Source organism: Pseudophryne corroboree, chromosome 8, assembly GCF_028390025.1.
Source record: "Pseudophryne corroboree isolate aPseCor3 chromosome 8, aPseCor3.hap2, whole genome shotgun sequence".
Taxonomy (NCBI): domain Eukaryota; kingdom Metazoa; phylum Chordata; class Amphibia; order Anura; family Myobatrachidae; genus Pseudophryne; species Pseudophryne corroboree.
The window spans coordinates 177,479,838-177,551,213 of record NC_086451.1 but is presented as its reverse complement, the minus strand read 5'-3'; the positions used below and the strand labels follow the sequence as shown (position 1 = coordinate 177,551,213).

The following is a 71,376-nucleotide window of genomic DNA, read 5'->3' as shown; positions in this document are numbered from 1 at the left end:
ACACTCATTTTCAGTCTATTCTGAATACCTCACACCTCACAATATTATTTTTAGTCCTAAAATTTGCACCGAGGTCGCTGTGTGAGTAAGATAAGCGACCCTAGTGGCTGACACAAACACCGGGCCCATCTAGGAGTGGCACTGCAGTGTCACGCAGGATGTCCCTTCCAAAAAACCCTCCCCAAACAGCACATGACGCAAAGAAAAAAAGAGGCGCAATGAGGTAGCTGTGTGAGTAAGATTAGCGACCCTAGTGGCCGACACAAACACCGGGCCCATCTAGGAGTGGCACTGCAGTGTCACGCAGGATGGCCCTTCCAAAAAACCCTCCCCAAACAGCACATGACGCAAAGAAAAAAAGAGGCGCAATGAGGTAGCTGACTGTGTGAGTAAGATTAGCGACCCTAGTGGCCGACACAAACACCGGGCACATCTAGGAGTGGCACTGCAGTGTCACGCAGGATGTCCCTTCCAAAAAACCCTCCCCAAACAGCACATGACGCAAAGAAAAAAAGAGGCGCAATGAGGTAGCTGTGTGAGTAAGATTAGCGACCCTAGTGGCCGACACAAACACCGGGCCCATCTAGGAGTGGCACTGCAGTGTCACGCAGGATGTCCCTTCCAAAAAACCCTCCCCAATCAGCACATGATGCAAAGAAAAAGAAAAGAAAAAAGAGGTGCAAGATGGAATTATCCTTGGGCCCTCCCACCCACCCTTATGTTGTATAAACAAAACAGGACATGCACACTTTAACCAACCCATCATTTCAGTGACAGGGTCTGCCACACGACTGTGACTGATATGACGGGTTGGTTTGGACCCCCCCCAAAAAAGAAGCAATTAATCTCTCCTTGCACAAACTGGCTCTACAGAGGCAAGATGTCCACCTCATCTTCACCCTCCGATATATCACCGTGTACATCCCCCTCCTCACAGATTATCAATTCGTCCCCACTGGAATCCACCATCTCAGCTCCCTGTGTACTTTGTGGAGGCAATTGCTGCTGGTCAATGTCTCCGCGGAGGAATTGATTATAATTCATTTTAATGAACATCATCTTCTCCACATTTTCTGGATGTAACCTCGTACGCCGATTGCTGACAAGGTGAGCGGCGGCACTAAACACTCTTTCGGAGTACACACTTGTGAGAGGGCAACTTAGGTAGAATAAAGCCAGTTTGTGCAAGGGCCTCCAAATTGCCTCTTTTTCCTGCCAGTATAAGTACGGACTGTGTGACGTGCCTACTTGGATGCGGTCACTCATATAATCCTCCACCATTCTATCAATGTTGAGAGAATCATATGCAGTGACAGTAGACGACATGTCCGTAATCGTTGTCAGGTCCTTCAGTCCGGACCAGATGTCAGCATCAGCAGTCGCTCCAGACTGCCCTGCATCACCGCCAGCGGGTGGGCTCGGAATTCTGAGCCTTTTCCTCGCACCCCCAGTTGCGGGAGAATGTGAAGGAGGAGATGTTGACAGGTCGCGTTCCGCTTGACTTGACAATTTTGTCACCAGCAGGTCTTTCAACCCCAGCAGACCTGTGTCTGCCGGAAAGAGAGATCCAAGGTAGGCTTTAAATCTAGGATCGAGCACGGTGGCCAAAATGTAGTGCTCTGATTTCAACAGATTGACCACCCGTGAATCCTTGTTAAGCGAATTAAGGGCTGCATCCACAAGTCCCACATGCCTAGCGGAATCGCTCCGTGTTAGCTCCTCCTTCAATGCCTCCAGCTTCTTCTGCAAAAGCCTGATGAGGGGAATGACCTGACTCAGGCTGGCAGTGTCTGAACTGACTTCACGTGTGGCAAGTTCAAAGGGCATCAGAACCTTGCACAACGTTGAAATCATTCTCCACTACACTTGAGACAGGTGCATTCCACCTACTATATCGTGCTCAATTGTATAGGCTTGAATGGCCTTTTGCTGCTCCTCCAACCTCTGAAGCATATAGAGGGTTGAATTCCACCTCGTTACCACTTCTTGCTTCAGATGATGGCAGGGCAGGTTCAGTAGTTTTTGGTGGTGCTCCAGTTTTCTGTACGTGGTGCCTGTACGCCGAAAGTGTCCCGCAATTCTTCTGGCCACCGACAGCATCTCTTGCACGCCCCTGTCGTTTTTTAAAAAATTCTGCACCACCAAATTCAAGGTATGTGCAAAACATGGGACGTGCTGGAATTGGCCCAGATTTAATGCACACACAATATTGCTGGCGTTGTCCGATGCCACAAATCCACAGGAGAGTCCAATTGGGGTAAGCCATTCCGCGATGATCTTCCTCAGTTGCCGTAAGAGGTTTTCAGCTGTGTGCGTATTCTGGAAAGCGGTGATACAAAGCGTAGCCTGCCTAGGAAAGAGTTGGCGTTTGCGAGATGCTGCTACTGGTGCCGCCGCTGCTGTTCTTGCGGCGGGAGTCCATACATCTACCCAGTGGGCTGTCACAGTCATATAGTCCTGACCCTGCCCTGCTCCACTTGTCCACATGTCCGTGGTTAAGTGGACATTGGGTACAGCTGCATTTTTTAGGACACTGGTGACTCTTTTTCTGAGGTCTGTGTACATTTTCGGTATCGCCTGCCTAGAGAAATGGAACCTAGATGGTATTTGGTACCGGGGACACAGTACCTCCAACAAGTCTCTAGTTGGCTCTGCAGTAATGATGGATACCGGAACCACGTTTCTCACCACCCAGGATGCCAAGGCCTCAGTTATCCGCTTTGCAGTAGGATGACTGCTGTGATATTTCATCTTCCTCGCAAAGGACTGTTGAACAGTCAATTGCTTACTGGAAGTAGTACAAGTGGGCTTACGACTTCCCCTCTGGGATGACCATCGACTCCCAGCGGCAACAACAGCAGCGCCAGCAGCAGTAGGCGTTACACGCAAGGATGCTTCGGAGGAATCCCAGGCAGGAGAGGACTCGTCAGACTTGCCAGTGACATGGCCTGCAGGACTATTGGCATTCCTGGGGAAGGAGGAAATTGACACTGAGGGAGTTGGTGGGGTGGTTTGCGTGAGCTTGGTTACAAGAGGAAGGGATTTACTGGTCAGTGGACTGCTTCCGCTGTCACCCAAAGTTTTTGAACTTGTCACTGACTTATTATGAATGCGCTGCAGGTGACGTATAAGGGAGGATGTTCCGAGGTGGTTAACGTCCTTACCCCTACTTATTACAGCTTGACAAAGGGAACACACGGCTTGACACCTGTTGTCCGCATTTCTGGTGAAATACCTCCACACCGAAGAGCTGATTTTTTTGGTATTTTCACCTGGCATGTCAACGGCCATATTCCTCCCACGGACAACAGGTGTCTCCCCGGGTGCCTGACTTAAACAAACCACCTCACCATCAGAATCCTTCTGGTCAATTTCCTCCCCAGCGCCAGCAACACCCATATCCTCCTCATCCTGGTGTACTTCAACACTGACATCTTCAATCTGACTATCAGGAACTGGACTGCGGGTGCTCCTTCCAGCACTTGCAGGGGGCATGCAAATAGTGGAAGGCGCATGCTCTTCACGTCCAGTGTTGGGAAGGTCAGGCATCGCAAACGACACAATTGGACTCTCCTTGTGGATTTGGGATTTCAAAGAACGCACAGTTCTTTGCGGTGCTTTTGCCAGCTTGAGTCTTTTCAGTTTTCTAGCGAGAGGCTGAGTGCTTCCATCCTCATGTGAAGCTGAACCACTAGCCATGAACATAGGCCAGGGCCTCAGCCGTTCCTTGCCACTCCGTGTGGTAAATGGCATATTGGCAAGTTTACGCTTCTCCTCCGACAATTTTATTTTAGGTTTTGGAGTCCTTTTTTTTCTGATATTTGGTGTTTTGGATTTGACATGCTCTGTACTATGACATTGGGCATCGGCCTTGGCAGACGACGTTGCTGGCATTTCATCGTCTCGGCCATGACTAGTGGCAGCAGCTTCAGCACGAGGTGGAAGTGGATCTTGATCTTTCCCTAATTTTGGAACCTCAACTTTTTTGTTCTCCATATTTTATAGGCAGAACTAAAAGGCACCTCAGGTAAACAATGGAGATGGATGGATTGGATACTAGTATACAATTATGGACGGACTGCCACGGTTAGGTGGTATAAAAAAACCACGGTTAGGTGGTATATATTGTAATACAATTATGGATGGACGGACTGCCTGCCGAGTGCCGACACAGAGGTAGCCACAGCCGTGAACTACCGCACTGTACACTGGTTGATAAAGAGATAGTAGTATACTCGTAACAACTAGTATGACTGACTATGACGGTATAAAGAATGAAAAAAAAACCACGGTTAGGTGGTATATATTATAATACAATTATGGATGGACGGACTGCCTGCCGACTGCCGACACAGAGGTAGCCACAGCCGTGAACTACCGCACTGTACACTGGTTGATAAAGAGATAGTAGTATACTCGTAGCAACTAGTATGACACTATGACGGTATAAAGAATGAAAAAAAAACCACGGTTAGGTGGTATATATTATAATAATACAATTATGGATGGACGGACTGCCTGCCGAGTTCCGACACAGAGGTAGCCACAGCCGTGAACTACCGCACTGTACACTGGTTGATAAAGAGATAGTAGTATACTCGTAACAACTAGTATGACTGACTATGACGGTATAAAGAATGAAAAAAAAACCACGGTTAGGTGGTATATATTGTAATACAATTATGGATGGACGGACTGCCTGCCGAGTTCCGACACAGAGGTAGCCACAGCCGTGAACTACCGCACTGTACACTGGTTGATAAAGAGATAGTAGTATACTCGTAACAACTAGTATGACTGACTATGACGGTATAAAGAATGAAAAAAAAAACACGGTTAGGTGGTATATATTGTAATACAATTATGGATGGACGGACTGCCTGCCGAGTTCCGACACAGAGGTAGCCACAGCCGTGAACTACCGCACTGTACACTGGTTGATAAAGAGATAGTAGTATACTCGTAACAACTAGTATGACTGACTATGACGGTATAAAGAATGAAAAAAAAACCACGCTTAGGTGGTATATATTATAATACAATTATGGATGGACGGACTGCCTGCCGACTGCCGACACAGAGGTAGCCACAGCCGTGAACTACCGCACTGTACACTGGTTGATAAAGAGATAGTAGTATACTCGTAACAACTAGTATGACACTATGACGGTATAAAGAATGAAAAAAAAACCACGGTTAGGTGGTATATATTATAATACAATTATGGATGGACGGACTGCCTGCCGACTGCCGACACAGAGGTAGCCACAGCCGTGAACTACCGCACTGTACACTGGTTGATAAAGAGATAGTAGTATACTCGTAACAACTAGTATGACACTATGACGGTATAAAGAATGAAAAAAAAACCACGGTTAGGTGGTATATATTATAATACAATTATGGATGGACGGACTGCCTGCCGAGTGCCGACACAGAGGTAGCCACAGCCGTGAACTACCGCACTGTACACTGGTTGATAAAGAGATAGTAGTATACTCGTAACAACTAGTATGACTGACTATGACGGTATAAAGAATGAAAAAAAAACCACGGTTAGGTGGTATATATTATAATACAATTATGGATGGACGGACTGCCTGCCGACTGCCGACACAGAGGTAGCCACAGCCGTGAACTACCGCACTGTACACTGGTTGATAAAGAGATAGTAGTAAACTCGTAACAACTAGTATGACACTATGACGGTATAAAGAATGAAAAAAAAACCACGGTTAGGTGGTATATATTATAATACAATTATGGATGGACGGACTGCCTGCCGACTGCCGACACAGAGGTAGCCACAGCCGTGAACTACCGCACTGTACACTGGTTGATAAAGAGATAGTAGTATACTCGTAACAACTAGTATGACACTATGACGGTATAAAGAATGAAAAAAAAACCACGGTTAGGTGGTATATATTATAATAATACAATTATGGATGGACGGACTGCCTGCCGACTGCCGACACAGAGGTAGCCACAGCCGTGAACTACCGCACTGTACTGTGTCTGCTGCTAATATAGACTGGTTGATAAAGAGATAGTATACAACAATATACTACTATACTGGTGGTCAGGCACTGGTCACCACTAGTCACACTGGCAGTGGCACTCCTGCAGCAAAAGTGTGCACTGTTTAATTTTAAATTAATATAATATTATGTACTCCTGGCTCCTGCTATAACAACCTGCAGTGCTCCCCAGTCTCCCCCACAATTATTATAAGCTTTTATACATTGATGTGCAGCACACTGGGCTGAGCTGAGTGCACACAGACTGAGTCACACTGTGTGACTGCTGTGTATCGTTTTTTTCAGGCAGAGAACGGATATAGCAGAGAACGGATATATTAAATAAAAGTTAACTTAACAACAACTGCACTGGTCACTGTGGTAAACTCTGTCTGCACAATCTCTCTCTCTCTCTCTCTCTTCTAATCTATTCTAATGGAGAGGACGCCAGCCACGTCCTCTCCCTATCAATCTCAATGCACGTGTGAAAATGGCGGCGACGCGCGGCTCCTTATATAGAATCCGAGTCTCGCGAGAATCCGACAGCGTCATGATGACGTTCGGGCGCGCTCGGGTTAACCGAGCAAGGCGGGAAGATCCGAGTCGCTCGGACCCGTGAAAAAAAAAGTGAAGTTCGTGCGGGTTCGGATTCAAAGAAACCGAACCCGCTCATCTCTAATCTTGATCTTTCCCTATTTTACCCTCCACCTTTTTGTTCTCCATTTTTTAATGTGTGGAATTATATGCCAGTAATATATCTGGAATTAGACGGTGGTAATGTCTGGAATTAGATACCACTAGATAGATACCAGATATCACTGCATACCCTCCAACATTTTACACACAAAAATCGGTACAAATTAGAAAAAGGGGCGTGGTCACAGGTAAAGGGGGCGTGGTCACGCCCCTTTTCCTATACTTTCAATGGAAGTTTGGAGAGCCAAAAATAGGTACAGACCATGAAAAAAAGGTACTGTACCTATTAAAAAGGTACAGTTGGAGGGTATGTCACTGTGTCTGGAATGATGACATATGCACAGTGACAGGACACTACCACAGCACCCTACAGCAGCCATATGCGGCACAAGACACTGGAGTATTAGTAATGTACTGTAGTATACTGAGCACCACAAGACAATGAGCAGTGATGCGGAGCACTGATGAGATTACTAGAACTGACACTGAGCAGCCAGATGCAGCACTGGACTATTAGTAATGTTCTGTAGTATACTGAGCACCACAATGCAGCACAAAACAATGAGCAGTGATACTGAGCACTGATGAGGATACTAGAACTGACACTGAGCAGCAAGATGCAGCACTGGACTATTAGTAATGTACTCTAGTATACTGAGCACCACAATGCAGCACAAGACAATGAGCAGTGATACTGAGCACTGATGAGGATACTACTGAGAACTGACACTGAGCAGGAGAGACACACTACAATTTCATCTTGCGCCTCTTTTTTTATTTATCTTTGCATCATGTGCTGTTTGGGGCTATTTTTTTAAGTGCCATCCTGTCTGACACTGCAGTGCCACTCCTAGATGGGCCAGGTGTTTGTGCTGCCCACTTGGGTCGCTTAGCTTAGTCATCCAGGGACCTTGGTGCAAATTTTAGGACTAAAAATAATATTGGGAGGTGTGAGGTGTTCAGAATAGACTGGAAAGGGAGTAGAAATTATGGTTATTGAGCTTAATACTATAGGATCAAAATTACCCCCAAATTCTATTATTTTAGCTGTTTGAGGTTTTAAAAAAAAATCACCCGAATCCAAAACCCGAAAGGGTGGTTTTGCCAAAACGCGTCCGTATCCAAAACACAACTGCGGATCCGAAACCAAAACCAAAACATGAAACACGAAAAATGCCCGCTGCAAATCTCTAGTTAGGGGAGAAGCATGTAGCCTTGTAGACTATGCACAGCTATATCTAGAAAAATATATGATCTAATCTTTAACCAACCAATGCAAGAAAGTATTTAATGTGAAAATACGAAACACTAGACTAATTGGAGGTGCGCCCTAAAGCAAATTACAATGTTAGGATTAGGGGGTTCGGAAAGACCTCTAGTGTATACACTACTATATACATTTTAAGATAGGAAGGTACAAATTACATATTCACATTGCATCTATGGGCTGGATTCAAATGTCCCTTTCCTCCCTCAATCGTGCCCGTCAGCAGCTATTCTAATGTTGCTGCCAACGGGTGCGACATGTTTATTTCAGCTCGCTACCCCCAGGGGAAACAAGCTGAAATGTGTGCAAAGAGACCCATTTGGGCAACCAAACGGTGTCTTTTCACGATCGCGCCCATTACTTTATTCAGGTTTAGGTGCTTTGTGCACCTAAACCAGAGTGTAATGGGCGCAATAATTGAGGGCATTTGAATTTCCCTTATATGTGTGTGTGTGATATACACACAGATACACATACTGTATTTCTTTATATAATGGACACCTCAGTTTCTATTCATTCATGTCCTGCCCCCTACTCTGTCAGACCCCTTCCCATCTACTTTTCTGACCCCAAACGCCACTCATTCTTGTTGAGTGCTGGTGGGCCCATTCAGAATTTTGCTATGGGGCCCACAAAGGTCTAGTTACGCCACTGGGCAGGGTTATAGAGGAGGCGGTGCAAGGCATCCTGGGAACAGTCAAAGCTTTAGCCTGTTGGTGCCTTGGATCAACATCCAACTCTACACCCCTATGTTAGTGTAGTGCCTTTTGGGGTTAAGGTTTTACAGAAAGTTACAGGTTTTTTTTAATTTAGTAAAATATGCCCCATTTTAAAGATAGGGCATTTAAATTTGTTGCACCTGTGCAGTACATAGCAGCCTGCAGGGCATGTACAGTGGCTTCATTTGGGTGCACATACATTGCCGGCTCCTGGACGCAAACTGAAATTATTGTGTGTAAGTGGAATTAGCGGTGTTTATGTCATACAGGGGGGTGGGGGAGGTTTGTGGTTGGCGGGGGGCACGCTGTGCGATTATTATCCTGCATCTATACATACATGCGCTAACACCTGGACATACACTGATGTACCCACACCTAATATCCATACATACACGCCCTGACACCTGGACATACACCAACATTCCCACACCTGCATCTATACATACACATGCTGACACCTGGACATACACCAACATACAAGCACCTGCATCTATATATACACGCGCTGACAAATGGACATACACCGACGTACCCACACTTGCATCTATACATACATGCACTGACATCTGGACATACAAGCACCTGCATCTATACATACACGCGCTGACACCTGAACCTACACTGACGTTCCCACACCTGCATCTATACATACACATTCTGACACCTGGACACACACAGACGTACCCACACCTGCATCTATACATACACGCGTTGACACCTGGACGTACACTGACGTACACACACCTACATCTATATATGCATGGATGCAAATGTGGGTACGTCTGTATACGTCCAGTTGTTAGCATGTGTATGTATAGATGTTAGGTGTGGGTACATCAGTGTATGTCCAGGTGTCAGCACATGTATGTATAGATTCACATGTGGGTACGTTGGTGTACGTTTAGGGGTCAGCGTGTTTATGTATAGATGTTGGTGTGTGTATGTCAGTGTACGTACAGATATAGGTGTGTGTATGTATGTATGTATGTATGTATATGTATAGAGGAAGGTGTGATACATACATATAACACATACATGATAGATACATACATATATCACACACACGATAGATAGATAGATAGATAGATAGAACACATACATACAAGATAGATACATACATACATACATACATACATGATAGATACATATATACACACACATACGATAGATAGATATATATATATATATATATATCACAAACATATATGATTCATACATATATCACACACACATACATGATACATACATGAGAAAGACCTGGGATGGTGATGAGGCCCGGGCCCCCTGCTGATGTTGCGTTGAGGAAGGCAGTGTTCCAGGGCGGATGCCAGTCGGGGAGAGCGCCGCGCAGCCCGGGAAAAATACTGCTGAGGAGCTACATCTGGAAGAGCCCCAGGGAGGGAGAGTGTCACATGCCCCATCCTGCGCGGCACACTCTGCAGGCCTGCACATGGGAAGGGAGGTCTCTGGCCACACATACTCACCCTGCTGCTGAAGCCCCACTGCTGTCCCCATCAGCGCTCTCCAGCGGGGAGCGGGGCCAGGATGAACCTCAACCTGTGAGAACTATCTTCATGATCAAGAGATCTCATATGCAAGATAAGTATGTGTTGGGAAAGGGCTGGGGAGGGCGGCTGCTCGGGCACACCCTCGTCAAGTTAAGGAGATTTAACTGAGGAAGCACAAGGGAACTCTCGTCTGGGGACAACAACTGCAGGGAGACCACATCTTTTCAGATGAACATGGGAGGGCGGAAGGCTGCCTAATACTGAAGCACCCTCAGACATTAAACCATATGCAACAACTATTGCAAGCATTCCTGGGGGAAGGTCTGCAGCAGACGGATTTGCATTCGGTGATGTCATCCAAGCAGTGGGCCAAAGTTGGCTGGAACCCTCATCTGTATATGAAAAGAGAAAAGGGGCATGCGGGGCATGGCGGTCTTTTGCGGCGCTTGGATAACCCCAAGTTTGCATTAAACACCCCCACCCTCCTTCGGTGTGGGGCTCATGTTGGCCATGCCCAAGCCCCTGAAGCATTCAAGCTGATTTCTTGCAGCAGCTGGGCACTGTAACAGCTTCAGAGCTGCTCTACAAGACAAGTAAAAGGGTGTGGGCCCTGCAGCACCACCGGTAGTTTGCATACACACATATATAGGACAGCATCTCTTATATGCCCCAGGGTCAATAAAATAGTATCCTTGTCTAGGCTATCCATCCCCTCAGATAAGGCATTTGTCCATGCCGCTACAGCACTACACACCCAGGTCGACGCAATTGCCGGTCTGAGTAAGGTACCTGAATGTGTATAAATGGACTTCAGGGTAATCTCCTGTTTGCGGTCAGCACACTCTTTGAGGGTAGCCGTATCCTGGGACGGGAGGGCTACCTTCTTGGATAAGCGTGTTAATGCTTTGTCCACCCTAGGGGAGGATTCCCATCGTAACCTATCCGTTGATGGGAAAGGATACGCCATAAGAATCCTTTTGGAAATCTGCAGTCTTTTATCTGGAGATTTCCAAGCTTTTTCACATAACTCGTTCAGCTCGTGTGAGGGGGGAAAGGTTACCTCAGGCTTCTTTCCCTTGTACATATGTACCCTCTTGTCAGCGACAGGGGGTTACTCTGTTATGTGCAAAACATTTTTTATTGCCATAATCATAAATCGAATGGATTTTGCCAATTTTGGCTGTAACTTTGCATCATCGTAATCGACACTGGAGTCAGAATCCGTGTCGGTATCTGTGTCAACAAACTGGGATAGTGGGCGCTTATGAGACTCTGACAGTCCCTGCAACATAGGATCAGGCATGGGTTGAGACCCTGACTGTCCCAAAGCTTCTGCCTTGTCTAATCTTTTGTGCAATGAGTTTACACTAGCATTTAAAACATTCCACATATCCATCCAATCAGCTGTCGGCGGAGACACCATATTCATTTGCTCCCGCTCCTCTCTAATATAGCCTTCTTCCTCAGACATGTCGACACACGTGTACCGACACACCACACACACAGGGAATGCTTTTTCTGAAGACAGTTTCCCCACAAGGCCCTTTGGAGAGACAGAGAGGGAGTATGCCAGCACACACCCCAGCGCTATATAACCCAGGAATAAAACAGTAACTTAATGTTTGCCCAGTAGTGCTGCTGTATGTAATTTGCGAATTATGTGCCCCCCCCCCCCTCTTTTCAACCCTCTTGTCTAACGTGGTATAAGCAGGGTAGAGTCCGGGGAGCTTCCTCTCAGCGGTGCTGTGGAGAAAAAATGGCGCTGGTGAGTGCTGAGGGAGAAGCCCCGCCCCCTTGGAGGCGGGCTTCTGTCCCGCTTAAACTGTAAAATTGGTGGGGGCTCATACATATATACAGTGCCCAGCTGTATATATGTTATATTTTTGCAAAAGAGGTTTATATTGCTGCCCAGGGCGCCCCCCCTGCGCCCTGCACCCTTACAGTGACCGGAGTATGTGAGGTGTATGGGAGCAAAGGCACACAGCTGCAGTGCTGTGCGTTACCTCAGTGAAGATCATGAAGTCTTCTGCCGCCTCTGAAGTCTTCTTTTCTTCTCATACTCACCCGGCTTCTATCTTCCGGCTCTGCGAGGGGGACGGAGGCGCGGCTCTGGGACGGACGGCGAGGGTGAGATCCTGCGTACCAATCCCTCTGGAGCTAATGGTGTCCAGTAGCCTAAGAAGCAGGACCTTGCAACTCAGAGAGTAGGGCTGCTTCTCTCCCCTCAGTCCCTCGATGAGGGAGTCTGTTGCCAGCAGTGCTCCCTGAAAATTAAAAACCTAACAAAATACTTTCTGTCAGAAAGCTCAGGAGAGCTCCTGAAAAGCACCCAGTCTCCACTGGGCACAGTATCAAACTGAGGTCTGGAGGAGGGGCATAGAGGGAGGAGCCAGTGCACACCCAGAACTAAAGTCTTTCTTAAAGTGCCCATGTCTACTGTGGAGCCAGTCTATCCCCATGGTCCTTACGGAGTCCCCAGCATCCTCTAGGACTTTAGAGAAAATAGGATTTTAATACCTACTGGGAAAATCCTTTTCTCTTAGTCCGTAGAGGATGCTGGGCACCCGTCCCAGTGCGTACTGTGTCTGCAGTTATTAAATGGCCCTTAACTCCAGAACATTTATGTGGAGACAACTTTCCTGACTTGACCATCTTCCTTGGATGTTTTCCCGCTGTGTGACTGCTCCCCAGCCTCGGTGGGTTGCATCCGTGGTCCCTAGGATCCCGTCCTGGATCCCAAACCATCGCCCCTCTAGGTGGTGAGAACTGTGCAGCCACCAATGGAGTGAGATTCTGGTCTTGGAAGACAGGATTATCCTCCGGTGCATGTGTAGGTGGGATCCGGACCACTTGTCCAACAGGTCCCACTGGAACACTCTGGCATGGAGCCTGCCAAACTGAATGGCCTCGTAGGCCGCAACCATCTTCCCCAGCAACCGAATGCATTGATGGATTAACACTCTTGCTGGTTTCAGAATTTGTTTGACCAGACTCTGGATCTCCAGAGCCATTCCACTAGAAGAAAACCTCTTCTGTGTCCAGTATCACTCCCAAAAACAACAACCGCGTCATTAGGACCAACTGCGATTTTGGCAAGTTTAGGAGCCAACCATGTTTTTAAAGAACTGTCAGGGAGAGTAGATGTTTTGCACCAACTGGTACCTGGATCTCGCCTTTATCAGGAGATCATCCAAGTACGGGATAATTGTGACTCCTTGCTTGCGAAGGAGAACCATCATTTCCGCCATCACCCTGGTGAAAATCTTTGGAGCCGTGGACAGACCAAACGGCAACGTCTGAAATTGGTAATGACAATCCTGAATTGCAAACCTCAGGTAGCTTGATGCAGTGGCTAAATGGGAACATGTAAGTAGGCATCCTTTATGTCTACCAAAACCAGGAAATCTCCTTTATCCCCCGGACTGCAGATCACTACCCTGAGAGATTCCATCTTGAAATTGAATTTCTTTAGGTAGAAATTAAGGGATTTCAGATTTAAGATTGGTCTGACTGAGCCGTCCGGCTTCGGGACCACTAAGAGGCTTGAATAAAAACCTTCTCCCTGCTGACTAAGGCTGATTTGAACAATCGGTGAGGGGGAACTTCTTGAAACCCCAGTTTGTACCCTTGGGACACTATTTGTAAAACCCACGAGTCCAGGTCCGAATGAATCCAGAACTGACTGAAGAGTTTTAGACGTGCCCCCCAGTGGCGGAACTAGCGAGCAGTGGGCCCATGTGCGACAAAATGGCTTGGGCCCCCCCCCCATCCCTTCCCATCCAAGTCCACCCCCTCACCCCTGGAGAGGATCTGGTGAGGGGGGCCTGCTCAGGGAAGTGGATACCTAGCAACAGTGCCGTAACTAGACATTTTAGCAGTGTGTGCAAGAAACGGCATTGGAGCCCCACCCCTGCATGCAAAACAGGGGCAGTGCGCGCCGTAGGCGCGCGCAAAAAAACATAGTGGCGTGGCTTCGTGGTTAAGGGGTGTGGCCACAAAATAATACCAATTCATAAAACGGTGCACAGTAGTCTCCATTATTCAAATTACGCCGCACAGTAGCACCACTACACCAGGTAGAGACCCTTTTACACCTTACGGCGGACAGATTCCTCTTTTTACACATTACAGCAGACAGCGTCCTCTTTTTACACATTACAGCAGACAGCGTCCCCTTTTTACACATTACGGCAGACAGCATCCCCCTTTTTTACACAACGGCAGACAGCGTGCCCTTGTTACACATAGCGGCAGACAGCGTACATTTTTTCACATAACGGCAGACAGCCTGCCCTTGTTAAACATAGCGGCAGACAGCGTACACTTTTTACACATAACGGCAGACAGCCTGCCCTTGTTAAACATAGCGGCAGACAGCGTACACTTTTTTCACATAACAGCAGTCAGCCTGCACTTGTTACACATAATGGCAGACATCGTATACTTTTTACACATTACAGCAGACAGCTTGCCCTTGTTACACATTACAGCAGACAGCTTGCCCTTGTTACACATTATGGCAGACAGCGTGCCCTTGTTACACATTACGGCAGACAGCATCCCCCTTGTTACACATTACGGCAGGCAGATTCCCCCTTGTTACACATTGCGGCAAGCAGATTCCCCCTTTTTACACATTGCGGCAAGCAGCTTCCCCCTTTTTACACATAGCGGCAGGCAGATTCCCCCTTTTTACACATTGCGGCAGGCAATCCCCCTTTTTACACATAGCTGCAGGCTGTCACGATCCGGGTATCTGGACGCCATTTCTTACCCATCAGATGCCTCCTAAGGCTGGCTCAGCGCTCCAGGACCGGATTCCATCTGTTATCCTGATGTGTACATTCCTGTATCCTCTCCTGTCACTCTGGGACGCTGTCACAGTAAGCGCCATATTACATCTGGCATGGCGTCTCCCGCGGCCTCCGCCGCCGTCCCTGAGCTTCTGCATGCAGAGTGTCAGAGTGGCGATTACGTCAGCCGCGGCCTCCGCTGTGTCCGCGTGGTTGGATGTGCACTTGTCAGCCTGGCGTCTCCTGTCTCCAGTGGCCGGCGCCGCCATTACTGTTTTCATTACCACATGGATTACAAACCAAACTTCCCTCCAAGTGTCTGCATGGGCGCAGCCATCTTGGATTCTGTCAGCTGATCATTTCCTCCAATCTGTTATCAGTATTGTTAATCTGCATAATTGCCTAGCCAATCCCTTCCTTGCTGCAGGTATAAATACACTGTGCCTGAGCAAGGAAGGCGTAAGTGCTTTGGTTGTCAAACCTAGTTCCTGTTTGTCTCTCTCCTGTGATTGTCTTCCAGGTTTCAGCTCCTGTCTCAAGACTTCCACCATAGAGACCCGCACCAGCATTCCACCTGCGGTGTAGCCTGACTCTCCAATCCATTGTGGATTCATCTGTTTCCAGCTACAACATTACCTGCTCCCAGCTCAGCTTCCAGCAGAGTACAGCTTCCCTTAAAGGGCCGGTGTCCTTTCTACACTTTACCACTCTCCACCGGTATTATTATTTCTCCGCTCTCAAGTTCTACATTTCAGTTCATATTTCATCGCTCCCAAGTTCATTTATTATTTAACTGGTTCCAGCCAGTATCCACTCCGTGCTAACAACAGTCTGGTTCCAGCCAGTATCCACAGCAGCTGTTTTATCTTCAGCAACCCAGCTTTTCCTGGAACACCAGCTGGCACAATCCTGGGTTATCTCCATTGCTACAGTCGGGCCTGGTAAGGACTTTCCATCTAGAAGATCATAAGAACTATCTCACACTACCAGTGCCCTGTGGCTCCTGCCATCCTGTAGTACCCAGGAACTGTATTTATTCTTTGCTGACTTTTACGTTTTCTTTTACTGCTGCTGTGTTGCGGAGTTGTCATAATAAACATCATTGACTTTTATCCAAGTTGTCGTGGTCACGCCTTCGGGCAGTTATTATTCATGTTACTTACATGTCCAGGGGTCTGATACAACCTCCCAGGTTCCGGTACATCTCAGCCCCTACAACTGAGGCTGCCTCCCGTCAGCTCAGGCCCTCAGTTGTGACAGTAAGCACTGACCTAATGAATCCAGCCGGAGACCAGGATCAAGCGGCCAGGCCGATGCAAGAACTGGCAGCCCGACTAGAACATCAGGAGGCTGCACAGGGCCACATCATCCGCTGTCTCCAGGATCTCTCTACTCGGCTGGATGGGATTCAGACAACTCTCCGTGAATCAGGCGCGTCTGGTGCGTCAACCACAGTGACTCCAGCTATAACCCCACCCACCTTACCCATTTCTGCTCCACGTCTTCATCTTCCAACGCCAGCAAAATTTGACGGATCTCCAAGATTCTGCAGGGGATTTCTCAACCAGTGTGAGATTCAGTTTGAGCTACAACCTGGCAATTTTCCCAGTGACCGTACAAAAATTGCCTACATTATTTCTCTTCTCAGTGGCTCAGCCCTTGATTGGGCATCACCGTTATGGGAGAGGTCCGACACCCTGCTATCTTCCTACACTGCCTTCGTGTCAACATTCAGGCGCATCTTCGACGAGCCAGGCCGGGTAACCTCAGCTTCATCCGAGATTCTCCGTTTACGCCAGGGGTCACGTACTGTAGGACAATATCTGATACAGTTCCAGATCCTGGCATCCGAACTGGCATGGAACGACGAGGCCCTGTATGCTGCATTCTGGCATGGCTTATCTGAGCGTATTAAAGATGAGTTAGCTACCAGAGACTTACCTTCTAAGTTAGATGAGCTAATCTCACTCTGCACGAAAGTTGATTTACGTTTCAGAGAGAGAGCAACTGAGCGTGGAAGATCATCTGCTCCAAAATCTTCTGCTCCTCCTCCTCGTCAACTGTCACCATCTAAAGATGAGCCCATGCAACTTGGCCGTTCCCGTTTAACTCCTGCTGAGCGCCGAAGACGTCTCTCCGAGTTTCTCTGTCTCTATTGTGCAGCTCCGTCTCACACCATTAACGCCTGTTCCAAACGTCCGGGAAACTCCAAATCCTAGCTCGCCAAGGAGAGGGCCGGCTAGGAGTAATGATCTCCTCTCCATCTCCTCAAGATTGTAATCTCCCAGTCTCGCTTCAAGTTGCTCAACGTTACCGGAACGTCATTGCCCTCCTTGATTCCGGAGCAGCTGGGAACTTTATTACCGAAGCCTATGTTAAACGGTGGTCCCTACCCACCGAGAGACTTCCTTCGTCCATTTCTTTAACTGCCGTGGATGGCAGCAAAATTTTTGATGCAGTTATTTCTTTAAGGACTCTACCAGTTCGTCTGAGAGTGGGAGTTCTTCATTCCGAACTTATTTCTTTTTTAGTGATTCCAAGAGCCACACATCCTGTGGTCCTGGGCCTTCCATGGCTCCGTCTTCACAATCCTACAATTGATTGGACGACTACGCAAATCCTGGCATGGGGTTCCTCCTGTGCTGAGACATGTTTGTTTAAAGTATTGCCTGTCTGTTCTTCCTCCCCCAGGTCGTCTGATGTTCCACCTCCTCCATATCAAGATTTCACGGATGTGTTCAGTAAAGCTTCTGCTGATATCCTTCCTCCTCATAGAGAATGGGACTGTCCGATTGATCTCGTTCCAGGGAAGGTTCCACCTCGAGGCCGAACTTATCCGTTGTCTCTGCCTGAGACGCATTCTATGGAGGAATATATTAAAGAGAACCTAGCAAAGGGGTTCATTCGACCTTCTTCTTCTCCAGCCGGCGCAGGCTTCTTTTTTGTAAAAAAGAAAGATGGTGGTCTGCGGCCGTGCATCGACTACAGAGGTTTGAACGACATTACCATCAAGAACCGTTATCCTTTACCCCTGATTACTGAGCTCTTTGACAGAGTTAGCGGAGCTACCATCTTTACAAAGCTGGACTTGCGAGGTGCATACAATCTCATCCGGATCCGTGAGGGTGACGAGTGGAAGACCGCCTTTAACACCCGTGACGGACATTATGAGTACCTCGTCATGCCCTTCGGATTGAGCAATGCTCCAGCTGTCTTCCAGCATTTTGTCAATGAGATCTTCAGAGACATTCTATACCGTCATGTCGTGGTCTATCTAGACGATATCCTCATTTTTGCCAACGATTTAGAGGAACATCGTTTTTGGGTTAAAGAGGTTCTGTCCCGTCTCCGTGTCAATCATCTCTATTGCAAATTAGAAAAATGCGTCTTTGAAGTCAAGTCCATTCCGTTTCTAGGGTACATTGTGTCCGGTTCCGGACTAGAGATGGATCCTGAGAAACTACAAGCAATCCAAAATTGGCCGGTACCCTTAACCCTCAAAGGGGTCCAGAGGTTCTTAGGGTTCGCCAACTATTACCGAAAGTTTATACGAGACTTTTCCACCATTGTGGCGCCTATTACTGCTTTCACTAAGAAGGGTGCTAACCCGTCCAAGTGGTCTGAAGAAGCCATGCAAGCATTTCATCTTTTAAAACAAAGGTTCATCTCTGCGCCTGTTCTGAAACAGCCTGACATCGACTCTCCTTTCATCTTAGAGGTGGATGCCTCCTCCGTTGGAGTAGGAGCGGTGTTATCTCAGAGGGCTAAAGATGGCCATTTACACCCTTGCAGTTTCTTCTCCCGGAAGTTCTCCCCAGCTGAGCGCAACTATGCCATTGGCGACCAGGAGTTGCTAGCCATCAAGCTCGCTCTAGAAGAGTGGAGGTATCTGTTGGAGGGAGCTTCTCATTCAATCACCATGCTTACAGACCACAAGAACCTTTTATACCTGAAGGGCGCACAATGTCTCAACCCTCGTCAGGCCAGATGGGCACTTTTCTTTTCCAGGTTCGACTTTAAACTCCAGTTCTGTCCGGGCTCTCAGAATCGCAAGGCCGATGCCCTTTCCCGCTCATGGGAGCAAGAAAATGAGTCAGAGTCTTCAGACAAGCATCCTATTATAAATCCGTTGGCATTCTCCACGGTAGGGATGGACTCTACGCCCCCATCAGGGAAAAGTTTTGTGAAGCCGATGCTAAGGAAGAAGCTCATGCATTGGGCCCATGCTTCCCGTTTTGCCGGACATACAGGTATCCAAAAAACCCTGGAGTTTATCTCTAGGTCCTATTGGTGGCCAACTCTGAAAAAGGACGTCTTGGAGTTTATTGCATCTTGCCCAAAGTGTGCCCAACATAAAGTATCCCGCCAGTCGCCTGCGGGGCAACTGGTTCCACTATCCGTTCCCCGTCGACCATGGACCCACTTGTCGATGGATTTCATTTCAGACTTACCCATGTGCAACAAGTTCAATACCATCTGGGTGGTAGTTGACCGGTTCACCAAGATGGCACACTTCATTCCTCTCACCGGTCTTCCGTCAGCTTCCAAGTTGGCTCAAGTATTCATACAAGAGATCTTCCGACTCCACGGTCTTCCTGAAGAAATTATCTCAGATCGAGGAGTTCAATTCACAGCCAAATTCTGGCGAAGTTTATGTCAAGTCCTCCAAGTCAAGCTAAAGTTTTCCACGGCTTACCATCCTCAGACCAATGGTCAAACCGAGAGGGTGAATCAGGACTTGGAGGCCTTCCTCCGCATCTATGTGTCCTCCTCTCAAGATGACTGGGTTCAATTACTTCCCTGGGCCGAGTTCTGTCATAACAACCAGTATCATTCTTCATCTGCTTCAACACCATTCTTCACTAACTTTGGATTCCACCCTAAAGTCCCTGAGTTCCAACCGCTTCCAGCAACTTCTGTTCCCGCAGTGGATATCACCTTGCATCAGTTTGCCAATATCTGGAAGAGCGTACGATCAGCTCTGCTCAAGGCATCGTTCAGGTACAAGAAGTTTGCGGATAAGAAGCGTCAAGCAGTTCCTGCTCTCAAGGTGGGTGATCGGGTATGGTTATCCACGAAGAATTTGAGGTTAAGAGTTCCCAGTATGAAGTTTGCACCTCGCTATATCGGTCCTTTCAAGATTGAACAAGTCATCAATCCTGTTGCTTACAGACTCCAGTTGCCTCCCTTCTTAAAAATACCCAGGACATTCCATGTTTCCCTGTTGAAACCGCTGATCTTGAATCGGTTTCATTCCTCACTTCCTCCAACTCCGAAAGTCCAAACTCAACGAGGCGTTGAGTATGAAGTGGCCAAGATCCTGGACTCACGTCACCGTTACGGTCAACTACAATATCTTATTGACTGGAAAGGTTATGGTCCTGAGGAACGTTCATGGACCAATGCTTCTGATGTCCATGCTCCTGCCTTGGTCCGGAGATTCCATTCCAAGTTTCCTCAAAAGCCAAAGAAGTGTCCTGGGGCCACTCCTAAAGGGGGGGGTGCTGTCACGATCCGGGTATCTGGACGCCATTTCTTACCCATCAGATGCCTCCTAAGGCTGGCTCAGCGCTCCAGGACCGGATTCCATCTGTTATCCTGATGTGTACATTCCTGTATCCTCTCCTGTCACTCTGGGACGCTCTCACAGTAAGCGCCATATTACATCTGGCATGGCGTCTCCCGCGGCCTCCGCCGCCGTCCCTGAGCTTCTGCATGCAGAGTGTCAGAGTGGCGATTACGTCAGCCGCGGCCTCCGCTGTGTCCGCGTGGTTGGATGTGCACTTGTCAGCCTGGCGTCTCCTGTCTCCAGTGGCCGGCGCCGCCATTACTGTTTTCATTACCACATGGATTACAAACCAAACTTCCCTCCAAGTGTCTGCATGGGCGCAGCCATCTTGGATTCTGTCAGCTGATCATTTCCTCCAATCTGTTGTCAGTATTGTTAATCTGCATAATTGCCGAGCCAATCCCTTCCTTGCTGCAGGTATAAATACACTGTGCCTGAGCAAGGAAGGCGTCAGTGCTTTGGTTGTCAAACCTAGTTCCTGTTTGTCTCTCTCCTGTGATTGTCTTCCAGGTTCCAGCTCCTGTCTCAAGACTTCCACCATAGAGACCCGCACCAGCATTCCACCTGCGGTGTAGCCTGACTCTCCAATCCATTGTGGATTCATCTGTTTCCAGCTACAACATTACCTGCTCCCAGCTCAGCTTCCAGCAGAGTACAGCTTCCCTTAAAGGGCCGGTGTCCTTTCTACACTTTACCACTCTCCACCGGTATTATTATTTCTCCGCTCTCAAGTTCTACATTTCAGTTCATATTTCATCGCTCCCAAGTTCATTTATTATTTAACTGGTTCCAGCCAGTATCCACTCCGTGCTAACAACAGTCTGGTTCCAGCCAGTATCCACAGCAGCTGTTTTATCTTCAGCAACCCAGCTTTTCCTGGAACACCAGCTGGCACAATCCTGGGTTATCTCCATTGCTACAGTCGGGCCTGGTAAGGACTTTCCATCAAGAAGATCATAAGAACTATCTCACACTACCAGTGCCCTGTGGCTCCTGCCATCCTGTAGTACCCAGGAACTGTATTTATTCTTTGCTGACTTTTACGTTTTCTTTTACTGCTGCTGTGTTGCGGAGTTGTCATAATAAACATCATTGACTTTTATCCAAGTTGTCGTGGTCACGCCTTCGGGCAGTTATTATTCATGTTACTTACATGTCCAGGGGTCTGATACAACCTCCCAGGTTCCGGTACATCTCAGCCCCTACAACTGAGGCTGCCTCCCGTCAGCTCAGGCCCTCAGTTGTGACACAGGCAGATTCCCCCTTTTAACACATAGCTGCAGGCAGATTCCCCCCTTTTACACATAGCTGCAGGCAGATTCCCCCTTTTTACACATAGCGGCATGCAGATTCCCCCTTTATACACATAGCGGCAGGCAGATTCCCCCTTTTTACACATAGCGGCAGGCAGATTCCCCCTTTTTACACATAGCGGCAGGCAGTCCCAACAAAGAAAGAAAGAGACGAAAGAAAGAAAGAAAGAAAGAAAGAAAGAAAGAAAGAAAGAAAGAAAGAAAGAAAGAAAGAAAGAAAGAAGAATTATACTTACCCTCTCCGCTGGCTCAGGCTCCTCGTGCAGCTTGACGATTCCCGGGCAGTAGAGAAGGAGGAGGAGGGAGGTGGAGGAGGGAGCCGCAGCAGCGCTGTGTTATTGGTGGAGGCGCTGCTGCTGCTGCTGCCCCTCTGCTTCACTATAGGCTGTTCTCGGAAGACAGCCTATAGTGAAGCAGAGGGGCAGCAGCAGCAGCGCCTCCACCAGTAACAAAGCGCTGCTGCGGCTCCTTCCTTCACCTCCCTCCTCCTCCTCCTCCCCCCCGTGCCGCTGCTCCTCTCATCTCCAAGCGACCCTCCTCCCTCTTCGTGTGTTACAGAGGCGGCAGCGTGTCTGGTGCTGCGGCTGCTGCCCGTAGTGCCCTGGCCTGATCTGTTCGTTACGACGGGCGGCGGGAGTCGCAGGACGCAGACCCGACGGGAGCGCTGGTGTGCGGCTGCGGCATGATACAATGAGTCATTGTGACTCTTTGTAATGCCGGCGGCTGTGGGCCCTTGAGTGCGGCGGGGCCCCAGTGCAATGCACTGCCTGCCCTGCCAGTAGTTCCGCCCCTGGTGCCCCCCACTGGTGTGGGCTCCTGCAAGAGAGCCCCAGCGTCATGCAGTGGATTTGGCAGAAGCAGAGGACTCTGCTCCTGCGATCTTGAAGAGGCTTCTTGGAGTCAGCATCAGCATTCCCTTGGTGAATCCACAATGCCCTCCTATCCGAGACTGCCATGAAATTGGCCCGTGAGCACTTGTGCCCGGTGTAGGATTTTTAAATATGTGTAGTTTACTGTATGCAAGGGTTTAAAACCTTTTAGGAACTGAGATCTAAGGTGTATTACATGTAGTTTAAAAAAAACAAAAAAGGTTTATTTTATGGCAGTAGTTTCCAAACTGGGGTTCTTGCACTGGTAGCAAAGTTTGGTGGTCCAGGACCAATTAAAATTATTTATACTTTATTAAATTGGCAAAACCATTCCCTCACAACATAACTGAACCTGAGGATGACATGCTATAAACACAATTTACTTAATTTTATATTTTTTTCTGAATTTCTCAATAAAAAAAACTTTGGCCTAGGGGTGCCGTGAAACAAATTTTGATACTATTTATTTATATAGTGCTCTTTCTCCAACAGGACTCAAGGCGCTTGAGATATGGCTTCTGGAACTGAACACAGGATTCTAAATGTGGCTGTACCAAGGACCTATACAGTGGCATTACAGGTTGAGTATCCCTTATCCAAAATGCTTGGGACCAGAGGAATTTTGGATATCGGATTTTTCTGTATTTTGGAATAATTGCATACCATAACGAGATATTATGGTGATGGGACCTAAATCTAAGCACAGAATGCATTTATGTTTCATATATACCATATACACACAGCCTGAAGGTCATTTTAGCCAATATTTTTTATAACTTTGTGCATTAAACAAAGTGTGTGTACATTCACAGAATTCATTTATGTGTCATATACACCTTATACACACAGTCTGAAGTTCATTTAATACAATATTTTTAATAACTTTGAGTATTAAACAAAGTTTGTGTACACTGAGCCATCAAAAAACAAAGGTTTCACTATCTCAGTCTCACTCAAAAAAGTCCGTATTTCGGAATATTCCGTATTTCGGAATATTTGGATATGGGATACTCAACCTGTATTACTTTTTTCTGCTACTGGTTCTTTACCTATGCAAACAAGCATCTGACTTGCCTTTCCTATTGCTTTGTTACATTGCTCACCTGAAATAGTAATACTTAGATAGCTTTCCTCTTGCCGTTATAATGCCCTTAATATTATAGTTAGCCTTTGTATTTTTGAGACGTGTATGATTTTTCATTTTTTGGCATTAAATGTTGCCATGTTCTTGACCATTCCTCTAGTCCAGGGGCGGAACTGCCAGAGACAACGGAGTCAGTTGCCGCCGGGCTCCAGCCCTAAAGGGGCTTCCTCCATTGCCCTCCGGCTGTTACGTGCCCTTCCTACTAAATAGACAAAGGCGCTACCAGCAGGGTCTCACAGTTTGTACATTCCATGCCGTAACACCCTTCTTTCCACCTTTTTCAAGACCCAGCCCAGCAGCCTCGCCGCTGCCACCACCGCTAGCTGCAGCACTGCAAGCGGTGGGGTGCCCCTGCTTCTTCTCACACCACAGATAGCTGGGCAGCACTGCAACTGCCTGCCTGATTGCTCCGCCCCCTTCTGGCTCCCAAGCACCTCTGCTGCCCAGTGATCCAGGAGCCTGCTGCTAGGAAGAAGTGGCCGAGCTTCAGCAAGCGAGTCTGGACACTGGCGGAGGAAGCCATGATAACCAGATAATGGGGAGTGGAGAGCCAGTTCCAAGGTAATACTTTATACAGCTGGTTGAGATCCTGGTCGGTGGATATGGATTCCAAGAAAACCCTGGAGGTGCTTCCTTTCAAGGGAGACACTCTCTTTGGAGAAGACCTCAATAAGATTGTAGCTGATCTGGCTACTGCTAAAACAGCTTGCCTACCTAGTATGACTCCTACCACGCAGAAGGCTAAAAGTACTTTCCCTTGGCCCTTTCATCCTCAAGGTAAAGCGTACCCAAGGTCAGGCATACCCAAAGCAAGCTCATGCTTCCAGACCTGCCAAGCCCAGACTGAAGCAAGCCTGGGCTGCCCATCAGCCTGCTTCCAAAACGGACAAGCCTGCCGCATGACGGTGCAGGCCTCCCTCTGGGGGATCCCAGGGTGGGGGGCCCGACTTCTAGGTTTGGCATAATTCTAAGCTAGAGAATTCTGTTTGGAGCTCACCTTGTACTTTGTGAAGAAATAATCAGCATTGTGGCTGAGCAGATACATGTAGTGTGTGACTGCAAACTGCATGGATCTGCTGCGTTGTAATGCTGATACTTTTTTTTTCAAAGTACCAATAGCTTCATATAATGTTCACAATTTTTATGCAGGATCAAATAGCTCAATAGGTAGGGTGTTTGATTAGAATTCAACAGGTTATAGGTTTGAATCCTGGGTATGGTAGTTTGAGATGTGTTATTTAATAAAGTATGTTGTTCTAACTGCCGGCATCCTATCACCTGGGATATCATACTAAATAAATGGAGTTGATCAATTTTTTTTAATTTTTTTTTTAAACTAGGGACAATTTCCAGATACTTTTCTTTATAACTGAGATTGCCCACTGGAACTTCACATCAGTTGACAACTATGCATGAGTGGGCAGTGCTTGCTCTGGATCTGCCCACCCATTTATGTGCCGTCATAAAAGAAAGCACAACTGACAGTTATCCTGGGCGTACACTACACAATTATCTGTCAGGCTATCTATCCAGTCTGGATGGATGGAATGAAAATCTGGTAATGTATAGGAGCAAATGTCAATTAACCATTTGCTCCCAAACACTAGAAAAGTGGTCAAAAATGGTCATTACACAAATTGGTTAAACCCAAAATTTAACCAATTTGTTTAGGGGACCATTTTTGTCCATTTTCTAGTGTTTGAGAGTAAATCGTTGATGGTCATTTGCTCACATAGATAACCGGATTTCTATTCCAACCAGCCAGTGTTGGAGATATGGTCTGCCAGAATGCATAATGCATACCAGAGCCATAACTAGACTTTTTGGTGCCCTGTGACAGATAATTATATGCCCCCCCCCCTCCTCCTCCTCCCCATTTTTGCAATATGGACAAAAGGCGCATGCCTTGTGGGGAAGGGGCATAACAAGATTGGTCTCAGAGAAAGCACATGAGATATGAAGATATATCTAGTATACTTGACACTCAATGGTTTGTGGTATTGCCGGGGTGCCCTCCTTAAATGCATATATAGTCACACATGGCGTGTTTGTGCAAATGGCATATCAGCAGTCAGCACTAACTGGTGACATGCCATTTGTACAAGTAAACCATGTGTGACTAATATATAAACATACTTTATTAAATAACACCTCAAGCTATCATACCCAGGATTCAAACCTATAACCTGTTGAATTCTAATCAAATACCCTACCCATTGAGCTACTTGATCCTGCATCTATTCTAACCTCCAAAAACAGATTCAGTTGCATTTTCCAGCGTGTTTTGTTTGCGCCTTTGCAAATGTCTTACATCGACAAACTTATTTAGTACTATTTTGCAAATAGGGTTACATTGTCGCAACATTGTGTTCCCTAATTGCTTGATTTTTTTAAATGCAACAATTGATAAAGACACCTGATAATTGCTCTGTGGAGTCTTATTTTGTGTCTACTTCTTATCTACATTTAATTCCCTACCTCTAATCAAGGCATTTTTAAATGCTGGGGGCTGCCAGGACGTGAGGCCTACCTAGACTTTAGATCTGAATTTGAATGTACTTGTGAACTAACTTAATTTCCTACTTCTAAATTCATTCCTAAATTCACTACTTATATTAATCCTGTAGTTGGGCATTTTGAGCCTTCAATTGTGGGCATTGTTTTGTGTCCAGACCAGCAGCTGGTGGTGTGCATTTTGCTGGAAAGGCATCGAAGACCTCCGATATGCTGCATCTCCTGATGTGTGTCTCCCTCAAGTGGCTGTCAGCAAATGCATGCTAGACACCCCATTCCAAGCTGATTGTGACATCACGGAACATGCATCATAGAACAGGCATGCTAGAATATGGGTCTTCAACCTGCGACCCTCCAGCTGCTGTGGAACTACATATACCAGCATGCCCTGCCTCAGTTTTAGCATACCTTAATAGCAAAACTGTGGCAGGGCATGCTGGGATGTGTAGTTTCACAGCAGCTGGAGGGCCACAGGATGAAGACCCATGTGCTAGAGCCAAGCCGCAGGTACATTGAATGCTAGCAAGCTGAATGTTTAAATCATTTTTGTTCCGCAGCATTCCAATGCGGAAGATTCCATGGAACCAGAGATTATTCCATTGAGAAGGACATGCTGCCTGGATGACTGCACTGTGCAAATTAAATCACGGAGGCAGTTGGCTTGTGGGTGGCTCTGGTGACTGGGTGGTTGGGTGGGCGGTGTGTCGGAGGTGGAGCACATGCAAATGAATGTGTATCATCCAGCTAGTGAGAGTGAAAACTCATGCAGGAGTGTGCCTGCTTGTCAGTGGGTTATGCACCTTGCCAGGCGTCAAATCTACATGGAGCAGCTGGAGGGGACAAGAGCAGGTTTGCAAAATATAGATAGAAGAGCATATATGCTGGCGCATTCTCCATGATTGTGTCAGCTTATGTTTTGGTGCACTGCACTTTCCTTCACTAAGTTTTAGCCATTTTGGTTAAACGCAAGTGTAGTTGCTTCTCGCCCTTTTGGCTGTGATCTTGTATCGTGGTTGAAGAGTCTTCTGGAGGGATTGTTTTCTTCATTGGCGAGAGACTGAAGATATTCCAGGATGGAAGGCTTGGGAACACTATCCGTTTTTCAGTTGTGGAAGAGTTGAAAGACCGGATTGGACTACATTCTATAGTAAAGGATATCTTTGTATTTATTAATCCTCCCTTTATATGTGTCTGTCTTTCAATAAAGCTTCGGGCTTGTGATTCCTTCACCCTCTTACACTCCACACCCATAGCCTTATTAACTGTTGTATTATTGTATTGTTTAAATGTATAGTGCAGTTCATGATTTATAGTGTAGGCTGGCCTGTGCTGTAGTTCTTGAACTGTACTATACCGACAGCATTTGTATTGTGTTTTGGCTGTGCTGCAACACGGTACTTATGTGTGTAATGTTTATGTATGTTTTTTTGCTTCTTTATGTCAATAAAGACTGCTTTTTCAATCCAATATCTGAAAACAATCAATGTTTATCTTTGATGGCAATAGAAGTGGTATGATATTTGCTGCTTTTGAAAGGCAATATCTGATATGTCCCCTATCTGGGAACCATATATTAAATGGCTTTTCAGAAAAGGGAGATGGGAGAAGAGCTTTCAGTACTTGTAGGACCAATGCTCATTTCCTATTCTAGCCTCCAAAAACAGATTCAGTTGCATTTTCCAGCGTGTTTTGGATGCGCCTTTGCAAATGTCTTACATCGACAAACTTATTTAGTACTATTTTGCAAATAGGGTTACATTGTTGCAACATTGTGTTCCCTAATTGCTTGATTTTTTAAATGCAACAATTGATAAAGACACCTGATAACTGCTCTGTGGAGTCTTATTTTGTGTCTACTTCTTATCTACATTTAATTCTCTACCTCTAATCAAGGCATTTTTAAATGCTGGGGGCTGCCAGGACGTGAGGCCTACCTAGACTTTAGATCTGAATTTGAATGTACAAAGGGAGATGGTAGAAGAGCTTTCAGTACTTGTAGGACCGATGCACATTTCCTATTCTAGCCTCCAAAAACAGATTCAGTTGCATTTTCCAGCGTGTTTTGGATGCGCCTTTGCAAATGTCTTACATCGACAAACTTATTTAGTACTATTTTGCAAATAGGGTTACATTGTTGCAACATTGTGTTCCCTAATTGCTTGATTTTTTAAATGCAACAATTGATAAAGACACCTGATAACTGCTCTGTGGAGTCTTATTTTGTGTCTACTTTTTATCTACATTTAATTCTCTACCTCTAATCAAGGCATTTTTAAGTGCTGGGGGCTGCCAGGACGTGAGGCCTACCTAGACTTTAGATCTGAATTTGAATGTACTTGTGAACTAACTTAATTTCCTACTTCTAAATTCATTCCTAAATTCACTACTTACATGAATCCTGTAGTTGGGCATTTTGGGACTTCGATTGTGGGCATTGTTTTGTGTCCAGACCAGCAGCAGGTGGTGTGCATTTGCTGGAAAGGCATCGAAGACCTCCGATATGCTGCATCTCCTGATGTGTGTCTCCCTCAAGTGGCTGTCAGCAAATGCCTGCTAGACACCCCATTCCAAGCTGATTGTGACATCACGGTACATGCATCATAGAACAGGCATGCTAGAACATGGGTCTTCAACCTGCGACCCTCCAGCTGCTGTGGAACTACACATCCCAGCATGCCCTGCCTCAGTTTTAGCATACCTTAATAGCAAAACTGTGGCAGGGCATGCTGGGATGTGTAGTTTCACAGCAGCTGGAGGGCCACAGGATGAAGACCCATGTGCTAAAGCCAAGCCGCAGGTACATTGAATGCTAGCAAGCTGAATATTTAAATCCTTTTTATTCCGCAGCATTCCAATGTGGAAGATTCCATGGAACCAGAGATCCTTCCATTGAGAAGGACATGCTGCCTGGATGACTACACTGTGCAAATTAAATCACGGAGCCAGTTGGCTTGTGGGTGGCTCTGGTCACTGGGTGGTTGGGTGGGTGGTGTGTCAGAGGTGGAGCACATGCAAATGATTGTGTATCATCCAGCTAGTGAGAGAGAAAACTCATGCAGGAGTGTGCCTGCTTGTCAGTGGGTTATGCACTTTTCCAGACGTCAAATCTACATGGAGCAGCTGGAGAGGACAAGAGCAGGTTTGCAAAATATAGACAGAAGAGCTCTCCAGCCTAGTTTGCTGTCTGTTTCCACTTCTCTTTTCTTGAGCCGCTCCCTTCTATGCCCTTGCGCACTATCCTGACTTCTCCCATCTGCTTACTTTGTGCCTTCCAACGCACAATGCGAACTACAGGTAGTGCTGCAGGGCCCACACCCTTTTACTTGCCATACAGAGCAGCTCTGGAGCTGTTACAGTGCCCAGCTTCTGCAAGAAATCAGCTTGAATGCTTCAGGGGCTGGGGCATAGCCAACATGAGCCCCACACCGAAGGAGGGTGGAGGTGTTTAATGCGAACTAGGGGTCATCCAAGCGCCGCAAAAGGCCGCCATGCCCTGCACGCCCCTTTTCTCTTTTCATATGCAGACGAGGGTTGAAGCCAACTTTGACCCACTGCTTGGATGACATCACCATATGCAAATCCATCTGCTGCAGGCCTTCCCCCAGGAATGCTTGCACTAGTTGTTGCATTTGGTTTGTTGTTTGGGGGTGCTTCAGTATTAGGCAGCCTTCTGCCCTCCCATGTTCATCTGAAAATATGTGTTCTCCCTGCAGTTGTTGTCCCCAGATGAGAGTTCCCTTGTGCTGCCTCAGTTGAATCTTCTTAACTTGACAGAGATGTGCCTGAGCAGCGGCCCTCCCCAGCCCTATCCCAAATCATACTTATTTTGCATAGGAGATACCATGGTCATGAAGATTGTTCTCCCAGGGTGAGGTTCATTCATTGCATTCTGGGTATGCTGACCCCTGTGATTTCCCCAAATGTGGGAAACTTGACTGCATTATTTGTGGTAGTGGGGGACTGTGTTTGTGCTTTCCTCTGGTCAGCTCTGGTAAAAGTCAGATTTCTTTGTCTCAGATCTTCCTCTAGCCTTGTTCTTCTTTCGAGAGTTCCCTTGTGCTGCCTCAGTTGGATCTCCTTCACTTGACAGGGGGGTGCCCAAGCAGCGACCCTCCCCAGCTCTAGCCCAACTCCTACTTACCTGCCAGGTGAGATACTATGATCATGAAGGTGCTTCTCCCAGGGCAAGGCTCACCCATTGCACTCTGGGTGTGCTGCCCCTGTGATTTCCCCAAATGTGGGAAACTTGACTGCATAATTTGTGTTTCCACTGGTCGGCTTTCATATAATTCAGATCTCTTTGTCTCAGGTCTCTCTCCAGCCTAGTTTGCAGTCTGTTTCCACTTCTTTTTTTTTTGAGCCCCTCCCTTCTATACCCTTGTGCACTATCCTGATTTCTCCTCCTGTCTGCTTACTTTGTGCCTTCCAATGCACAATGCAAACTACAGGTAGTGCTGCAGGGCCCACAAACTTTTACTTGCATTACAGAGCAGCTCTGGAGCTGTTACAGTGCCAAGCTGCTGCAAGAAATCAGCTTGAATGCTTCAGGGGCTGGGGCATTGCCAACATGAGCCCCACACCGAAGGAGGGTGGGGGTGTTTAATGCGAACTAAGGGTCATCCAAGCGCCGCAAAAGGCCGCCATTCCCTGCATACCCCTTTTCTCTTTTCATATGCAGATGAGGGTTCCAGCCAACTTTGACCCACTGCTTGGATGACATCACCATATGCAAATCCATCTGCTGCAGGCCTTCCCCCAGGAATGCTTGCACTAGTTGTTGCATTTGGTTTGTTGTTTGGGGGTGCTTCAGTATTAGGCAGCCTTCTGCCCTCCCATGTTCATCTGAAAATATGTGTTCTCCCTGCAGTTGTTGTCCCCAGATGAGAGTTCCCTTGTGCTGCCTCAGTTGAATCTCCTTTACTTGACAGAGATGTGCCTGAGCAGCGGCCCTCCGCAGCTCTATCCCAAATCATACTTATTTTGCATAGGAGATACCATGGTCATGAAGATTGTTCTCCCAGGTTGAGGTTCATTCATTGCATTCTGGGTATGCTGACCCCTGTGATTTCCCCAAATGTGGGAAACTTGACTGCATTATTTGTGGTAGTGGGGGACTGTGTTTGTGCTTTCCTCTGGTCAGCTCTGGTAAAAGTCAGATTTCTTTGTCTCAGATCTTCCTCTAGCCTTGTTCTTCTTTCGAGAGTTCCCTTGTGCTGCCTCAGTTGGATCTCCTTCACTTGACAGGGGGGTGCCCGAGCTGCGACCCTCCCCAGCTCTAGCCAAACTCCTACTTACCTGCCAGGTGAGATACTATGATCATGTAGGTGCTTCTCCCAGGGCAAGGCTCACCCATTGCACTCTGGGTGTGCTGCCCCTGTGATTTCCCCAAATGTGGGAAACTTGACTGCATAATTTGTGTTTCCCCTGGTCGGCTCTCGTATAATTCATATCTCTTTGTCTCAGGTCTCTCTCCAGCCTAGTTTGCTGTCTGTTTCCACTTCTCTTTTCTTGAGCCGCTCCCTTCTATGCCCTTGCGCACTATTCTGACCTCTCCCGTCTGCTTACTTTGTGCCTTCCAACGCACAATGCAAACTACAGGTAGTGCTGCAGGGCCAACACCCTTTTACATGCTTTACAGAGCAGCTCTGGAGCTGTTACAGTGCCCAGCTGCTGCAAGAAATCAGCTTGAATGCTTCAGGGGCTGGGGCATAGCCAACATGAGCCCCACACCGAAGGAGGGTGGAGATGTTTAATGCGAATTAGGGGTCATCCAAGCGCCGCAAAAGGCCGCCATGCCCTGCACGCCCCTCTTCTCTATTCATATGCAGATGAGTGTTGAAGCCAACTTTGACCCACTGCTTGGATGACATCACCATATGCAAATCCATCTGCTGCAGGCCTTCCCCCAGGAATGCTTGCACTAGTTGTTGCATTTGGTTTGTTGTTTGGGGGTGCTTCAGTATTAGGCAGCCTTCTGCCCTCCCATGTTCATCTGAAAATATGTGTTCTCCCTGCAGTTGTTGTCCCCAGATGAGAGTTCCCTTGTGCTGCCTCAGTTGAATCTTCTTAACTTGACAGAGATGTGCCTGAGCAGCGGCCCTCCCCAGCCCTATCCCAAATCATACTTATTTTGCATAGGAGATACCATGGTCATGAAGATTGTTCTCCCAGGGTGAGGTTCATTCATTGCATTCTGGGTATGCTGACCCCTGTGATTTCCCCAAATGTGGGAAACTTGACTGCATTATTTGTGGTAGTGGGGGACTGTGTTTGTGCTTTCCTCTGGTCAGCTCTGGTAAAAGTCAGATTTCTTTGTCTCAGATCTTCCTCTAGCCTTGTTCTTCTTTCGAGAGTTCCCTTGTGCTGCCTCAGTTGGATCTCCTTCACTTGACAGGGGGGTGCCCTAGCAGCGACCCTCCCCAGCTCTAGCCCAACTCCTACTTACCTGCCAGGTGAGATACTATGATCATGAAGGTGCTTCTCCCAGGGCAAGGCTCACCCATTGCACTCTGGGTGTGCTGCCCCTGTGATTTCCCCAAATGTGGGAAACTTGACTGCATAATTTGTGTTTCCACTGGTCGGCTTTCATATAATTCAGATTTCTTTGTCTCAGGTCTCTCTCCAGCCTAGTTTGCAGTCTGTTTCCACTTCTTTTTTTTTGAGCCCCTCCCTTCTATACCCTTGTGCACTATCCTGATTTCTCCTCCTGTCTGCTTACTTTGTGCCTTCCAATGCACAATGCAAACTACAGGTAGTGCTGCAGGGCCCACAAACTTTTACTTGCATTACAGAGCAGCTCTGGAGCTGTTACAGTGCCAAGCTGCTGCAAGAAATCAGCTTGAATGCTTCAGGGGCTGGGGCATTGCCAACATGAGCCCCACACCGAAGGAGGGTGGGGGTGTTTAATGCGAACTAAGGGTCATCCAAGCGCCGCAAAAGGCCGCCATTCCCTGCATACCCCTTTTCTCTTTTCATATGCAGATGAGGGTTCCAGCCAACTTTGGCCCACTGCTTGGATGACATCACTGTATGCAAATCCGTCTTCTGCAGACCTTCCCCCAGGAATGCTTGTACTAGTTGTTGCATTTGGTTTGTTGTTTGGGGGTGCTTCAGTATTAGGCAGCCTTCTGCCCTCCCATGTTCATCTGAAAATATGTGTTCTCCCTGCAGTTGTTGTCCCCAGATGAGAGTTCCCTTGTGCTGCCTCAGTTGAATCTCCTTAACTTGACAGAGATGTGCCTGAGCAGCGGCCCTCCCCAGCCCTATCCCAAATCATACTTATTTTGCATAGGAGATATCATGGTAATGAAGACTGTTATCCCAGGGTGAGGTTCATTCATTGCATTCTGGGTATGCTGACCCCTGTGATTTCCCCAAATGTGGGAAACTCGACTTCATTATTTGTGGTAGTGGGGGACTGTGTTTGTGCTTTCCTCTGGTCAGCTCTGGTAAAAGTCAGATTTATTTGTCTCAGATCTTCCTCTAGCCTTGTTCTTCTTTCGAGAGTTCCCTTGTGCTGACTCAGTTGGATCTCCTTCACTTGACAGGGAAGTGCCCGAGCAGCGACCCTACCCAGCTCTAGCCCAACTCCTACTTACCTGCCAGGTGAGATACTATGATCATGAAGGTGCTTCTCCCAGGGCAAGGCTCACCCATTGCACTCTGGGTGTGCTGCTCTTGCGATTTCCCCAAATGTGGGAAACTTGACTGCATAATTTGTGTTTCCCCTGGTCGGCTCTCGTATAATTCAGATCTCTTTGTCTCAGGTCTCTCTCCAGCCTAGTTTGCTGTCTGTTTCCACTTCTCTTTTCTTGAGCCGCTCCCTTCTATGCCCTTGCGCACTATCCTGACTTCTCCCGTCTGCTTACTTTGTGCCTTCCAACGCACAATGCAAACTACAGGTAGTGCTGCAGGGCCCACGCCCTTTTACATGCTTTACAGAGCAGCTCTGGAGCTGTTACAGTGCCCAGCTGCTGCAAGAAATCAGCTTGAATGCTTCAGGGGCTGGGGCATAGCCAACATGAGCCCCACACCGAAGGAGGGTGGAGGTGTTTAATGTGAATTAGGGGTCATCCAAGCGCCGCAAAAGGCCGCCATGCCCTGCACATCCCTTTTTTCTTTTCATATGCAGACGAGGGTTGAAGCCAACTTTGACCCACTGCTTGGATGACATCACCATATGCAAATCCATCTGCTGCAGGCCTTCCCCCAGGAATGCTTGCACTAGTTGTTGCATTTGGTTTGTTGTTTGGGGGTGCTTCAGTATTAGGCAGCCTTCTGCCCTCCCATGTTCATCTGAAAATATGTGTTCTCCCTGCAGTTGTTGTCCCCAGATGAGAGTTCCCTTGTGCTGCCTCAGTTGAATCTCCTTTACTTGACAGAGATGTGCCTGAGCAGCGGCCCTCCCCAGCTCTATCCCAAATCATACTTATTTTGCATAGGAGATACCATGGTCATGAAGATTGTTCTCCCAGGTTGAGGTTCATTCATTGCATTCTGGGTATGCTGACCCCTGTGATTTCCCCAAATGTGGGAAACTTGACTGCATTATTTGTGGTAGTGGGGGACTGTGTTTGTGCTTTCCTCTGGTCAGCTCTGGTAAAAGTCAGATTTCTTTGTCTCAGATCTTCCTCTAGCCTTGTTCTTCTTTCGAGAGTTCCCTTGTGCTGCCTCAGTTGGTTCTCCTTCACTTGACAGGGGGGTGCCCGAGCTGCGACCCTCCCCAGCTCTAGCCCAACTCCTACTTACCTGCCAGGTGAGATACTATGATCATGTAGGTGCTTCTCCCAGGGCAAGGCTCACCCATTGCACTCTGGGTGTGCTGCCCCTGTGATTTCCCCAAATGTGGGAAACTTGACTGCATAATTTGTGTTTCCTCTGGTCGGCTCTCGTATAATTCAGATCTCTTTGTCTCAGGTCTCTCTCCAGCCTAGTTTGCTGTCTGTTTCCACTTCTCTTTTCTTGAGCCGCTCCCTTCTATGCCCTTGCGCACTATTCTGACCTCTCCTGTCTGCTTACTTTGTGCCTTCCAACGCACAATGCAAACTACAGGTAGTGCTGCAGGGCCCACACCCTTTTACATGCTTTACAGAGCAGCTCTGGAGCTGTTACAGTGCCCAGCTGCTGCAAGAAATCAGCTTGAATGCTTCAGGGGCTGGGGCATAGCCATCATGAGCCCCACACCGAAGGAGGGTGGAGGTGTTTAATGCGAACTAGGGGTCATCCAAGCACCGCAAAAGGCCGCCATGCCCTGCATGCCAATTTTATCTTTTCATATGCAGACGAGGGTTGAAGCCAACTTTGACCCACTGCTTGGATGACATCACCATATGCAAATCCATCTGCTGCAGGCCTTCCCCCAGGAATGCTTGCACTAGTTGTTGCATTTGGTTTGTTGTTTGGGGGTGCTTCAGTATTAAGCAGCCTTCTGCCCTCCCATGTTCATCTGAAAATATGTGTTCTCCCTGCAGTTGTTGTCCCCAGATGAGAGTTCCCTTGTGCTGCCTCAGTTGAATCTCCTTTACTTGACAGAGATGTGCCTGAGCAGTGGCCCTCCCCAGCCCTATCCCAAATCATACTTATTGTGCATAGGCGATACCATGGTCATGAAGATTGTTCTCTCAGGGTGAGGTTCATTCATTGCATTCTGGGTATGCTGACCCCTGTGATTTCCCTAAATGTGGGAAACTCGACTGCATTATTTGTGGTAGTGCTTTCCTCTAGTCAGCTCTGGTAAAAGTCAGATTTCTTTGTCTCAGATTTTCCTCTAGCCTTGTTCTTCTTTCGAGAGTTCCCTTGTGCTGCCTCAGTTGGATCTCCTTCACTTGACAGGGGGCTGCCCGAGCAGCGACCCTCCCCAGCTCTAGCCCAACTCCTACTTACCTGCCAGGTGAGATACTATGATCATGAAGTTGCTTCTCCCTGGGCAAGGATCACCCATTGCACTCTGGGTGTGCTGCCCCTGTGATTTCCCCAAATGTGGGAAACTTGACTGCGTAATTTGTGTTTCCCCTGGTCGGCTCTCATATAATTCAGATCTCTTTGTCTCAGGTCTCTCTCCAGCCTAGTTTACTGTCTGTTTCCACTTCTTTTTTCTTGAGCCCCTCCCTTCTATACCCGTGTGCACTATCCTGACTTCTCCTCCCGTCTGCTTACTTTGTTCCTTACAATGCACAATGCAAACTACAGGTAGTGCTGCAGGGCCCACACCCTTTTACTTGCCTTACAGAGCAGCTCTGGAGCTGTTACAGTGCCCAGCTGCTGCAAGAAATCAGCTTGAATGCTTCAGGGGCTGGGGCATGGCCAACATGAGCCCCACACAGAAGGAGGGTGGGGGTATTTAATGCGAACTAGGGGTCATCCAAGCGCCGCAAAAGGCCGCCATGCCCTGCATACCCCTTTTCTCTTTTCATATGCAGATGAGGGTTCCAGCCAACTTTGGCCCACTGCTTGGATGACATCACCGTATGCAAATCCGTCTTCTGCAGACCTTCCCCCAGGAATGCTTGTACTAGTTGTTGCATTTGGTTTGTTGTTTGGGGGTGCTTCAGTATTAGGCAGCCTTCTGCCCTCCCATGTTCATCTGAAAATATGTGTTCTCCCTGCAGTTGTTGTCCCCAGATGAGAGTTCCCTTGTGCTGCCTCAGTTGAATCTCCTTTACTTGACAGAGATGTGCCTGAGCAGCGGCCCTCCCCAGCCCTATCCCAAATCATACTTATTTTGCATAGGAGATACCATGGTCATGAAGATTGTTCTCCCAGGGTGAGGTTCATTCATTGCATTCTGGGTATGCTGACCCCTGTGATTTCCCCAAATGTGGGAAACTTGACTGCATTATTTGTGGTAGTGAGTGACTGTGTTTGTGCTTTCCTCTGGTCAGCTCTGGTAAAAGTCAGATTTCTTTGTCTCAGATCTTCCTCTAGCCTTGTTCTTCTTTCGAGAGTTTCCTTGTGCTGCCTCAGTTGGATCTCCTTCACTTGAGAAGGGGGTGCCCGAGCAGCAACCCTCCCCAGCTCTAGCCCAACTCCTACTTACCTGCCAGGTGAGATACTATGATCATGAAGGTGCTTCTCCCAGGGCAAGGCTCACCCATTGCACTCTGGGTGTGCTGCTCCTGCGATTTCCCCAAATGTGGGAAACTTGACTGCATAATTTGTGTTCCCCTGGTCGGCTCTCGTATAATTCAGATCTCTTTGTCTCAGGTCTCTCTCCAGCCTAGTTTGCTGTCTGTTTCCACTTCTCTTTTCTTGAGCCCCTCCCTTCTATGCCCTTGCGCACTATCCTGACCTCTCCCGTCTGCTTACTTTTTGCCTTCCAACGCACAATGCGAACTACAGGTAGTGCTGCAGGTCCCACACCCTTTTATTTGCCTTACAGAGCAGCTCTGGAGCTGTTACAGTGCCCAGCTGCTGCAAGAAATCAGCTTGAATGCTTCAGGGGCTGGGGCATAGCCAACATGAGCCCCACACCGAAGGAGGGTGGAGGTGTTTAATGCGAGCTAGGGGTCATCCAAGCACCGCAAAAGGCTGCCATGCCCTGCACGCCCCTTTTCTCTTTTCATATGCAGACGAGGGTTGAAGCCAACTTTGACCCACTGCTTGGATGACATCACCATATGCAAATCCATCTGCTGCAGGCCTTCCCCCAGGAATGCTTGCACTAGTTGTTGCATTTTGTTTGTTGTTTGGGGGTGCTTCAGTATTAGGTAGCCTTCTGCCCTCCCATGTTCATCTGAAAATATGTGTTCTCCCTGCAGTTGTTGTCCCCAGATGAGAGTTCCCTTGTGCTGCCTCAGTTGAATCTCCTTTACTTGACAGAGATGTGCCTGAGCAGCGGCCCTCCCCAGCCCTATCCCAAATCATACTTATTTTGCATAGGAGATACCATGGTCATGAAGATTGTTCTCCCAGGGTGAGGTTCATTCATTGCATTCTGGGTATGCTGACCCCTGTGATTTCCACAAATGTGGGAAACTCGACTGCATTATTTGTGGTAGTGGGGTGCTGTGTTTGTGCTTTCCTCTGGACAGCTCTGGTAAAAGTCAGATTTCTTTGTCTCAGATTTTCCTCTAGCCTTGTTCTTCTTTCGAGAGTTCCCTTGTGCTGCCTCAGTTGGATCTCCTTCACTTGACAGGGGGCTGCCCGAGCAGCGACCCTCCCTAGCTCTAGCACATGTAAGTTTGTTTTTATTTTACTACATTGTGGTTTGTGGCTCTATACCATGTAATGCATGTCTTTTAACAGTAGTCAAGTCTTCCAATGTGCTTGATAGTGAAACCCAATACATAGCTTTAATTTATTTTGTTTCTTCAAATATTGAATGCATATGTCTTATAACTTTTTTTTTCAATATATAAACATTTTTATTATAAGATTTTCAATGACACAAGTACATCCAAGTTGCAGATTATGGGTTGTGAAGGATAAATCAACCATATAAACAATTTAAGCAATTTAAATTGCATGCAGGTAGTAGAATATCAAACTCCTTGGATGAGAGTTGGTCGTAATAAACTAGGATAGAAAAGAATAAAGTAGAAAATAAGATTTTAAACCTACCGGTAAATCTTTTTCTCGTAGTCCGTAGAGGGTGTTGGGGACTCCGAAAGGACCATGGGATAGACGGGCTCCGCAGGAGACATGGGCACTTTAAGAAAGACTTTAGTTCTGGGTGTGCACTGGCTCCTCCCTCTATGCGCCTCTATGCCACAGTTAGAGAAACTGTGCCCAGAGGAGACTGACAGTATGAGGAAAGGATTTTGTTAATCCAGGGCAAGATTTTTTGTTAATTAAAGTAATCCAAAACTGGGATTGATATGTTGGCTCTTTTATTTTTACTTACAGTACAATAACTTTTACCATTTTAATTTGTTTTAATAGTATATTGACAGTATTGTTTTCTTTCAAAAATCCACTTAATTTTCTTTACCCTATTATTAAAATGGTAATTGACAAAAAAGGGCCAAGGAAAAGTACTTGTAGCCTTCTGCGTGGTAGGAGTCATACTAGGTAGGCAAGTTGTTTTAGCAGTAGCCAGATCAGCTACAATCTTATTGAGGTCTTCTCCAAAGAGAGTGTCTCCCTTGAAAGGAAGCACCTCCAGGGTTTTCTTGGAATCCATATCCACCGACCAGGATCTCAACCAGCTGTATAAAGTATTACCTTGGAACTGGTGATATGCCATTTGCACAAGCAAGCCATGTGTGACTGTATATGCATTTAAGGAGGGCCCCCCGGCAATACCACAAACCATTGAGTGTCAAGTATACTAGATATATCTTCATATCTCATGTGCTTTCTCTGAGACCAATCTTGTTATGCCCCTTCCCCACGAGGCATGCGCCTTTTGTCCATATTGCAAAAATAGTGGGGGGGGGGCATATAATTCTCTGTCACAGGGCACTAAAAAGTCTAGTTATGGCTCTGGTATGCATTATGTAATCTGGCAGACCATCTCTCCAACACTGGCTGATTGGAATAGAAATCCGGTTATCTATTAGCATTGCAACTCAGCAGATCAATGCAGTGTGCAGCCACACACTCCATATATCTGCTCAGCCACAATGCTGATTATTTCTTCACAAAGTACAAGGGTGAGCTCCAAATAGAATTCTCTAGCTTAGATTATACCTTTCTATGCAAGGGTAAATAGCTCAATTGTTTGACTGCAATGCCACAGGAAATGGTTTGGATCCAAGACAGTGTGACTGAATAATAAAGAAACCTTAAGATGAGTTCATGAATGTTGTATAAGTATTAGTGAGAGAAGGGGTCAGGAGCATGCTAGGCTGCAAAAAATAAGGTAGGCTGCAAGTGAAAGTAATGATCTCCTATATATTTTCCCAGATCTGTCACTCTGTGTGGCTAACTCTGGGGGAAGTCACAGCAATGGGCGGAGACGGCATCTGCAGGACGATACACCAGTGCCAGCAGCAGACCGTAACAAAGTGACAGATTAGGGAGAATATATAGGAGGTAGGGAGGTGGCCATGGTACATGGCTGACCAAGGGACACTAGCTCATGTACCCCTTTACCACTGAGGCTAGCCACCAAGGATGGACCTGTCACCAGTGCACATGCAATAACCTCTTCTGCTGCCCTCTTTGCAACTCAGATTGCCCAGTGCTCCCCTTCGCTAACAGTCCACAAAGTTTCCCCATCTCACGATCTGCCTCCTCACCGCCACTTTCATCTCTACAGCACACGCGCATATCATACAAGATCCCATCATGCGTACGTAGGTCTGAAATGCCAGAGGGAGGTTGGGGGGAGATTGGCATGCGCCAGCAACACCACACAGCTCACTGTGACAACAGTGGAGAGGCGCTGCAACAGGACAATACACCAACCTCGGAGCAAGGAACTGCGTCGGTCAGGAGGAGAACTATTTCAATAGCATAAAAAGGTTAGTGCGTCCCACCCTATGAACACCAGACTCATCAAGTCACTGTTGCCAGAGTCTCATACAATGACTCTGAACCTCTAAGCACACTATTTGACTGTCCACACCCTGCTGTGCCTATTACCCATCTCCTCCACCACCCTCAACACTGACCCACACATCATTCACCCACAAAGATACAATAAAGGTAGTTTGGATAAATTAGCTAAATGAAATGGATTTAACCAATTTATCTAAATGACCATTTTTGGATGTTTTCCAGTGTTTGTGAGCAAATGGTCAATTGTCATTTGCTGCCACATATTAGCATAATTTTGTTTCAACTAGAAAAAAAAAATTGGACAGATAATCTAAGTGTGGATACAGTTTAAAGGTCCGTATTCACGGCCCGATTTTGGGGAGAGATGTGTGCTGAGCGAACTGCTCAGCACACATCTCTCCCCCCGCTCAGCACAGCGTGATGTGTACTGAGCGTACGGGGGGTGGGGGGCGCTCATTTCACCCCCTGTGTAGGGCATTCTGTGTGTATCCAGCTTAACAGGTGTGAGCATCATACAACTACTGACTTGCGAGTAACTATACAGCAGCTCCATACCTTGTGACTTGAAGAAACACCAGTTAACCCTGGGAATGCTGCAGTCAAAGCAACAATTCCTCTTCTTACATTCCGCTGCACTTATTGTGGGGTAGCCGCAATCCCTTCTGCTGTACGGTTCCACATTACATTGTTTCTTGTCACTTCCTGTTGATGCAGTAAGGAAACATCCAGGAATTACAGCAGCTTAGTTTTTTTTTTTTTTTTTTAACTGGTGCAATTTAGCTAAAACAGCTAACAGGAAATTTCCACTTAAATGGTATTTTCTAATCTTATCTGACCATGACTAAGAATAAAGGATACACAAGATAAACTCTTATAGATATGGACCTTATCCATGTTTAAGCACCATCAAATCTGTAATCAATAGCACTACATGCTCCCACTCTACCACTGTACTGTATACTCTACCTGTGTTTTTAAGGTAAAAACACCATTTAACCCCAGTGACACTTGAATTAAAGCAGCAGCCTCTATAATAGCATTCTTTAGCATTAATCCCAGGAAATCTGCAATCTTCACGATCTTTGATAGCCACGCTACATTGCTGTTTACTTGGATGGAGCAGAGAGCACAACATCAGGACATAGGAAATATTACAATGCATGATAAGAAAGGTGTGAGCTCTACAGCAAGGCCTCTAACCCTTTGCCAGTGCCAAATACATAGGGCTTAACTCAGATCTGATCACAGCAGCAAATTTATTAGCTAAAACCATGTACACTGCAGGGGGGGGGGGTGTATAATATGTGCAGAGAGAGTTAGATTTTGGTGCGGTGTGTTCAAACTGAAATCTAAATTGCAGTGTAAAAACAAAACAGCCAGTATTTACCCTGCACACAAACAATATAACCCACCTAAATCTCTCTGCAAATGTTATATCTGCCCCCCCCCCCCCATCCCTGCAGTGCACATGGTTTTGCCCACTAGCTAACAAATTTGCTGCATCTGGGAATTACAGCATCTTAATATTTCTTTTTACAGAAGGTTCAGCAAATTAAATTATTTAGTGAAATACTGTAATCATAACAGTTACAGGGATATTGTAGGTAGATTTATTGTCAGTGGATAAATGTAAAAATTAAACCCTTAGGCATAGTTCCCAAATGCTGTCATTGCAATCCAGATTTTAAGGATATCATGCTTGAGCACAGGTGACTTAATTAGAACTTCGGTCAATGTGAATTAACCATTGGACTCAACCATGGTTATCCTTAAAACCCAGGGGTCTATTTAAGATCGATCTTAATCGATGTTGGGCTTCCAGGTTGAAAAAAAAACACACATTTACTAACATTTTAAAATTTATATAAAAAATCATCTGTTCGTAAATGCAGTGCACATGGTTTTGCCCAACTGCTAACAAAAATCCTGCTGCGATCAACTCAGAATTACCCCCCATGGCCCTCATTCCGAGTTGTTCGCTCGCAAGCTGCTTTTAGCAGCATTGCACACGCTAAGCCGCCGCCTACTGGGAGTGAATCTTAGCATCTTAAAATTGCGAACGAAAGATTTGCAATATTGCGATAAGACATCTCTGTGCAGTTTCTGAGTAGCTCGAGACTTACTCTGCCAGTGCGATCAGTTCAGTGCTTGTCGTTCCTGGTTTGACGTCACAAACACACCCAGCGTTCGCCCAGACACTCCTCCGTTTCTCCAGCCATTACCGCGTTTTTCCCAGAAACGGTAGCATTTTTTCCCACACGCCCCTAAAACGGTCTGTTTCCGCCCAGAAACACCCACTTCCTGTCAATCACAATACGATCACCAGAACGATGAAAAAACCGTGAGTAATATTCCTAACTGCATAGCAAATTTACTTGGCGCAGTCGCAGTGCGAACATTGCGCATGCGCATTAAGCGGAAAATCGCTGCGATGCGAAGAAAATTACCGAGCGAACAACTCGGAATGACCACCTATGTGCACTGCAGGGAAGGCAGATTTAACATGTGCAGAGAGAGTTAGATTTGGGTGTGGTGTGTTCAATCTGCAATCTAATTTGCAGTGTAAAAATAAAGCAGTCAGTATTTACCCTGCACAGAAACAAAATAACTCACCCAAATCTAACTCTTTCTGCACATGTTATATCTGCCTCCCCTGCAGTACACATGGTTTTGCCCAACTGCAAACAAAATTCCTGCTGCGATCAACTTGGAATTACCCCCATTGAATTACCCCCATTTTCACACTGCTCGTGTATATAAGACATAGTTTGGATCGTAACACGCGTTCCAACCGCAAAAACTATGAAGAGGATGGGGGCATATACGCAGGGTCCATCCTGTGCGTGTGCCTACATTTTCTCCGGGTGCCCCGCAGAAAATGCGAATGCCTCTGCCTGTCAATCAGTAGAGGGCGTACCTTCGCAGGTATATCGCGATCATGAGCCATGTCTCCCATTTTTGTCATTATAGGTGCTCTGTGAGCTGCTGGCCATGCCCCAGCCCCTCTGTCTCCCGTGAATAGACATTGAGGCTTATTCAGACCAGATCGCTTCAATTTATTTTCACCCAGCGGGCAATCAGGTCTGCACTGCACATGCGTATGCGCCACAATGCGTAAGTGCGACGGTCCGGAGATCACAAGAAGATTGACAAGAAGAGGGTGTTTGTGTGGGTGGCAACTGAATGTTTCTAGGGAGTGTCCGGAAAAACACTGGAGGGACCCGGCGTTTTGTGGGAGGATTTGTGACGTCACCTCAATGGCTGAGTAAGTGCTGAGCTGTGCAGCTCTTGTGCACATGTGATCACACACCTGCACAGCAAATTTTCCCTTCCGCTGTAGGCGGCAACTACCTGATTACAGGGATGCAAAAAACACACCCTAGCGATCAGGTCTGAATTACCCACAATGTGCATATTTGCAGAGCAACAAGCTACAGGGAGCCTTCCACCCCCCCCCCCCTTCCCCATGACTATGGGACACTGCGGCCCCCACAGGGGGGGGGGGGGGTTGTTTGGGTTAGCTGGACATTCCCAAAAAAAGTGTCCTGCAAAAATTGGTATAGTTGGGAGGTATGTTCAAATACATTTATTGTTTTGCATGCAGGGTAAATACTGGCTTCTTTGACATTTAGCCACAAATGCTGCACAGCTGAATTACAGTATTACACTGCAATTAACAGTTATGCTAGGACATTCCCCCTCCCAAATCTACCTCTCTCTGCATGTTACATCTGTCCCACAGTGGCGTGCGGTGAGGTCAGTGGCTAGTGAGGCACTACAGCCATAATTTCCGCCGAATCCTGCCGATGACCCTTAGCCAATGCCCGCTACTGCCTCTGAGCCGATACCGAAACAGACAAAATCAGCTGCGCAAAGTATCAGGGAAAGGACAGTACAATTTTAGGAGAACCGATGTATGTATATAAATTGATTTATTAATGAAAAAGCATAAAATAGCAGTAAAAGATGACATTAAATTGTTGGATATAAAAGGCACACCTTGACTCAGTTTATCCGTTTAAACAGACACCAAATTGTGTCAGTTCTCTATATAGAAGTCCACAAAAGGAAATAAAGTCCAGCTGTTTGTTGGAAAGCAATAGATGGTAGTAGCCGTAAGGTTAATATTGGAAGTGAATGATCAGTGCAGTAGACATCCCATAATAAATTGAGGGAGTGATCCAGTGTTATTTCTTGTTCAATTACCTCTCCTTAGGTGGGCTGGTCCAAAGCCGAGCGTCCTCGGCGATGTGTCCTGCAATGCCCACTGTGCGAATGCCGCAGGGGAGAGGGAGCCGTGGATTCACTGTAAAGTATAAGCCGTGTCTGCACACCTGCCGAGGTATCCGATTTGAAAGCATCAGCGGGTTTGTTCTCCCCGCAAGCCGTCCTTCATCTCCACAGAGATCCCAGAATAGCCGCGGATCTGAATTCTTGAGCCGCCCGTATCAACATACGGCTCCCCGTCAGACGGATAAACCAGGACACGGCTTATACTTTACAGTGAATCCACGGCTCCCTCTCCCCTGCGGCATTCGCACAGTGGGCATTGCAGGACACATCGCCGAGGACCAGGGCCGGCTCTAGGCATGTTCGAATAGAGCGGCCGCGCAGGGCGCCACCCTTAATGGGCGCCGCGCGCTGGCGCCGCCATATTCGAAGCGAGCCGGCCCTGTGTGTGTGTGCAGCGCGTTGTCCCCGCCGTCCGTGTGTGCGGCGTGCGCTGCGCGGCGCCGGTGTCTAACGTCAGACGCCGGCGCCGCGCATAGCGCACACAAGTGGCCGCCCGCCCACCCGCACTCGGATCCTCACTCTCCCGCCCGCCAGCACTCACGCCAGCACTCCTCCTCCCTCTCTCAGACTCAGCGCCTCAGGTATTTGGTGGGCTGGGGTGGGGTGGGGGGGGTCAAACATTTATGGATCGCACTGTGGGGGCATTTATCTGGCACACTGGGGGCATATCTGGCACTGTGGGGGGCATATCTGGCTCATTGGGGGCATATCTGGCTCACTGGGGGCATATCTGGCACACTGGGGGCATATCTGGCTCTGTGGGGGCATTTATCTGGCCCTGTGTGGGGGCATTTCTGGCAATGTGGGGGCATTTCTGGCACCGTGGGGGCATATCTGGCACACTGGGGGGATTATCTGGCACACTGGGGGGATTATCTGGCACACTGGGGGCATATCTGGCACACTGGGGGCATATCTGGCACACTGGGGGCATATCTGGCACACTGGGGGCATATCTGGCACACTGGGGGCATATCTGGCTCTGTGGGGGCATTTCTGGCACTGTGGGGGGCATATCTGGCTCATTGGGGGCATATCTGGCACACTGGGGGCATATCTGGCACACTGGGGGCATATCTGGCTCTACTGGGGGCATATCTGGCACACTGGGGGCATATCTGGCACACTGGGGGCATATCTGGCACACTGGGGGCATATCTGGCACACTGGGGGCATATCTGGCTCTGTGGGGGCATTTCTGGCACTGTGGGGGGCATATCTGGCTCATTGGGGGCATATCTGGCACACTGGGGGCATATCTGGCACACTGGGGGCATATCTGGCTATGTGGGGGCATTTATCTGGCCCTGTGTGGGGGCATTTCTGGCAATGTGGGGGCATTTCTGGCACACTGGGGGGATTATCTGGCACACTGGGGGGATATCTGGCACACTGGGGGCATATCTGGCACACTGGGGGCATATCTGGCACACTGGGGGCATATCTGGCTCTGTGGGGGCATTTATCTGGCCCTGTGTGGGGGCATTTCTGGCACCGTGGGGGCATTTCTGGCACACTGGGGGGATTATCTGGCACACTGGGGGGATTATCTGGCACACTGGGGGCATATCTGGCACACTGGGGGCATATCTGGCACACTGGGGGCATATCTGGCTCTGTGGGGGCATTTATCTGGCCCTGTGTGGGGGCATTTCTGGCAATGTGGGGGCATTTCTGGCAATGTGGGGGCATTTCTGGCACGCTGGGGGGATTATCTGGCACACTGGGGGGATTATCTGGCACACTGGGGGGATTATCTGGCACACTGGGGGGATTATATGGCACACTGGGGGGATTATCTGGCACACTGGGGGCATTTCTGGCACACTGGGGGCATATCTGGCACACTGGGGGCATATTTGGCACACTGGGGGCATATCTGGCTCTGTGGGGGCATTTATCTGGCCCTGTGTGGGGGCATATCTGGCACACTGGGGGCATATCTGGCACACTGGGGGCATATCTGGCACACTGGGGGCATATCTGGCACACTGGGGGCATATCTGGCACACTGGGGGCATATCTGGCTCTGTGGGGGCATTTATCTGGCCCTGTGTGGGGGCATTTATCTGGCACACTGGGGGCATATCTGGCACTGTGGGGGCATATCTGGCTCTGTGGGGGCATTTATCTGGCCCTGTGTGGGGGCATATCTGGCCCTGTGTGGGGGCATATCTGGCTCTGTGGGGGCATTTATCTGGCCCTGTGTGGGGGCATTTATCTGGCCCTGTGTGGGGGCATTTATCTGGCCCTGTGTGGGGGCATTTATCTGGCCCTGTGTGGGGGCATTTATCTGGCCCTGTGTGGGGGCATTTATCTGGCCCTGTGTGGGGGCATTTCTGGGACTGTGGGGGCATTTCTGGCACTGTGGGGGCATTTCTGGCATTTCTGGCACTGTGGGGGCATTTCTGGAACTGTGGGGGCATTTCTGGCACTGTGGGGGCACTTATGCATCTGGCAATGTGGGCATTTATGTATCTGGCACTGGGGGCATATCTAGCCCTGTGGGGGCATATCTGGCTCTGTGGGGGCATTTATCTGGCCCTGTGTGGGGGCATATCTGGCTCTGTGGGGGCATTTATCTGGCCCTGTGTGGGGGCATTTATCTGGCCCTGTGTGGGGGCATTTATCTGGCCCTGTGTGGGGGCATTTCTGGGACTGTGGGGGCATTTCTGGCACTGTGGGGGCATTTCTGGAACTGTGGGGGCATTTCTGGCACTGTGGGGGCACTTATGCATCTGGCAATGTGGGCATTTATGTATCTGGCACTGGGGGCATATCTAGCCCTGTGGGGGCATATCTGGCACTGTGGGGGCAATTTTATATATGGCACTGTGGGGACATATCTGGCACTGTGGGGGCACTTATGTATCTGGCACTGTGGGGGCACTTATGTATCTGGCACTGTGGGGGCATTTATGTATCTGGCACTGTGGGGGGCATATCTACACTGTGGAGGCATTTATGTATCTGGCACTTTGGGGGCATTTATGTATCTGAACTGTGGGTGCATATCTGGCACTGTGTGGCCATTTATGTAGCTGGCACTGCTGGGGGGCATGTCACGTGTAGCTGGCACTGCTGGGGGGCATGTCACGTGTAGCTGGCACTGCTGGGGGGCATGTCACGTGTAGCTGGCACTGCTGGGGGGCATGTCATGTAGTGTTCCCGCTAGGCGTCTGTGGCTAGGCAATGTGTCTCAGTGCTCTCCCTGGTGCAATGTGTCTCAGTGCTGTGCCTGACGCAAAGTGTATAGGAGGTTCTACCTGGTGCAGTGTGTATTAGCTGCACTACTGTGTGGTGTAATGCAAATTGCCACTATTATGTGGCCACGTACCTTCCCCACGAAGTAACTCCCCTTAATTTTTGCTGCGCGCCTTCGGCGCGCACTGTCCATTCTTTGGCATATAGGTATGGGAACAACAAGCAGTATGTACATCATTTTGCCCTCCTAACTTAAAAAAGTGCCCTCCCTGTGATCAGCACCATGCCCTAAAAAGTGAACACTATCATGTGTAGCTGGCACTGCTGGGGGGCATGTCATGTGTAGCTGGCACTGCTGCGGGGCATGTTATGTGTAGCTGGCTAGCTGGCACTGCTGCGGGGCATGTCATGTGTAGCTGGCTAGCTGGCACTGCTGCGGGGCATGTCATGTGTAGCTGGCACTGCTGCGGGGCATGTCATGTCTATCTGGCACTGCACATTATGTGTATCTGGCACTATACTGGAGACATTGTGTGTAAGGAACACTACTGTGGCTATGTGTAAGGCGGCTAATTGTGTGAAAATGTGTTTATAGTTTGATGATATGAAGTTATGAGGCCACGCCCACTTTTCCAGAGGCCACACCCACTTTTCCGAGAGCGCGCGCCGCAGGCGCGCGCATAGGGGGGGGGGGGGGGCGCTTTTACATTTTCTCGCTCAGGGTGCTAGTAGGCCTGGAGCCGGCCCTGCCGAGGACGCTCGGCTTTGGACCAGCCCACCTAAGGAGAGGTAATTGAACAAGAAATAACACTGGATCACTCCCTCAATTTATTATGGGATGTCTACTGCACTGATCATTCACTTCCAATATTAACCTTACGGCTACTACCATCTATTGCTTTCCAACAAACAGCTGGACTTTATTTCCTTTTGTGGACTTCTATATAGAGAACTGACACAATTTGGTGTCTGTTTAAACGGATAAACTGAGTCAAGGTGTGCCTTTTATATCCAACAATTTAATGTCATCTTTTACTGCTATTTTATGCTTTTTCATTAATAAATCAATTTATATACATACATCGGTTCTCCTAAAATTGTACTGTCCTTTCCCTGATACTTTGCGCAGCTGATTTTGTCTGTTTCTATATTCTCCAACCAAACACCCACATAGTGTTTTTCAGCCGCGCATGTATCAGGGTAATTTGATTATTAGCCTCCTGCAATTGAGGCGCTGTAGAAGCAGTCTTTGGTTTTTTCTCTTCTGAGCCGATACCCGCTGCCACCGCCAATGGCTTACAAACTCTCCCACAATCAACTGACCCAGCCCTCCACCACTAATTTCTATCTCAGTCCGATGCTGCCAATGCCCGCTGCCTGCCTGCTCATTGTTCTTGTTATGTATTATACATTTTTAAAGAAAAAAAAAATGAGTGTTTGGGACTGGGAAGGGTGAGGGAGGAGGACATGAATGCAATTTTGTTGTCCAGGGCTTCCATTAACTTAAAGGAGAAGGGTCTGAATGGGTTAAAAAAAAATGCGTGAGGTCCCCCCTCCTTAGTATAACCAGCCTCGGGCTCTTTGAGCCGGTCCTGGTTATTTAAATACTGGGGGAAAAATTGGACAGGGGTTCCCCGTATTTAGACAACCAGCACCGGGCTCTTAGAACGGTCCAGGTTCCAAAAATACGTGGGACAAAAGATGTAGGGGTCCCCCATATTTTTAAAACCAGCACCGGGCTCCACTAGCCAGAGAGATAATGCCACAGCCGGGGGACACTTTTATGTAGGTCCCTGCGGCCCTGGCATTACCCCTCCAACTAGTCACCCCTGGCCGGGGTTCCCTGGAGGAGTGGGGACCCCTTAAATCAAGAGGTTCCTCCCCTCGAGGCACCCAAGGGCCAGAGGTGAAGCCCGAGGCTGTCCCCAGCACCCCTGGGTGGTGGGTGCCGGGCTGATAGCCATGTGTGTAAAAAAAGAATATTGTTTTTTTTGTTGTGGAACTACAAGGCCCAGCAAGCCTCCCCCGCTTGCTGGTACTTGGAGAACCTCAAGTACCAGCAGGCGGGGAAATAACGGGCTTGCTGGTACCTGTAGTTCTACAACAACAAAAAATACCCAAATAAAAACACAAACACACACAGCGTGACAGTAAAATTATTGAGACAGGCTGTAGCATGTGGGTGCATGTAACCCTATAAAAGTGATGGATTGGGTGACTATTACAATACCCACTGTTGCTGTCTGAAAAATTATGGATTTATAGATTGCTCTGCCGAGACATGTTTTTTTCTAAAATGCACCACAGGTATGGATGGATAGTATACTTGACGACACAGAGGTAGGTAGAGCAGTGGCCTACTGTACCGTACTGCTATATATTATATTATTTATTATTATTATTATCCTTTATTTATATGGCGCCACAAGGGTTCCGCAGTGCCCAATTACAGAGTACATAAACAAATAATCAAACAGGAAAACAGCAACTTACAGTTGACGACAATATAGGACAAGTACAGGGTAAACAAACATAGCTACATCAGCAGATGACACTGGAATAAGTATAAGGTGGCAGAAGACTGCTGGATTTGGTGCAGCTGAAGATTATTAAAGTAAGAAAAGAGTAAGCACATGAGGGAAGAGGGCCCTGCTCGTGAGAGCTTACATTCTAAAAGGGAGGGGTAGACAGACAGGGGTGAGACAGATGGGGTACATAGAGAGCGTGGAACAGAGATTTAGGATGAGATTTGGCTGGGTTTGGTGAAGAAGTGGGTCTTGAGAGCCCGTTTGAAGTTTTGTAGAGAGGTGGAGAGTCTGCGGGGGAGAGGTAGGGAATTCCAGAGAAGTGGTGCAGCACGTGAAAAATCTTGGAGGTAGGAGTGGGAGGAAGTAATCCGTAGGCAGGAGTCGGTGTGCATTAGCAGAGCGAAGAGGACGGGTGGGAGTGTAAAGCGAGATAAGATCAGAGATGTAGATGGGAGAGGAGTGGGTGAGGGCTTTGTAAGCAAGTGTGAGAAGCTTGAAATGGATTCTGAAAGGGAAGGGGAGCCAGTGAAGGACTAGTAAGAGAGGAGAGGTGGACGTAGTGCGTTTGGTGAGGAAAATGAGCCGGGAAGCAGCATTGAAGATAGATTGGAGTGGAGAGAGGTATTTGTCAGGAATGCCAGTCAGGAAGAGATTACAGCAGTCCAGTCTGGAGATGACCAGTGAGTGGATAAGAGTCTTAGTAGCATCCTGGGTCAGAAAGGGTCTGATCCTGGAAATATTTTTTAGATGAAAACGGCAGGTTTGTGAGAGGTGCTGAATGTGTGGTTTGAAGGAGAGGGAGGAGTCAAGGATTACTCCAAGACAGCGCACTTGGGGGGTAGAGGAGATAGTAGTGCCATCAATAGATAATGAGATTGTAGGAGGTGAGGTTATGCGGGAGGGAGGGAAGATGATCAGCTCGGTCTTAGACATGTTAAGTTTAAGAAAGAGCTGGGACATCCAGGAAGAGATAGCAGAGAGACAGTTGGAGATACGAGTGAGGAGAGTAGGGGAGAGGTCTGGAGAGGAAAGATAGATTTGAGTGTCATCAGCATAGAGATGATATTGGAAACCAAAAGAACTAATGAGCTTACTTAGTGAGGACGTATAGAGAGAGAAGAGAAGAGGACCAAGGACAGAACCTTGGGGTACCCCTACAGTTAGTGGAAGTGAGGGGGAGGTGGAGTCATGAGAGGAGACAGAGAATGAACGGTCAGAAAGGTAGGACGACAACCAAGAGAGGGCTGTGTTACGCAGACCAATGGAGTGAAGGATTTGCAGTAGGAGAGGATGGTCCACAGTGTCAAAAGCAGCAGAGAGATCAAGTAGAATAAGTAGAGAGTAGTGTCCCTTAGATTTAGCAGCATGGAGGTCATTGCATACTTTTGTAAGGGCAGTTTCAGTGGAGTGGAGAGGACGGAAGCCAGACTGGAATGGGTCAAGCAGTGAGTGTGAGGAAAGAAAGGAAGTAAGGCGGTTGTAGACAATACGCTCAAGGAGTTTAGAGGCAAAAGGGAGGAGAGAGATGGGTCGGTAGTTGGAGAGAGTGTTTGGATCAAGGGTAGGTTTTTTAAGAATAGGAGAGATGAGAGCGTGCTTGAAGGCAGAGGGGACAGTGCCTGATGAGAGGGAGAGATTGAGAAGGTGGGAAAGATGGGAAAAAGCAGAAGAAGAGAGGTGGCAAAGGAGGCGGGAGGGGATTGGGTCAAGTGGGGAGGTGGTGAGGGGACAGGAACGAATGAGGGCCATGACTTCCTCTCCAGATGCATGGGAGAAAGATGACAGAGTTGGTGCGAGGGATGGGGAGGGTTCGTAAGGGTTGGGAGAAGGCTGGTTACTGATAGTCTGGTGTGATGTGATGTCCTGACGTATGGAGTCAATTTTGGATGTGAAGTAAGTGGCAAAGTCAAGAGCAGAGAGTGAGGAAGGGAGACGAGGTGGAGGTGGGCAGAGGAGTGAGTTGAGAGTGGCAAAGAGGCGCCGGGGGTTGGAAGACTGGGAGGAGATGAGGTTCTTGAAGTATGACTGTTTAGCAAGAGAAAGGGCAGCACTGAAGGATGAGAGCATAAGTTTGAAATGGAGGAAGTCTGCCTTAGAGCGTGATTTCCTCCAGTGTCGCTCAGCCGTACGTGAGCATTTTTGCAGATATCTGGTGCATTTGGTGTGCCAGGGTTGAGGTGTTAATTTGTGAGGGTGAATAGTGGTTGGTGGAGCAACAGAGTCAAGAGCAGAAGTAAGGGAAGCATTGTATGTGGAAGTGGCTTGTTCAGGGCATGAGAGAGAGAGAATAGGAGAGAGAAGTGAGTCAAACAGGGAGGAAAGGAATGTGGTGTCAATAGCTTCAATGTTACGCTTAGTGATGGTAGCCTTAGGAGGTAGAGATGGGGAAGTCGAGAGAGATAGGTTGAAGGAGAGCAGGTGGTGGTCAGAGAGGGGAAATGGGGAGTTGGAAAAATCAGAAATATCACAGCGGTGAGTGAAGACCAGATCCAGTGAGCTCCCATTCGCATGGGAGGGTGAGGAGGTCCACTGGGAGAGACCAAGTGAAGAGGTGAGGTTAAGGAGTTTAGAGGCAGGGGATTGTGTGGGGATGTCAATAGGGATGTTGAAATCGCCTAGGATATGTAGAGAATATAAGGGATGGTTCTGGTGGTATGAGTTGGTAGGAGTAACTAGAAGGTAAAAGGACCCCAACACCACCCCCATGGCGACCCCCAGGTCGGGGTGTGTGTGTGAATGTAAGGCCTCCAGCAGAGAGAGCAGCAGCAGAAGTAGTGTCAGAGGGCGTAATCCAAGTTTCAGTAATGGCTAGTAGGTGTAGGGAGTTGGAAATGAAAAGGTCATGAGTGGGGACCAGTTTGTTATAAACAGATCTGGCATTCCAGAGGGCACAGGATAGGGGGTATGAGTTTGTGGGAGAGATGTGAATTAGATTTTCAGGGTTGCTGTAGCGATGAGGTGGGATTAACTTTGAGGGCAGGGATGATGAGAGAGTAGTGATGGTACGGGTGCCTGAGCTAGGAGGGGAAACTGCAGGAGGTGGGCAGGGAGGGAGGTCAGTGTGATGTGGATGGGGGTGTGGGGAGGTGACAGGGAAGGGAGAGAGGGAGCAGGGCTGAGTTGTGGGGTAGCAGGACCATGGGGCAGAGGTGAATGAAAGTGGGGTAACAGGAAAGGTGGGGGAAGGAAACAGAGGGATGGAGGGGAGACAGAGGAGGGGAGAGAGGAGGAGGTGGAGGAGACTAGGGGGGAAGGCTAAAGATACATTATTAGGTAGACACTGAGTGATGTGGGGAGTATAAGAAAACCTTGACAAAGTGTTAAGTAGGTAAATAGGTTGTCAAAGTCAGAAAAATATCACGATGCACACTGCCATATTTGCACCTCATATGTGTCCCTGCTGCGCATGCGTGCGCTCTCCCGTGCGTGCGCATACTCGCTGTTGCGGGCACCCGCAGGCGCACGGTGTGCGCATTTACGGTAGAGATTGTATGCGTCTAGCGGGCGACTCGTTCATAACATATTTTAACTATATAATGTATTTTGTAGATTATGGTCCCTTTGATAGATTCTGAAAGTTTGGTTAATGTAGCATGTTCATGGACAGAGAAATCCCTCTTTGTTTGATACGAAGGGTCAGACAGGAGTAATACAGTGGTGTTTAGTATCCATCGGAAGAGTATTTAATTAGCAATATTCCTGTGTTGGTTTGAAACAGATTAATCGCTCGTGCGAATAGTTATGGACATAAGAAGTTTATGTCCATTTACTATTATTTGCACTTACTTATCCATGCGGCGGGAAACCTAGTTTCCCACCCACCTGAGCAGTTGGAAATCGTCACAGCCCACCTGTATGAATCAATCTATGACCTTTTGTTATAATGCGAAGAGGAATTCCTGTGTCCAATGAACAATGAGATTGTAGGGACCATTGAATTGTATTGTGTGTGGGGCATAAATAGACAAGCCGATCACATCCAGCTCACTCTTCAACGGTTCTCATTGCTGATAATCGGGAGCTGGATGTCCAGAGGCGCATGCGATCGTTCCCCTTTGTGCGTAAGTTTTCTCCGCAATCATATTGTCTTTCTTGTTATTGTGAGCCATATCTCTCTCTCTCTCTCTTCTCCTCTTTCTCTCGTATTCTCTTAAACGTAATAGTATTGTATTGTATTTCCTGTGTAGTTACCTGGTTAGTTAGTCTGTGTTATATTGTAGTGTATGACTTGTACTGTATTATTCTTTTTGCAAGTATAAACATTCATATAAGGCGTTAGACCCTAAGCCCGGTGGTTGTGTATTTATTATAGTGTTAAGTATTCACAGAGCGTCGGTGACGCTCAAACAGCTTTTAAGTTAATAAGGTTACACTGTGTTGCATCTACACCCTATCTCTACACTAAGGTTTTACTGCATATTACATTGTTTATGGTTTAGAGATAAAGGTTTAACATTGTGAGCGTCTGCGCCGCTGGTGATCTCCTCGTGGTCCCGAGCGTCCGCTACGCTATAGCGAACCATTACGTTAGTCAGCAGCCAATAGCGTGCCTGCCTGTGATCTCTTGGCCGTGAGCGAACGTGACGCTTGAGCGTCTCGACCTCGGCTAAGCGATTGCTACGCAACGTGCGTACCCTTACGGTACTCCATACGTCAATAGCGTACAGTGTTCTTAGGCCTCTTAAAGGGTTTTAAATAAGATAAATATTTAGCTTTATCAATTGGCGGCTCGTCCGTCCTTCACATATCTCTGCTAGGTAATTTCAGCAGACATTATCCAGCAGCAAAGGGCGGGAGGTCATATTCCTCGTAGTGCTGTTTGGATAAGCGTCTGCTTAGCTTAGTAAAGGGTGCTGAAGGAATCCGGAACCGGAGGTAAGAACAAAACGCTAGTGTCTTTTAAAACTGTTTATTTCTGTCTTGCGTACGCACGCACGCACGCACGCACATATCTGCATTTCTTTTTCATTCGTGTATTTTCATATCACTCTCCTGTTTGCCATTTTATAATTGATAAAACGTGCTAAGAGAGATTTGTCGCTATTTCATAGTTAAAGTGTAAAAGTAATATATAAAGGGATAAAGTGTAAAGCCCACACGCAACTCTACCTAAGGTATAAGGAGAGATTGGTGTGTTGCGCGGTAGACGATCGAGGATCATCTACATTGATAAACGTGTTAGTTGTGTTACGGTGGATATTTGCTTTGCGTACACGTGTCTCTAACAAAGGGTGAGACTCGCGTACGCAACTCAAAGGCCGACGCACGCAGCGTAAATTACGCAACGGAGCGTCCGGGTACGCCCACGTAACTCAAATCACACGGTAGTATTATCGTAACAGGCGAAAAGGTGGCAACGCGATAAATAACGCAAGTTTATTTTAGTGTCCGAAATTTAGACTAACAGATCCTTCTCCAAATTCACAACACATCTGGTTTAAAGAAAATTTCTGCGCAGAAATAGAAATAGAAACAAAAGTATATATGTGGTGAGTGAGTGTTTTGTATATATAAGTTTATACAATTTCCAGGTTGAACCACAAGAAGTCGAGTTCTCGCAGAGGTACATGCATGTAAGTGTCGTACATGGTGGCGAGGGAGGCATCCTTTGTTAAATATAAAATTTGAGCAGTAGAGTATAGTAGACCAGGAGGTCATACTACAGACCAGGAGGTCCAGGTACAGCAGACTAAGAAGTCTGCCATAAATAAGAGAAAAGGGCACAACCCAGGGGGTTGGTGCAAAACCCATATAGGCCAATAAAGCTCTGGCTGAAGGAATTCGCAGCCGAAATTTTCGATTCCACTGGTCGCTCAGTACATAAGATTAGTTGCTTATGTGCTGAACGATTGTACCGCACGTAATTGTGTGCATTAGTTAGTCTGACCAGTACCATTTGTGTACGAACCCGGTCATAAAACTATTTGTACATTCTGACGTGATTTGTGTAATTTTTTATTTTCTGAAGGGAAGTTCGCTGGTCACTCAGGAATTGTCCAACAACCAATAGTTACTGGAAAGAGTAAGTGTTCTGCGGATATCCCTCGCATGTTCCAGTAAATAGAGGTTCATAGGGGCCCTGGGTCGAGTACGCCAGCGCTAAGGCAGTGTGTAGGTCGTATTGGTCGGCGTGGGCGAGTGAGTGGGGTACTCGGTAAACCGCCACCGTCAGCCTATCGTGAACATTTTGGTTTTTGTAAGGGTTCGCTGAAGACCCTGATTGAAGGTCAGAGGTGGTGAAAGCAACGCCTGCAAGTTATGGGGGCCAATTGTTCAGGAAAGAGGCGATCAACCTCGGTTCGGGTTGATTCAGTAAACCGACCAGTCGGGTCGGCAAGGTACGTAATGTGTGAAAAATATGGTTCACACACAGAGGTTTTATGTGATGAATGGGAGAGAATGACAGTGCATGACGGGGAGAAATTCCCAAGAGTAGGTAGCTTTAGCCCAGAAGTGTTGCAAAATTTAAGGAGGAGGATATGTCTCATTAAATCAACAAAGAGACGAATCCAACATTATGATTATTTGCAGTTATGGCAACAGGAGGGTGAAATACAGAGAGGATTGGCTCTGGCGGCGGGATCTAATCCTATCAAGAAATTGGTAGCCACGGCCCCGCCGCCACCATACATATCAGGAGAGAAATTGGTTGCGGAGAATGACGCATTAGGGTGTAACAAACAAACACTTAGCAACTGTGTAAATGTTAATAAGTTAACAAATGCAAGTATTAACCCGTGCAAGTTGTACCCTGTTTTGAACTTTCCCCAGGAGTGTGATCAAGAGGACGAATCGGCAACAATATCGGCGCTCTCTCTAGCAGCCACCATAGCAGAGACAACAGTAGGCACGGCTCCACCCACGAGATTAGTAACAAAAGCCCCTAGCGGAGGGATAGGTGAGGTCGTATCTACAGGTAAGTACGGCACCATACACTATGCTGAAACCATTTCACCACAGGCTGTAGAACCTACACAGAATGATGTTAGTAGACTTAATCCTGTTAGGGTAATAGCAGTGCCAAATGGGAAAACTGACACGACAGGAATCACACCTGTTAGGAACATTGCCATGTACAGCCCATTTTCCCGAATGGAATTAAGAACCATAGTGTCAGAATTCCCTGACCCTAGGAAAGACTTAGTTGCTAGCCAGAAATACATCAGAGACCTAGGAAACACTTTAGAGCCCAATAACAAAGACTGGCAGATATTGCTGAGGGCATGTTTACCCTCCAATGTCGACGCAGCTCAATTTTTAGCTGACTGTGGATTGGATCAGGATGTACCTCTTACAGATGTGTACAACAAAGATAACGTAAAAAGAATAAGTTTACAGTTAAAGGAGTATTTTCCAGCGGTAGTTAAATGGAACAAGATTTTCTCCATTAAACAGAAAGAGTCAGAAACTGCTGCAGAATATTTTCACAGGGCATTACTAGAAATGGCAAAATACACAGGTATAGAGGACATTAAAACAAACATAAACCATCGAGAAGTAGCAGTATCTGTACTAATGGATGGTTTAAAAGAGACATTAAAGACAAGGGTACAGACCACGCAACCATGTTGGCGAGGTCTGTCGGTGGCTACTTTGAGAGAGGCTGCTATTGATCACGACCGGAATATCACCCGACACAGGGAGTCACAAGGTGATAAGTTAATGGCCGTAAGTATACAGGCCCTGACCACAAGGCAGCCTTTGTATAAATCACCAAACCCTGTGGGTAAGTCAAATGTGGTAACTTGTTTTTCTTGTCATAGACAGGGACACATGGCACGAGACTGTAGAGTGAAAAATTCACAAAACTCATATCAACCCCCTAGACAACGACACGACACACGACATTGGGAGCAGGGTCCGCAGAAACGGAGTTATGAGCCACATGCAGGGGAAACAAAAAGATACCCCCCGAACAGAGACTGGCAAGCCTCTGGCAGTTCCCATTTAACCCCTTCACAGGTAGTTGCTGCCAGCGGGATTCAGGGAGGTCACCATACCCAATAGGGGTGTGGCCATACCTGTAATCTGCAGCCAGTAAAATTGATTGCAAGTCTTGGGAGTGAACCCGAAATTGCAATAAATGTAGCTGGTAAATCATTAAACTTTCTTGTAGATACGGGGGCGGCCAAATCAGTGATAAATTCGACAGTGGGCATGAGAACCACTGGTAAGACAATTCCAGCCATGGGAGTAACGGGAGTAGTCCAGCACTACCCTGTTAGCAAACCAGCCGAGATTACAGTAGGGCCTTTACATACCAAGCATTCCTTTTTGCTGGCTGCATCGGCACCGACTAATCTCCTGGGAAGAGACTTATTGTGTAAAATGGGGTGCGTCATTTATTGTACTCCTGAAGGTGTATTCTTGGACATACCTGAGAATCACGCTCAGGAAGTGCAAGACATGTTAGACTCCCCATCAAAATTAATGTCACATACCATTATGACAAATAGGACTCCATCCCAAGTAGAAGAAATGACATCCCAGATACCAGAGTCACTGTGGACTAAAGACGGACAAGACACTGGATTGATGGCAAACGTAGCTCCAGTAGTTGTGCAAGTAAAAGATGGTAGGATAGCTCCAAAAATCCCACAGTACCCTCTGAAGCCAGAGGTGGAGTTAGGAGTTTACCCAGTAATAGAGCGCTTGCTACAACAGGGCATACTGGTAAGAACATCCAGCACTGCCAATAGTCCCATCTTCCCTGTTAAAAAGAGTGGGGGGAGGGGTTACAGGCTAGTGCAGGATCTAAGGGGGATTAACAAAATAGTTGAGAGTCAGTTCCCCGTAGTGCCAAATCCAGCTGTCATCCTTATGCAAATCCCTCCCACTGCGAAATTTTTCACTGTTATTGACCTCTGCTCCGCTTTCTTTTCGGTACCTCTGCACCCTGACAGCCAATATTTGTTTGCATTTACATACAGAGGAGTCCAATACACATGGACTCGATTACCACCAGGTTATATAGACAGTCCAAGTATATTTTCCCAGGCTTTGCATGATTGTTTACAGTCTTTCCAACCAGAGAGTGGATCAGTATTAATACAGTACGTGGATGATCTACTACTGTGTTCTGATTCATTGGAAGCATCACTGAAGGATACGAAACAGCTCCTGTTTCATCTTTCAGACACTGGACACAAGGTTTCCAAAGACAAGTTGCAATTATGCCAAACTAAGGTAAAATATTTGGGACACTGTCTAACACAAGGACTGAGACACCTGACCGCTGATAGAATTCAAGCAATTAGAGACATGACTCTGCCACAAACCCAGCAACAGATCAGAACGTTTTTAGGAATGTGTGGGTATTGCCGTAACTGGATCCCAGGATTTTCCATTCTAGCATTACCTTTGCAGGAGATGGTTTCCTCAAACAAGCCTGATCGGATTTCGCACACAGACGAGTCCGAGATGGCATTTGAGAGACTTAAACAGTGCCTAACGCAGGCACCAGCATTAGGTATGCCAGACTATGGGAAACCCTTTGAGCTGTACGGAACAGAAAGTGCTGGTTGCGCGGCAGGCGTCCTAACCCAAAAACACGGTGATGCCAGCAGGCCAGTAGCATACTATAGCGCTCAACTAGATACGGTAGCGCGATCCCTCCCCACATGCTTGCGAAGCGTTGCTGCGATAGCATTGCTAGTAACGAAAAGCGAAGATGTAGTGCTAGGTCACAACCTCACAATTCATACACCACATGCAGTGTCAGCCTTGCTAAATTCTGCCCAAACCAGACACGTCTCATCAGCGCGGTTTACAAGATGGGAATTGGCACTAATGGCCCCCGTAAACATCACCATAAGGAGATGCAGTGCATTAAATCCTGCAACATATCTCCCAGGTGTGCCTGGACAGGCACAAAGGGTGGAGGATGAGAGTGGTGGGGAAGGAGGATTTAATACAAAGGATGACACACATGATTGTATGGAATATTTGACCCAAAATTTTACCGCAAGGCCTGACATCAGTGACAACCCACTGGAAGATGTAGATCTAACTTTCTACACGGACGGTAGTTGTCACAGACAGTCAGACTCGGGAGACTTGTGTACTGGATACGCAGTCGTAGATGACCAAGGCACCATAGAAGCGGAACCGCTAGGCCCACCTCACTCAGCCCAGGTTGCTGAACTGGTCGCCCTAACCAGAGCATGTGAATTGGCTAAGGGCAAATCAGCCAATATCTACACCGACTCTAGATACGCATTCGGGGTAGTCCATGATTTCGGAGCCCTATGGCGCCTCAGAAATTTCATGACGGCAGCTGGTACACCGGTAGCGCATGCAGCTCACATCAAAAGGCTTCTAACAGCGATACAGGAACCCGACAGAGTGGCTGTTATCAAGTGTAAAGCACACACATATAGCCAGGACCCAGTATCACTTGGTAACAGCCGAGCAGACGAAGCTGCTAAGTTAGCAGCTGGTACCCCCAGACAGACAGACACCACACAACTGATGGTATTTAATACCATCAACACACAGAAGCTGTGTGAAATGCAAAATTTGTGTTCCACACAGGAAAAGGCAGTCTGGAAGGCAAAGGGATATGGCCAGGAGTCCTCAGGACTCTGGACGGATGGACAAGGTAAACCAGTGGCCCCCAGAGCATATCTCCCATGTTTAGCTGAGGCAGCTCACGGGCTGACTCATCAGGGCAAGGAAGGAATGTGCAAGTTGGTAAGAGCATATTGGTGCGCCCCAGGATTTTCATCTCATGCAAGTAAGAGAGCAATGTCATGCCTTACATGCTTGAGAAAGAATATCGGAAAGGCAATACCAACAGAACCATCTCATATCCCACCTACAGGCGGTCCTTTTCAGGTAATACAGATTGACTTTATTCAATTACCCCCTTGTCGAAATTTGAAATATGTACTAGTTTGTATAGATGTGTTCTCAAATTGGGTCGAAGCATTTCCTGCGGCCACAAATACCGCTATGTTCACTGCTAAGAAAATTGTGCAGGAATTTGTATGTAGATATGGTATCCCTAGAATAATTGAAAGTGATAGGGGTACCCATTTTACAGGTGATGTCTTTCAAGGAATGTGTAAGTTGATGGGAATTGATAGCAAGCTGCACACTCCATACCGTCCACAGGCGAGTGCGAAGGTGGAAAGAGTGAACAGCACTATTAAAAATAAACTGAGCAAAGTCATGGCAGAAACAGGATTGACATTGCCAGAAGCTTTACCCATTGTACTATACAGCATGAGAACCACTCCCAGGTCCCCTCTTAATCTGTCTCCCTTTGAAATCTTGTTTGGCCGACAACCGCATGTTATTTATCAGATTTTGGTGATCTTTAAGTAGACAAGTCAAAATTTCAAACCCCCTGTTATGGTGTAGGGTACCTGGCCTTTTCTGATGTAATTAGAGTTAGATTTGATTCAGTGATTTAATAAAAACAGCTAGGAAGCACAATTTAGCAGTGGGTTGCAGAGAAAAAGAAATATGCTGGCAAAAAAAAATCCAATTGAGTGATTAAACAGCTCTTCATTTTCTGGCTTTATTTTTATGCTAACAAATTTGTTCTCTGAAAAGTGTCCACAAAGCCAAGTATTAACACCTTTGTAGGGATGGTTTTTCACCTATTACTAAATTAAACTTGCTTCATTGGAAAGGCAGCAAGATGCATCCTCATTTCAATGTCTACTGAAATAATACAGGTTGACACCAGGAAACATTAACGCCACTGCATCCTTGCTGCTTTCTCATGTAGAAGTCTGTTTAATGTGAAAACAAGGTGATATCTAATTAGCACACAGGTAAGGAATTAAGAAAATCTTTATTTAAGGGTGAAGATGTTTCTCACAAAATCGTTGCCCCAATGCATCATTGAAATTCAAGCTGGAAAGATGATTTTAATATATCACTTGTACATTTTGTATTGCTCTTCTGGTGACAATGTAGTTTGTTTTTGTCAATTACCCTTTTAATAATAGGGTAAAGAAAATTAAGTGGATTTTTTTAAGAAAACTATACTGTCAATATACTATTAAAACAAATTAAAATGGTAAAAGTTATTGTACTTTAAGTAAAAATAAAAGAGCAAAAATATCAACCCCAGTTTTGATTACTTAAATTAACAAAAAAAATGCATATAGCAAAGGATAGTTTCAATCTGCCTACCTCTGGGTTATGGGCCCAGTATGCTTCCATTGCAGTACTCTGCTGCACATGTAAGTGCAAGAGATCCTGAAGCACTCACTCATCATGGGAAAGTACCAATGTGTTTCTTCATTGGTTGATGGAAGAAACATCTTACAAAAACTCTCCAGATTATTGACTTTTTAAAGTTTTTCTAGGAAACGTTTTAGATGAATGCTTATTAGCCTTTGTCAGTATGGACTTTTGCAAAGTGTCTCTGTGGCGCAATCAGTTAGTGTGTATGGCTATTAACCAAAAGGTTGGTGGTTCAATCCCACCCAGGGACGTAATTGACCTTGTTATCAGATTTTGGTGATCTTTAAGTAGACAAGTCAAAATATCAAACCCCCTCTTATGGTGTAGGGTACCTGGCCTTCTCTGATGTAATCAGAGTTAGATTTGATTCAGTGATTTTATAAAAACAGCTAGGAAGCACAATTTAGCAGTGGGTTGCAGAGAAAAAGAAATATGCTGGCAAAAAAATCCAATTGAGTGATTAAACAGCTCTTCATTTTCTGGCTTTATTTTTATGCTAACAAATTTGTTCTCTGAAAAGTGTCCACAAAGCCAAGTCTCTGATTAACACCTTTGTAGGGATGGTTTTTCACCTATTACTAAATTAAACTTGCTTCATTGGAAAGGCAGTAAGATGCATCCTCATTTCAATGTCTACTGAAATAATACAGGTTGACACCAGGAAACATTAACGCCACTGCATCCTTGCTGCTTTCTCATGTAGAAGTCTGTTTAATGTGAAAACAAGGTGATATCTAATTAGCACACAGGTAAGGAATTAAGAAAATCTTTATTTAAGGGTGAAGATGTTTCTCACAAAATCGTTGCCCCAATGCATCATTGAAATTCAAGCTGGAAAGATGATTTTAATATATCACTTGTACATTTTGTATTGCTCTTCTGGTGACAATGTAGTTTGTTTTTGTCAATTACCCTTTTAATAATAGGGTAAAGAAAATTAAGTGGATTTTTTAAAGAAAACTATACTGTCAATATACTATTAAAACAAATTAAAATGGTAAAAGTTATTGTACTTTAAGTAAAAATAAAAGAGCCAAAATATCAATCCCAGTTTTGATTACTTAAATTAACAAAAAAAATGCATATAGCAAAGGATAGTTTCAATCTGCCTACCTCTGGGTTATGGGCCCAGCATGCTTCCATTGCAGTACTCTGCTGCACATGTAAGTGCAAGAGATCCTGAAGCACTCACTCATCATGGGAAAGTACCAATGTGTTTCTTCGTTGGTTGATGGAAGAAACATCTTACAAAAACTCTCCAGATTATTGACTTTTTAAAGTTTTTCTAGGAAACGTTCTAGATGTATGCTTATTAGCCTTTGTCAGTACGCACTTTTTACAAAGTGTCTCTGTGGCGCAATTTGTTAGTGTGTCTGGCTACTAACCAAAAGGTTGGTGGTTCAATCCCACCCAGGGACGTAATTGACCTTGTTATCAGATTTTGGTAATCTTTAAGTAGACAAGTCAAAATTTCAAACCCCCTGTTATGGTGTAGGGTACCTGGCCTTCTCTGATGTAATCAGAGTTAGATTTGATTCAGTGATTTTATAAAAACAGATAGGAAGCACAATTTAGCAGTGGGTTGCAGAGAAAAAGAAATATGCTGGAAAAAAAATCCAATTGAGTGATTAAACAGCTCTTCATTTTCTGGCTTTATTTTTATGCTAACAAATTTGTTCTCTGAAAAGTGTCCACAAAGCAAAGTCTCTGATTAACACCTTTGTAGGGATGGTTTTTCACCTATTACTAAATTAAACTTGCTTCATTGGAAAGGCAGCAAGATGCATCCTCATTTCAATTTCTACTGAAATAATACAGGTTGACACCAGGAAACATTAACGCCACTGCATCCTTGCTGCTTTCTTATGTGGAAGTCTGTTTAATGTGAAAACAAGGTGATATCTAATTAGCACACAGGTAAGGAATTAAGAAAATCTTTATTTAAGGGTGAAGATGTTTCTCACAAAATCGTTGCCCCAATGCATCATTGAAATTCAAGCTGGAAAGATGATTTTAATATATCACTTGTACATTTTGTATTGCTCTTCTGGTGACAATGTAGTTTGTTTTTGTCAATTACCCTTTTAATAATAGGGTAAAGAAAATTAAGTTGATTTTTTAAAGAAAACTATACTGTCAATATACTATTCAAACAAATTAAAATGGTAAAAGTTATTGTACTTCAAGTAAAAAAGAGCAAAAATATCAATCCCAGTTTTGATTACTTAAATTAACAAAAAAAATGCATATAGCAAAGGATAGTTTCAATCTGCCTACCTCTGGGTTATGGGCCCAGCATGCTTCCATTGCAGTACTCTGCTGCACATGTAAGTGCAAGAGATCCTGAAGCACTCACTCATCATGGGAAAGTACCAATGTGTTTCTTCGTTGGTTGATGGAAGAAACATCTTACAAAAACTCTCCAGATTATTGACTTTTTAAAGTTTTTCTAGGAAACGTTCTAGATGTATGCTTATTAGCCTTTGTCAGTATATATTTTTTGCAAAGTGTCTCTGTGGCGCAATCGGTTAGTGTGTCCAGCTACTAACCAAAAGGTTGGTGGTTCAATCCCACCCAGGGACGTAATTGAACTTGTTATCAGATTTTGGTGATCTTTAAGTAGACAAGTCAAAATTTCAAACCCCCTCTTATGGTGTAGGGTACCTGGCCTTCTCTGATGTAATCAGAGTTAGATTTGATTCAGTGATTTTATAAAAACAGCTAGGAAGCACAATTTAGCAGTGGGTTGCAGAGAAAAAGAAATATGCTGGCAAAAAAAATCCAATTGAGTGATTAAACAGCTCTTCATTTTCTGGCTTTATTTTTATGCTAACAAATTTGTTCTCTGAAAAGTGTCCACAAAGCCAAGTCTCTGATTAACACCTTTGTAGGGATGGTTTTTCACCTATTACTAAATTAAACTTGCTTCATTGGAAAGGCAGTAAGATGCATCCTCATTTCAATGTCTACTGAAATAATACAGGTTGACACCAGGAAACATTAACGCCACTGCATCCTTGCTGCTTTCTCATGTAGAAGTCTGTTTAATGTGAAAACAAGGTGATATCTAATTAGCACACAGGTAAGGAATTAAGAAAATCTTTATTTAAGGGTGAAGATGTTTCTCACAAAATCGTTGCCCCAATGCATCATTGAAATTCAAGCTGGAAAGATGATTTTAATATATCACTTGTACATTTTGTATTGCTCTTCTGGTGACAATGTAGTTTGTTTTTGTCAATTACCCTTTTAATAATAGGGTAAAGAAAATTAAGTGGATTTTTTAAAGAAAACTATACTGTCAATATACTATTAAAACAAATTAAAATGGTAAAAGTTATTGTACTTTAAGTAAAAATAAAAGAGCAAAAATATCAATCCCAGTTTTGATTACTTAAATTAACAAAAAAAAATGCATATAGCAAAGGATAGTTTCAATCTGCCTACCTCTGGGTTATGGGCCCAGCATGCTTCCATTGCAGTACTCTGCTGCACATGTACTGTAAGTGCAAGAGATCCTGAAGCACTCACTCATCATGGGAAAGTACCAATGTGTTTCTTCGTTGGTTGATGGAAGAAACATCTTACAAAAACTCTCCAGATTATTGACTTTTTAAAGTTTTTCTAGGAAACGTTCTAGATGTATGCTTATTAGCCTTTGTCAGAATATACTTTTTGCAAAGTGTCTCTGTGGCGCAATCGGTTAGTGTGTCCGGCTATAAACCAAAATGTTGGTGGTTCAATCCCACACAGGGACGTAATTGAACTTGTTATCAGATTTTGGTGATCTTTAAGTAGACAAGTCAAAATTTCAAACCCCCTCTAATGGTGTAGGGTACCTGGCCTTCTCTGATGTAATCAGAGTTAGATTTGATTCAGTGATTTTATAAAAACAGCTAGGAAGCACAAATTAGCAGTGGGTTGCAGAGAAAAAGAAATATGCTGGCAAAAAAAATCCAATTGAGTGATTAAACAGCTCTTCATTTTCTGGCTTTATTTTTATGCTAACAAATTTGTTCTCTGAAAAGTGTCCACAAAGCCAAGTCTCTGATTAACACCTTTGTAGGGATGGTTTTTCACCTATTACTAAATTAAACTTGCTTCATTGGAAAGGCAGTAAGATGCATCCTCATTTCAATGTCTACTGAAATAATACAGGTTGACACCAGGAAACATTAACGCCACTGCATCCTTGCTGCTTTCTCATGTAGAAGTCTGTTTAATGTGAAAACAAGGTGATATCTAATTAGCACACAGGTAAGGAATTAAGAAAATCTTTATTTAAGGGTGAAGATGTTTCTCACAAAATCGTTGCCCCAATGCATCATTGAAATTCAAGCTGGAAAGATGATTTTAATATATCACTTGTACATTTTGTATTGCTCTTCTGGTGACAATGTAGTTTGTTTTTGTCAATTACCCTTTTAATAATAGGGTAAAGAAAATTAAGTGGATTTTTTTAAAGAAAACTATACTGTCAATATACTATTCAAACAAATTAAAATGGTAAAAGTTATTGTACTTTAAGTAAAAATAAAAGAGCAAAAATATCAATCCCAGTTTTGATTACTTAAATTAACAAAAAAAATGCATATAGCAAAGGATAATTTCAATCTGCCTACCTCTGGGTTATGGGCCCAGCATGCTTCCATTGCAGTACTCTGCTGCACATGTAAGTGGAAGAGATCCTGAAGCACTCACTCATCATGGGAAAGTACCAATGTGTTTCTTCGTTGGTTGATGGAAGAAACATCTTACAAAAACTCTCCAGATTATTGACTTTTTAAAGTTTTTCTAGGAAACGTTCTAGATGTATGCTTATTAGCCTTTGTCAGTACGCACTTTTTACAAAGTGTCTCTGTGGCGCAATCGGTTAGTGTGTCTGGCTACTAACCAAAAGGTTGGTGGTTCAATCCCACCCAGGGACGTAATTGACCTTGTTATCAGATTTTGGTGATCTTTAAGTAGACAAGTCAAAATTTCAAACCTCCTGTTATGTTGTAGGGTACCTGGCCTTCTCTGATGTAATCAGAGTTAGATTTGATTCAGTGATTTTATAAAAACAGATAGGAAGCACAATTTAGCAGTGGGTTGCAGAGAAAAAGAAATATGCTGGAAAAAAAATCCAATTGAGTGATTAAACAGCTCTTCATTTTCTGGCTTTATTTTTATGCTAACAAATTTGTTCTCTGAAAAGTGTCCACAAAGCCAAGTCTCTGATTAACACCTTTGTAGGGATGGTTTTTCACCTATTACTAAATTAAACTTGCTTCATTGGAAAGGCAGCAAGATGCATCCTCATTTCAATTTCTACTGAAATAATACAGGTTGACACCAGGAAACATTAACGCCACTGCATCCTTGCTGCTTTCTCATGTGGAAGTCTGTTTAATGTGAAAACAAGGTGATATCTAATTAGCACACAGGTAAGGAATTAAGAAAATCTTTATTTAAGGGTGAAGATGTTTCTCACAAAATCGTTGCCCCAATGCATCATTGAAATTCAAGCTGGAAAGATGATTTTAATATATCACTTGTACATTTTGTATTGCTCTTCTGGTGACAATGTAGTTTGTTTTTGTCAATTACCATTTTAATAATAGGGTAAAGAAAATTAAGTTGATTTTTTAAAGAAAACTATACTGTCAATATACTATTCAAACAAATTAAAATGGTAAAAGTTATTGTACTTCAAGTAAAAATAAAAGAGCAAAAATATCAATCCCAGTTTTGATTACTTAAATTAACAAAAAAAAATGCATATAGCAAAGGATAGTTTCAATCTGCCTACCTCTGGGTTATGGGCCCAGCATGCTTCCATTGCAGTACTCTGCTGCACATGTAAGTGCAAGAGATCCTGAAGCACTCACTCATCATGGGAAAGTACCAATGTGTTTCTTCGTTGGTGGATGGAAGAAACATCTTACAAAAACTCTCCAGATTATTGACTTTTTAAAGTTTTTCTAGGAAACGTTTTAGATGAATGCTTATTAGCCTTTGTCAGTATGTACTTTTGCAAAGTGTCTCTGTGGTGCAATCAGTTAGTGTGTACGGCTATAAACCAAAAGGTTGGTGGTTCAATCCCACCCAGGGACGTAATTGACCTTGTTATCAGATTTTGGTGATCTTTAAGTAGACAAGTCAAAATTTCAAATCCCCTCTTATGGTGTAGGGTACCTGGCCTTCTCTGATGTAATCAGAGTTAGATTTGATTAAGTGATTTTATAAAAACAGCTAGGAAGCACAATTTAGCAGTGGGTTGCAGAGAAAAAGAAATATGCTGGCAAAAAAATCCAATTGAGTGATTAAACAGCTCTTCATTTTCTGGCTTTATTTTTATGCTAACAAATTTGTTCTCTGAAAAGTGTCCACAAAGCCAAGTCTCTGATGAACACCTTTGTAAGGATGGTTTTTCACCTATTACTAAATTAAACTTGCTTAATTGGAAAGGCAGCAAGATGCATCCTCATTTCAATGTCTACTGAAATAATACAGGTTGACACCAGGAAACATTAACGCCAATGCATCCTTGCTGCTTTCTCATGTGGAAGTCTGTTTAATGTGAAAACAAGGTGATATCTAATTAGCACACAGGTAAGGAATTAAGAAAATCTTTATTTAAGGGTGAAGATGTTTCTCACAAAATCGTTGCCCCAATGCATCATTGAAATTCAAGCTGGAAAGATGATTTTAATATATCACTTGTACATTTTGTATTGCTCTTCTGGTGACAATGTAGTTTGTTTTTGTCAATTACCCTTTTAATAATAGGGTAAAGAAAATTAAGTGGATTTTCTTTACCCTATTATTAAATGCAGTGGCGTAAAAATAAAGCCAGAAAATGAAGAGCTGTTTAATCACTCAATTGGATTTTTTTGCCAGCATATTTCTTTTTCTCTGCAACCCACTGCTAAATTGTGCTTCCTAGCTGTTTTTATAAAATCACTGAATCAAATCTAACTCTGATTACATCAGAGAAGGCCAGGTACCCTACACCATAAGAGGGGGTTTGAAATTTTGACTTGTCTACTTAAAGATCACCAAAATCTGATAACAAGGTCAATTACATCCCTGGGTGGGATTGAACCACCAACCTTTTGGTTAATAGCCATACACACTAACTGATTGCGCCACAGAGACACTTTGCAAAAGTACATACTGACAAAGGCTAATAAGCATTCATCTAAAACGTTTCCTAGAAAAACTTTAAAAATTCAATAATCTGGAGAGTTTTTGTAAGATGTTTCTTCCATCAACCAACGAAGAAACACATTGGTACTTTCCCATGATGAGTGAGTGCTTCAGGATCTATTGCACTTACATGTGCAGCAGAGTACAGCAATGGAAGCATGCTGGGCACATAACCCAGAGGTAGGCAGATTGAAACTATTCTCTGCTATATGCATTTTTTTTTTGTTAATTAAAGTAATCCAAAACTGGGATTGATATGTTGGCTCTTTTATTTTTACTTACAGTACAATAACTTTTACCATTTTAATTTGTTTTAATAGTATATTGACAGTATTGTTTTCTTTCAAAAATCCACTTAATTTTCTTTACCCTATTATTAAAATGGTAATTGACAAAAACAAACTACATTGTCACCAGAAGAGCAATACAAAATGTACAAGTGATATATTAAAATCATCTTTCCAGCTTGAATTTCAATGATGCATTGGGGCAACGATTTTGTGAGAAACATTTTCACCCTTAAATAAAGATTTTCTTAATTCCTTACCTGTGTGCTAATTAGATATCACCTTGTTTTCACATTAAACAGACTTCCACATGAGAAAGCAGCAAGGATGCAGTGGCGTTAATGTTTCCTGGTGTCAACCTGTATTATTTCAGTAGACATTGAAATGAGGATGCATCTTGCTGCCTTTCCAATGAAGCAAGTTTAATTTAGTAATAGGTTAAAAACCATCCTTACAAAGGTGTTAATCAGAGACTTGGCTTTGTGGACACTTTTCAGAGAACAAATTTGTTAGCATAAAAATAAAGCTAGAAAATTAAGAGCTGTTTAATCACTCAATTGGATTTTTTTTGCCAGCATATTTCTTTTTCTCTGCAACCCACTGCTAAATTGTGCTTCCTAGCTGTTTTTATAAAATCACTGAATCAAATCTAACTCTGATTACATCAGAGAAGGCCAGGTACCCTACACCAGAACAGGGGGTTTGAAATTTTGACTTGTCTACTTAAAGATCACCAAAATCTGATAACAAGGTCAATTACGTCCCTGGGTGGGATTGAACCACCAACCTTTCGGTTAATAGCCATGCACACTAACTGA

The 71,376-nt window shown here is 45.8% G+C and overlaps 13 non-coding genes and 3 pseudogenes across 13 annotated transcripts; all 16 read left to right on the top strand.

Moving 5' to 3' along the window:
• Window positions 1-30,229: 30,229 nt before the first annotated feature.
• On the top strand, window positions 30,230-30,393 carry LOC134950569 (U1 spliceosomal RNA). Its single transcript, XR_010183466.1, has one exon. It is a non-coding gene; the product is annotated as a U1 spliceosomal RNA (small nuclear RNA).
• Window positions 30,394-30,545: 152 nt separating this feature from the next.
• Window positions 30,546-30,708, top strand: LOC134952241 (U1 spliceosomal RNA). The gene has a single exon (XR_010184808.1). It is a non-coding gene; the product is annotated as a U1 spliceosomal RNA (small nuclear RNA).
• A 675-nt stretch (window positions 30,709-31,383) lies between these two features.
• On the top strand, window positions 31,384-31,547 carry LOC134951106 (U1 spliceosomal RNA). The gene has a single exon (XR_010183906.1). It is a non-coding gene; the product is annotated as a U1 spliceosomal RNA (small nuclear RNA).
• Window positions 31,548-31,699: 152 nt separating this feature from the next.
• LOC134952725 (U1 spliceosomal RNA) lies at window positions 31,700-31,841 on the top strand (annotated as a pseudogene).
• A 692-nt stretch (window positions 31,842-32,533) lies between these two features.
• LOC134950568 (U1 spliceosomal RNA) lies at window positions 32,534-32,697 on the top strand. The gene has a single exon (XR_010183465.1). It is a non-coding gene; the product is annotated as a U1 spliceosomal RNA (small nuclear RNA).
• A 152-nt stretch (window positions 32,698-32,849) lies between these two features.
• Window positions 32,850-33,012, top strand: LOC134952254 (U1 spliceosomal RNA). The gene has a single exon (XR_010184819.1). It is a non-coding gene; the product is annotated as a U1 spliceosomal RNA (small nuclear RNA).
• Window positions 33,013-33,686: 674 nt separating this feature from the next.
• On the top strand, window positions 33,687-33,850 carry LOC134951897 (U1 spliceosomal RNA). The gene has a single exon (XR_010184551.1). It is a non-coding gene; the product is annotated as a U1 spliceosomal RNA (small nuclear RNA).
• Window positions 33,851-34,002: 152 nt separating this feature from the next.
• Window positions 34,003-34,165, top strand: LOC134952300 (U1 spliceosomal RNA). The gene has a single exon (XR_010184856.1). It is a non-coding gene; the product is annotated as a U1 spliceosomal RNA (small nuclear RNA).
• Window positions 34,166-34,836: 671 nt separating this feature from the next.
• Window positions 34,837-35,000, top strand: LOC134951105 (U1 spliceosomal RNA). The gene has a single exon (XR_010183905.1). It is a non-coding gene; the product is annotated as a U1 spliceosomal RNA (small nuclear RNA).
• A 152-nt stretch (window positions 35,001-35,152) lies between these two features.
• Window positions 35,153-35,315, top strand: LOC134952318 (U1 spliceosomal RNA). Its single transcript, XR_010184870.1, has one exon. It is a non-coding gene; the product is annotated as a U1 spliceosomal RNA (small nuclear RNA).
• Window positions 35,316-35,986: 671 nt separating this feature from the next.
• Window positions 35,987-36,141, top strand: LOC134953241 (U1 spliceosomal RNA; annotated as a pseudogene).
• A 145-nt stretch (window positions 36,142-36,286) lies between these two features.
• Window positions 36,287-36,428, top strand: LOC134953336 (U1 spliceosomal RNA; annotated as a pseudogene).
• Window positions 36,429-37,123: 695 nt separating this feature from the next.
• LOC134951404 (U1 spliceosomal RNA) lies at window positions 37,124-37,287 on the top strand. Its single transcript, XR_010184151.1, has one exon. It is a non-coding gene; the product is annotated as a U1 spliceosomal RNA (small nuclear RNA).
• Window positions 37,288-37,439: 152 nt separating this feature from the next.
• Window positions 37,440-37,600, top strand: LOC134952120 (U1 spliceosomal RNA). Its single transcript, XR_010184724.1, has one exon. It is a non-coding gene; the product is annotated as a U1 spliceosomal RNA (small nuclear RNA).
• Window positions 37,601-38,272: 672 nt separating this feature from the next.
• LOC134951445 (U1 spliceosomal RNA) lies at window positions 38,273-38,436 on the top strand. The gene has a single exon (XR_010184184.1). It is a non-coding gene; the product is annotated as a U1 spliceosomal RNA (small nuclear RNA).
• Window positions 38,437-67,934: 29,498 nt separating this feature from the next.
• On the top strand, window positions 67,935-68,008 carry TRNAS-ACU (transfer RNA serine (anticodon ACU)). The gene has a single exon. It is a non-coding gene; the product is annotated as a tRNA-Ser (tRNA).
• Window positions 68,009-71,376: the final 3,368 nt, after the last annotated feature.